Source organism: Ictidomys tridecemlineatus, unplaced genomic scaffold (assembly GCF_052094955.1).
Source record: "Ictidomys tridecemlineatus isolate mIctTri1 unplaced genomic scaffold, mIctTri1.hap1 Scaffold_1094, whole genome shotgun sequence".
NCBI lineage: Eukaryota > Metazoa > Chordata > Mammalia > Rodentia > Sciuridae > Ictidomys > Ictidomys tridecemlineatus.
Window position 1 is genome coordinate 29,349 of NW_027521032.1, and position 72,089 is coordinate 101,437.

Here is a 72,089-nt window from a genome sequence, read left to right on the forward strand (position 1 = left end):
ATGCATGTATGTTCTGTATAATTAAAATGCATTAATTTTATTTTTTTATATTTATTACTTATTTATTTTTGTGGTGATTCTGGGGATTGAACCCAGGGCCTTGTGCATGCGAGGCAAGCACTCTACCAACTGAGCTATATCCCCAGCCAAAATGCATTAATTTTAAAAAGAAAGAAATATGTTTAGAAGCTCTAATAACTCTCATTTCCATTTTTTTATTAAGACCAAAATTGGCCTCTGTTAGTTCCCTGTCTTGATTCTAACCTAAGTAAGATGAATTTTTCAGAAATCTTTCTTTTTCTCAAAAGAAAGAATGGGGAAGGATGACTTCATAGCCTTGCTTTTGGAAGAAAAGGTGATGTTTTTTGGAGTAGTTACAGTAAAGTGCTATGAGGGGCCTTATGTTCCCATTATCTGTTGTGATGTGGCCACAATTATGTCTCCTTGGCAACATCCACGTGGCAGGTTCTTGATCCAGATAGTAAATACTTGACTTATTGATACACATATTTATGTGGAAGAATCTCACACATTTCTCATTGTCATGCTGTTTTTAAGAATGAGCCTGGAGGGCTGGGGATGTGGCTCAAGCTGTAGCGTGCTTGCCTGGCATGCATGCGGCCCGGGTTCGATCCTCAGCACCACATACCAACAAAGATGTTGTGTCCTTCGAGAACTAAAAAATAAATACTAAAAATTCTCTCTCTCTCTCTCCTCTCTCACTCTCTCTTTAAAAAAAAAAAAAAAGAATGAGCCTGGAGCTGGGCACAGTGACGCATGCCTGTAATCCCCAGGAGCTGAGGCAGGAGGATTGCAAGTTCAGAGCCAGCCTTGGAGCTCAGTTGAGATCATCTCAAAATAAAAATCTTTAGAAAGGGCTGAGGATGGATCTCAGTGGCACAGAGCTTGCCTAGCATGTATAACATTGACTTAGTTCCCACAGCACCACCAAAATAAAAGTTTAAAGGGAGAGAGGGACTGGAGGTGTAACTTAGCATTAGAACACTCCTGGATTCAGTCCCCAAGTACCACAAAACATCATCATTATTCTTATCATTGTTAGGGAGCCTGGAATGCATTCAGGAAATAAGGTGGAATCTTATTTATTGAAATATAGAATTAGCTCTCCGAAAGCTCAGAGCACTAAAGGTAGTATGGGATTTATTTTTGAGTCATGTTTTGATGCTATTCAAAGCATAATTATATTCAGTGCCACATGTATGCCTTCCAGTAAAACGAGACACCTCTGTTTTGATACATGCACCTCTGTGTGGCCACTATGTAGATCAGTTTAAAAGTCTGTATCCCTGACTACATGTAACCAAATAGTCTGCTAATGGCTCTTTTGTTAAGGACATTTAAAAATGGTTTCATGTTAACTGACTAGTCTATGTGGGCAAATATACTTCAACATAACATTTCTAAGATGGTTTTTCTACTTATTCCAGAAAACAAAAGTCAGGTCTATTATTTACTACCTACTTGGATAGTAAAGTTTATTAAGCAAAGAAACCAAATAGAGAGATTTGGTTGACAGCAAGAAATATTCCAAGCAGTCCAAGGAAATATCTGAAAACTAAATAGAAAGAAACTCTGGTTTCTAGATCTAAGCACTTCTAGATCTGCAGCAAGAATATGATCACATACATAGGCTGGATTTTCACTCTGCAGCTAGCAAAATGGGAGCATCAGCACCACATACATAAGGACCCCAGGCAAAAATCCTTGACTTCTAAGTTCCTGAAAAGTTAACCATTTTCTGATTTGCCGGACAGAGTGATAAATCTGGCTTTAGGCTAGCTTTGAGCTGGGAGTATTTGTAAGACCTCAGCACCTATTCTGGAGAAAGCTGCTTTTTACATTTTTCTTAATTTTAATGATTTAAGGGCATTTCCAGCCCATTTTTCTTCTATAAAGTAACAGCATAACTCCAGGTAGGAGCTCAGCCTTGTGTCTGGCACACAAGTGTTTACAGCTGATGGCTGTGGAAGTGGAGGGGCAGATGGGGAAGAATCAGTTAGAAGCAAGTGTTTCTCACAGTCCACTTCTGAAAGCTCAGAGACCTGAGAAGGCTAGCTTTATGTGTGCGTGGAATTTCCTCTGAGGCTCTCTCCATAGATATGTTATACTTTATAAATTCCTACCTGTAAATGGGTCTTTGGAAAATTATTCTACAAATATTCCAGTGGTCCTCAGCCAGGGGCGAGGGCCTCTTTTCTTCTCCTTTGATTATTGTCCATGTTTTCTCAGTTGACTCTTGGAAGTTTTTGGTGGCATTTCCGTCGGTCTCTGCCACAGTTCATCCTCCCCAGAAGATTCTGCTGAACACTTGGGGAGTGGGAGTCCAGCCCCATGCATGGTGGGGCATATAGTGCAGAATCCCACACAGCCTGATACCGAGCCAGAGCACAATTGGATTATGTCAAAGGTGCCACGTGCGTCCGCTGTGTTTCTTCACAGTACAGGCCAATTTAAATATAGCCTACTACCACAACTTGTCCAGAATTAAAATAGCACAGAACAAGTGGCAAATGGCAGGGACTAGGGCTCTTTGCCAGGAGATGGCTAAGGTCTGGGAAAAATGGGCTTTTGAGCTAGACCATAGGGCTCAAAATAATGACAGGAGATGGAATACCCTGTGATCCCACAGCGTAGCTTACATTTCAGGTGAGTGCACGTTCTCAGAGCATGGATGAGAACACTAGTTTGACACCTAGGAGAGTAGAAGCCCATTTTGAAAACTGAGTAAAATGGGCTACATTATTTTAAAAAATAAAATCTGGTTACTGAATTCTCCGGTTCGATGATTCTCATCAAGCATCAGGGTCAGTGCCATTGCAATTGTGTTTTCCAGGCAGAGGAGACTTTAACCATGAATTGAATTACATAATAGCCCTGTAATAAAACCTCATTTGACAAAGGAGGCTGGTATTGTACATAATGAAATTATAATTAAAAACTATGAGCAGCCCTAATTTAACAAGTTGCCAAGGCAGAGTTAGTAGTCAGTACAAGAGGGTTAAACTGTTTGTTCCTGAAGTTTTTTGTTGGGTTGGTTGGTAGATTTTCAGTTTTTTCAAAATAAAACCAAAAATAGTTTTATTAAAAGATAATAAATACATTTAAGTATTAGCTCCAAGCGAAAACAAACCAAAAAACCTTCAAGTAGTCCTAAGGGTTTAACATTGGTTGTTGCAGATAATATTCCAAATATAAATATTAAAAATGTGCATATATTATGCATATTTACATTTATTTATGTATTCACTCCAAATTCACTGTCAAGAGTAAGCCTACCAAGCATACATTTAATACTTCTTTAGATGTTTTTAATAATACAAAGGACTCATCATCTTATAGCATTTAAATTCATAGTTATGGTTGACGTGGTTAAAGTGATAGTTAAGATTACAAAGCAGATTTAAAAATAAAATAATCCTTCCTATTTAGAGTGGAAAAGATCGTGCTTCAGAAATTAAATTTGGAATTACAGAAGCAAGGAAGACAAACTGCCTTCTGGAATTCTCCACCTTATACTTTAACGAGTAATTTGCAAGAAGCTATTTGTCATACTAGTGTCACTCGTGGTGACGTGTGTGTCTGTGTGTGTGTGTGTGTGTGTGTGTGTATGTATGTGTATGTGTGTGTCTCTCTGTGTCTGTCTGTCTCAGCACTCAGGCCATGCAGCAGCACCCCCTCAGACCAATATCAGAACTTTGTTCATCTCACTCTGCCAAACAAGATCATTTGAGCTGCTATGACTGACATCTCAGAAAAACATTACAGAGAAATTCTCATTTGAAATTGACTTGCCAGCAGTCTTCATCTGCCAGAGAGAAAATTAAGGGGAAAGCAGCTTTCATTTCACATGCAGAATTTCAGAGGGGCTGGAGCTGGATAATGATGATGCAGGCAATCATCATTGCTTTCTGTGGTTCCTGTTACCTGCAGCCAGCCGTGGTCCACAGATATTAAATGGAAAATTCTGGAAATCCCACGATTTATAAGTTTTATTATAGTATATTGTTACTCTCTTTTTATTTATTGTTCTATCTTTTTATTATTGGTAATTCACTGCTGTGCCTAATTTATAAATTAAACTTTACCACAGTTATGTACATATAGGAAAATACAGTACATCTAGTGTTCAGTACTGTCTGTAGTTTCCGGCATCCACTAAAATAGCCATTCCCCATAAGGAGGGACTATGGCATATATAGTGAGTATGGAGAGAAAAGTGAGTGTGTATGTAGAATTAGCAAAGTTGCCTGTGTGCCCAGAATGGCAAATAATTATGCAGAAGCATTTCTAGGCATTTGTAGATCTAGGCATTTGTATGCTGAGGTTTTGTTTGAGGTAGAAAATAGCAGTAGATTATCATGAAATAAGTATTTGGTATCAAGAAAGACAGGCCAGTGTGATTATTCTCAGGAACACAAATTCAAACGTGCTCTGAGGGGCTGGGGTTGTAGCTCAATGGTACAGCACTTGCCTGGCATGTGTGAGGAGGCACTGTGTTCGATCCTCAGCACCACATAAAAATACAGGTATTATGTCCACCTAAAACTAAGGAAAAAAATGTAAAAAAAAAGTGATCTGAAACCTGAACATGCATCCATAGGAATAACAAGGAATGGGGAGTGTTCATGAGGTCCAGGAGAGCTCCTAACAGCACAGAAGGCAGCAGTGAGCAGCCTCCAGCTTCTAACACTGTGTCCTTGTCATGGGTACACAGAGGCTTCTTAACTCTCCTCCTGACTCTGGAACAAATGCCACTACCAGAGTATTCCAGGTCCTCCTTGGAAAAAGTCCTGTCTACTAGAGCTGTGGGTTCTATACCTGTCCCTAATGGAAGGGAGGTCCCTTCAGGGTGGGCCTCTTCTGGACATCATGGCTGATTCTCACAGCCTCCCCTTTCCTCAGTGACTTTCATGTGTTCGGGTAACTGGTTGACCCCAGGGACCTATATGACATGATAACAGGGCTTTCTGTGCCCCCATTTCCTTCATGACAAGACAAAGCATAGAATATGAACCTGTCTTCCAACACACCTCTTGCAGTATTTTCTGGGTCCAAAATTATAAATATAGTTTATAAGTTTCCACTGGAATCCTGGATTACTATCATGGCTACGTGTTCTCCACCTTAAAGACAAGGGGGCTTTTCACATTCATGGTTCAGAGAGGACAGTTAGCTGATAAAGCAGGGGCATGTCCTTTGTCACTGAATCTGTTGTCATTTCAGAGGCAAGACCTATTTCCAGTACTCATCGCTAGCCAAAACTTGGCACATTGAACAATTCTAACCTGAAAGGATGGCTGGATGCTCTGGGGCCAACTGGAGACCCAGCTAGAGCCACCATCAGATACCAGCCAGGCAGTAGAAGCTTGGATATTAATACTAAGGTAGCAACTCTCCTGCCCCTTGGAGTTCAGCCTGCCCTTACCACAATCACAAGATGACAGAAGATCCTGAATTCTTGGACTTGAAGGAAAATCCCTACCTTGGTGGGAATGGCATCCTCTGTGCCCCTCCCCAACCCTCGGCCTTGGGTTGTATAACATCCCCTTAGTGCCTGGAATTCTTCTTGAGTGTCTTTGGACTTGGGCTGATCCTCCTGTTGGGGAGGAGTGGTTTCATTTGTGTTAATACATCTGTCACTAAGGCAGTGAGTTGAGGAAAGTAGGCCCTTCAGTGGCTGCAACAGGGTCAATCCAGCTAACTAGCAAGCCCAGGATTCAGTCAGTCCCACCATGAAAATAAATAAAATTTAAAAGTTCATTAGAATGTTTCTAGAGTCAATGCATAGGCAGACAGGAGACATCTGGTCAAGAATATTCAAAATACTGTAAGAATATTAATATAACCATCTATCAGGACCAGAGGAAAAGATTCCTATTCTTTGAGCAAGATTCTTGGACTGACCTGATTTGAATCCTGCCTTGCGTTTCTACCATCTCTAAGTATTGGTATACTAGTATCTCAGTGTTCATGCATTCATCTTTAAAACTGTCTTTACCCCTCCATTACACCAATTGTTACTTAAAGGTGCTAAAGAGAAAACCAGCAGCCCTGGTTTACACGTTTGTTTCCACTTCTATTTTCCTCGGAATACTTGGATAAACTGCTATTTTATCGAGTTTTAAAATGAAAATTTTCTATTCTCAGTTTAACATAGCAAATGCTGAAAATAGGGAAATATGACATAATTTTTTGAGATTCTCATGAGAAAAAAGGAGAAAACTTTTTAAGAATTCAGGGGGAATTAGATGATCCTCTGATATTTCCTTTTAAACTTGGAGGCGTTAATTACTAATTTGGTGATTTGGGGAAGGCAACTCTGAGTTGGATGAATCTGTAGTATTTTTAACACCACCTAAAAATGCTCCTTCTAAAGAATAACCTTGATGAGAAGCAAATCTGCCCTGTAGTCTTTAGTAAGATATTTTCTAAGCTGTGTTATTTCATTTGAAAGTCAGCCAAAATTGGTTTTAAAAAAATGTGTAGGAGAAGAAAGCTGAATATTTGCATTTTTCAATAGCGGCATTAGTCTATTTAAAATAAAGATTGATTAAAGAGAGCAGTAACAGATTCAAAGAGAAAGCATGAACTATGAAAATGAGGGGATTTTTATAGCAGAAAGAAAAATGAAATAATTACATACTAGAATGTTTTCTAAAGTAATACAGAAGTCTTTCTCAGAACATACTTGCTTGCCGTTATCACAAAGGGTAAGAGACTTGGGTTCCATCCATTCATTCCACAAGATAGCTTTGTGACTTTGAATATGTTTCTGAGTCTCTCTGAGTCTCAGACCTCTACAGAAGTAAAAAAAAAATTGCCTGACCATCAGGGAGGGAACCACAGAATTCTCAAGAGACTTTCCAAGTTACAACTGTGTTTTTAATATGTCTGGTAAAGCAGAAGATTGAAGAGTCACTTCTTAAAATCCAGAGGCTTAGCATGTATCAGAGCAGTACCTTCATGCTTGTAGTATGTTGCAGAAAAGGCTGGAAATTTAAAGTAAAAATAATTGAGGACTCCTTGATTGAACTATTGAATGCTTTCTTGTCCCAGACAAGGCATGAGGTAACTGGAGTAATGGAACCACAGTTCCTACCAGGAAATGTGAAATGATGAAAACTAATTTGCTGAGAGAATAACCACACCTCTGACACTTTAGTATTTCTCCCAGAGTTGTTCTTTCCCAAACTATAGCTTCAAAATATGTACCTCTGAAGTGGTAAGAGCTCAAGATGATAGCTACTCCCAAGCAAGTTCGTGTTTGTACTGGTTAGCGTCAGAAACCCAATAGAGGAATGGGTCCTTCTACTGCTCACTGGTTAGGCTCATCTGGGCAGAACAAAGTGAAGGGGCAGCTTTGGGATCTTAAGAGCCATTTCGGATGATAGAAGATGGATATCTTATTACCTTAGCGATTGTTTTTCAACTTGAGTTCAAGAAGAAGATCTAAAGGCCTTGTGTCATTTTTAAGGAGTGAATGGTGATTGCTTAATTTTTTTAAACATATAAGTATTTATAAAATGGAATTATTTAAGCACCAGGGGTATGCATTTAATGGACATTTGCAGCAGCAAGTGGGGATTAGGCCAGTTAATGATCCATAATAAATGATCTGTCTGTTCTTTAACTGAAGACCTCGAGCTACCATCATGTGTTCTAACCATTACGCGGTCTTAAATTGCTCTAATTCTTAGCTGTAATTTAATTTGTACCTATAACAGACCCTTGGCAAAATACATGAAACCTAATACTGAAGATAAAATAAAAACAGTATTGGCATTTTAATTTTTATCATTATCCAGAAGTAGTTCTCAGATCCTGAAGCTGCAGAGTTCTTATTAGACACATCCAGGTGTCTCTGTGACAGTGCCCAAGAAAAAATGTACTTGTGATTATGTCTAGCTCCATATTATAGAATATTCATCTACCTTAAAATAATTTGGTCTACCTAGTGTTGCCAAAGGCCTACTAGCACCCCCCAAAAAAAATTGACCTACAGATATATTATTTAATAGCAAGCCAGATTCAGTCAAAATAATACACTATCTATATAATTTCTCATTAGGAAAGACAGATCTTATTTTAATCAGCTAAAAAATACCTAAAACCATAAAATCTACTTTGATAATGACTTTACACTTGTCTGATTACCCTCACATTTTTCACCCAATCTTAACTTAGCTCCTTATATTTCATCTGACCCAATGACCACCTTTGGTGGTGGACTCTTCCTCCCTGCCCACAGCTCCAGGTGATTCTATGTTGCTCCCCATTCTCCTTGATCCGGGTCTTTGCCTCTGTGTCATAGCCACATTCTACCTCCTCTGCTTCTCCCAGAGAAGAACGCTGCTAGAGAAAGATGCACAGTCATAGAAACCCAGGTCAGGTTTTCCTGGGCCACTGAGCATTTCTAATATACTTTTCTTCCATTCCTTAGAACTTTGGTATAGTGATGATTCTTCATCTTCACCTCTTTTAAGCCCTCAAAATCTCCCCACTGTCTCTTAATCTCTGCAGAAGACAGATAATGGGCATTTATCCAATAAGTACCCTAAGTTAATACTAAGCACTTCATATAAATCAATCCTGATCTCAGTCTAACTCTACACATTAATATTGTCCCCATTTTACAGTAAGAAAATTGGGGGCACAGTCAACATGATGAACTGGGGTGACAGCCCAGGTCTTTCTGGTTCCAAAGCCCCATGAAACTCTTGTTCTCTTTCAAACTTACTATCCTTTGAATAACCTTAAAACATTGGATCAACTCATCCCTTTTTAAAAATATTTTTTTCCTGTTTTGTTTCTCTCACCTCATCTAGGATGTGGCTCCAACACTAGTCATCTTCTCAAAACTTCATATTCTCCTATTCTTTGGGCATCTTCCTTCCCACCTTCCACTAGTATCAGTTCTCATTTACTTAAAATGCAAGTAAAATGTCTTTTCCCTTGACCCAGCTAATTCTTCTGGTTACTGTCCAAATTTCCTTCTTCCTTTCTGGGTCAAAAGTCTCCAGCATGTGCCCCACACCTGCTTCCACCACTTCCTCTGCCCAGTTCCTCATCGACTCCCTTCCATCTGGCTTTAGCCGTGGCCTTCTTATTCCAACTGCTCCCTCAAATAGGTCTCAACAAATTCAGCCGCCTTGACTCGGCCTTCACTTTCCTAAGCACAGGGGGATTGACAGACTGTCCCTTCCTCAGATCCTCACCGCATTGCTAGTGGCTGCCATAAATCATAAATCAGCCAGTCAGGCTGAGAAAAAATGCAGCTACCCCAGAGGAAAGACAGATTCTGATGTGACCCACTTAACTCCTAAAAGGAGCCCAAGATTCACCCAAGAACTTAAAGGGATTCTGTGTATGCTCCCTTCTCTCAGGTTACTTTGCTATTTCCTCCACCCAGTCCCCAGGACACTCTGGTTTCAATACTCAGTTCTTTGCTTTTTGACAAGTTCAGCCAACTTTCCTTGAACGCATCATGATGTTCACACTTCTGTTTATTGCCATGTCCTCTAGTTTGCATCATAGCCCTGTATTCCCAACTATAAATGCCTATCACATAAACTCCTACTTGTGTAAAACTGTGTGTCATCACCTCCAAACTGGAGTAGGGCCTACACAGTTGCTATCTGCTGTAAGACCAGGCATCTGAATACCTAATTGGAATCTTGGGGTTATCCCTCATGCTTCTCTCCTCCTCACCCATTTATCCCTTCCACTAGGATTTTTGAAGACGGCTTCTAAAAACGGCAGGTTTTTATGGTAGCAAAACAGACAGGAAAACTGTCTGCATGTTTGAAAGTTCTGACATCTTTCCAAAAATGTCCAGAGGTTATTCCTTTACTTTTATGACTGATCCCTCAGAAGTTTTTCATCTTGCAAAACTGAAGTGCTGTACCCACTAACCATCTTTCCAAAGTCTCCCTCCAGCCCCTGGCAACCACAATTCTTTCTTTCTCTATAAATTTGATGACCCTAGCTACCCTATACAATATTTGTCTCTTTGTGACTGGCCCACTTCACTTAGCATAATGTCAGCAAGGTTTATCCATGTTGTAACATGTATCTAAATTTCCTTTTTAAAGCTTGAATAATATGTTTACATCTACCAATTTTTTTGTTTATTCATCTATTGACACTTGGGTTGCTTCAAACTTTTGGCTATTATAATGCTGCTATGAATTTGGTGTGCAAATATGTCTTTAATACCCTGCTTTCCTTTACTTCTGTGTCTATATCCAAAATCCAATTGGCAGACCATGTGACAATTCTATTTTAAATTTTCTGAGGAGCTGCCATAGTATGTTCCAGAAGAGCAGCAGCCACTTCACCTTCCCGCCAGCAGTGCAGGGGGTTCTAGTTTCTGCACATTCTTGTAACTTTTCTGGTTTGGGGTAGTAGCCATCCTGATGGGTGTGAGATAGGATCTCATTGTTTTGATTTGCATTCCCCTGGTGTTTAGTGATGCTGAGTATCTCTTCATGTTCTCATGGCCATTTGTGTATCTTTTTTGGAGAAATGCCTATTCAGGTTTTTGGCTTATGTTTTGATAAGGTTTTGTTGTTGAATTGTAGGAATGTTTTATATATCCTGGATACTAACCCCTTTCAGATATGTGATTGGCAAGTATTTTCACCCATTTACTGGGTTGCAGGTGCTTAAGCTTGAAATAGATGTTTTAATATTATTTAATGATAATGTGCTTGAACTTTAAAATGACCCTCATTAAAAAGAACTTTTCTCCAAAGATTATTTCAAAAATAAAACAAGCCTTAAGTTTTTTTAATATCACATTTTTTTCTCATCTGATATAAATAACATTGGGAGGTGAATCTCAGATAATTTTTATAAAATAAAAATTTATTGTTGTCAAATAAAATGTAGGGGCTGGGCATGTAGGTCAGTGGTAGAATACTTGCCTAGCATGTAAGATAGCTTGAGTTTCATCTCCAGAAGCAACCAAAAAAAAAAAAAAGATAAAGTGGAATTACTTTTTACTTGGCATATTCCAAAGAAGAAGTAAAAATGTGACTTTGGCCTGGCTATCAAGAGAATGTAGCCTTTAAGCTTATTAAGTTGTTGATCAGATGAAAGGGAATAAACTCGCTAAAGTACTGAAGAGTGAGGACTGATTTTTGTAAGTGTGAAAATGTTACAACCTAGAGAAAATCTTATAAAAGGAGACTGAGTAGTAAACACTGCTGTTCCCAAGTCATTACACCTGTCCCCTGAGTATTAGCACACTGACAGGGGCTGGAGCTCAAGAAACCAGTGTAACAAGAATTTATTGATCCGGGAATTGGCTTTTTGTTTTGTGTAAATATCCTGCTGGTTTCCAGAAAGTGCTTTCAGGGCCCTCTCATCTGTCACATTCATGATAGCATCACTGACGGTGGGAGTCTAGCATCAGAGCGTGTGGTTAGATAGCTACGTGCTTATATGGAGGCTGCTTTAACTCTAGGTTTTCTGGTGGCCTTAAGGATAAGAGAAACAACAGATTGTGTAGTCCACATTGTATGGTACAAGGAAGCAAACCAGTTTATCACCAGAGACCAATTTTTTTCCTGGCACTGAACAATGAGAGGATTGTGTCACCTAAATCTCAATAAACATGACAACAATAGACATAATGGACAACATTTCATGAAAGGTATAGAAACATTCTTCTCTGCCCTTGACAGAAAGCCAGGGACTGATACTGACTGCAGTTCTGCAGAGACATTTCTGTGATAAAGTTATGTGGTTTAACTTTTGATCTCTTCAACTAGAACCATTTGTGGCTCAGATGGGCCTTGACCTGATCTCTGATTAACAATACTTCCAAAGCCTGTTTTCTAATACATGTGCAAAAATTTAGACCTGTAAGTATCAAATATCTAACTTAATAGCAATATTCTGCCCCTTAGTTTACCTTTTGTACTGGCTATATTTCAGAGGAAAGGAAGACATGATCTCCTGCATTAGCAAACAGGACGAACTATTCACTGATGATATAACATGTTTTAAACCAGAATCTAAGAATTCTTGTTTCTTGAAGTTACTACTTCAGGTCTGGTCTTTTATTTCTTTTTTAAAAAAATCATAATTTATGGAGAAAATTAACATCCAAGAACCAATAGATGGGATAGATGGGGACCCCTAAGATGTAGTCTTCCCAAATCAGATCCTGAGAATGGAGTGATAGCAGAATCATTGTCTATTCTAGATTAAAATCTTCATCAGCTGTCAGTCAATCACTGTGGTAAAGATTGAGATTAGAAGGTGGAAGACATCTAAGGGCTCTGTGCGTTGCTGAGCATCAGGAGCATGTGCTGAGCCTCACTGGGTTTGTCTTATCCAAGAACCAAATCCAGATTGAAGGACCAGTTTCTTACCAAGTGCTAGTCACCTAGAAATCATGGCTCTGATTTTCAATTGCGATTTCAGGAGCCAGTTGCTTCTTCTCCTATCAGGGAGTATTCCTTGCTCAACAGACTAATTTCTTCTTTAAAAGGGCTGCAACCGTCTGCACAAGATAATTGGTTTTCTGAAATCTAGGTCTCACATAAATGAGTAATGTCACAGTCAAAAAGGAAGGCTCACAGGTCATATTTTTTTTTTTGCATTTTATCCCCCATGATGCCATAACCCAGGAAAGAATTTCTGGTTATTGTCAGGCATTTTCAAGAGAACCAGAGGGAAATAAAATGTCAATGAGATGGGCTCTGCCTGTAACCCTGGTGAGATGTTAATGCTGCGACCAGGGCAGGAGCAACAATTGGATTGAGGATGTATTTTGAAGGTGGTGCCAACTGGATTTGCTGACAATTGATGGGGCATGTGCAAGAAAGGGTGGGATTAGGGATGGCTCAGAGAGTTTGGCTTGAGCAACTGCAAGTGCGGTATTGCCATCAGCTGAGATTTGGGTTTTCTCAAGCTATCTACCAATTGCTCTTATTTTTAAATTCTCCTAATAATTAGCTTTAAATACTTGGTTGTGAAAGCAAATCACAAGAGCAGACACTGAACCAATTAGAGTATAGCCTTTGACATCAAGTTTTAAGGGTTGGATCAGTAAAATAACTCTGACTTAATACATATAATACATTTTTAAAGGACAGCAGAATATATATGTGTGTTAGAGAAAGAGACTGGACATTGAACTCAGAGCCACATGGATGTTAGGCAAGAATTCTACCACTGAGCTAAACCTCCAGCCTCCAAATCAGCATACTTTTGAAGCAGTTTATTGTTGAGAAGAGAATGTATAAAAAGTAGAAATAGCAAATTTTGTAAGTATCAATTTCACCATTAGCAGAATTGTGGTAGATTCTAGATTAAAACCTTTATCAGCTGTGTCGGGGGTAGACATAGGAGCTATCAAAAGCTAGAAGTCAAGAGTAGACATTTAAGGACACTGAGCAGCATGTTCGTTGGCCAGAGGAGGAGTGTAGGTAGAGCATGTTCAGTGTAGAGTTGAATATGCTTTTTATAAAAGCATTGTTATATCTAATAAAAATTGAATGTGTCAATTAGGGAGGAAAGTGAAAAAAATTGGGAAAACTCCATTATAGTTTTCCAACTAAGGTGCCCTGATATGTTATGAAGCACTGTTTTGGTCCTTAAAGAAAAAAACCTTAGATACACATAAGGTGACTGATTCAAAAAATAATTTGTAGTTACATTCTTAACTCCCAAGTTCTGCCTGGCATTAAGAAGTTTTGGTTCCTGGTGTGTCTGTTCACAGCTGACCTCTGCAGGGCTGGTGTCTGGGAAAAAATTATCAGGCTTCGAGGTCTCTCTGTATATCAGCACCATTCTCATGGCTTTGCCCACATCAAAACTCTCCACAAGTTAAAACTTTGGATTATTGTAAAATGAGAGCCCTAAAAGTCAGCCACTGATGCCTCACTAAAAGGAGATGCTTCCTGGTTATTTTTACTGCATTCAGTGGGGGAAGCATATGTGATAATGGTATGTGGAGTTTCTTAAAAGGCCTAAAAGACTTGTAAATGTCAGCAAGCTTTTGAATGAATGAAATGTGTCCTGGGTACTATGCTCCTTCTGTGCACATATGTTTTCCTTGTGACAAGCTGCAGCAGCAAGGCATCTTGCTGGGTGGTTTCAGCTGATCTCTGCAGACTGCCCAGCCCGATGCTGCACCCCAGGAACAATGGCATGCCTGTACCAGCTGGCTGATTAAAGGGGTCGTGTGCAGCTCTGGAACTGGGCCTGGGATTTGAACACATGAATTCACTAACATGAGCCAGAGGCAAGTCCAGATTATTCCTGGGCAAAAGCTAGACATTCCAGTAGCCATGGGCACATGTGACTGATGGTAACAGCAAACTCAGAGCTCCTGTTCTGTTCCACATCTCAAGATTGGGTTCACCAAAAGCTTCTGAGCAGACTTCTGGGTTCAAGTTTGGATGTGATTTAGACCAGTTTGGATGTGGTTTTGACCAGCTATGCAGCAGTACTCTGTTCAGCATGGAGCTGGGCTAGACAAGGAAGTCCTCTCCCTCGGTTTAGTCTTACAGGAAAGAGTAAGTAAAAAAGTAAAGAGTTAAATAAAAAAGTAAAGATTTAAGTAAAAAAGTGGCAAATGAAGCTCCCGTAACACTGTGCTTTCAAAATGTATCTGCAGAAGAGTAAACTATATTTATCTGTTCTCCAGTTTAGCCTATTGTCAAAAGTGGTGGAGATAATACTACCATTTTATTTGAGTGTATATGATGGCATATTGCAGTTGTATCAGAGTAAGTGATTTATTTGTGAGTTTTGTAGATTTATCATCGAAGGGCTAGCAGACTACATGATAAGGCAGTGCCACTGTACTCTTATGGCTTCATTAATTATGATACCTAGACATAATTAGGCTCTAGCTAAGAATAGCAGATAAAATGGAAGATCATTCTGGGAAAGATTCTGAGAAACTGAAAGAGCATTAATAGAGGGCATCTCCTGATTCTCAGACACAGAACAAAGCCTCCTCCACCATCAAGGATGGCACCACGCAACCAGCTTCTACAGCAGTTGCTTAGGAATATGTTCTCTTAGCCTCTTGGTTTTGTGTCCATTTCATATTTTAGGATACCCTGTAGACAGAAGTAATCGGAAATATCCTGCATGATTCAGAAAAAAAAATTTTCGAAGTTAATTCATTCATTTTTAATTAATAGTCTATTTTTTAGACCAGTTTTTAAGTTACTAGAAAAATTGACCAGAAAGCACAAAGAGTTCCCATCTGCTTCTTCTCCCCACCCAAGGCCCATGTGCAGCTTCCTTCATCTTGCATCAGTGAGTGCATTTGATATAACTTGACGAGCCACTATCAATACATTAACATTCAAGGCTGTCATTTGCATTAGGGTCCACGCTCTGTGTTGGGGAGTCTGTGGATGTTGACAAATGCCTAAGGAGCATCCCTCAGCTCCATTCATTCCCCCTTTTCCCACTTGTACTCTGAACTCCTGGCACCCACTGTTCCTTTATTGTCTGTATGGTTTTGTCATTCCATTTATTTGTAAGTTAACTGTCCAGCTGTTCTGAGGAAGTGTCATTCATTTCTTAATTCATAAAGTGGCCCCCCAGTAGTGTGCCCAGGTAGTGTTCTGTGAATTGCATTGGGATTTATAGCAGAGGATCAAACATCCAAACTCCCACTCTTTGTGAAGCTTCCAATCTTCGTGAAGCTTTCCATCAAGCCTCCAGGCTTGGCTGGGTCCTAAGAAGACAAATGGGCACCATGAGAGCCCAGGGTGAGAAGAGGGGGTTGGAGAAAGTAGGTTGAGCATGGAGCCTCCTACCAGTGGTCTCAGGCCAGCCCCATCTTCCTATTTTTCTTTCTGACCCTGTACCTCTGTGGGTTGGATCTGTTGGCATCATCCAGCTGTCAGTTGTGTTTCTCCCTGAAGACCAGCTGCACAGTGCCATTTCCCAACTCTTCCCTTCTCTGTTGTCTCTGGGAGATATGCATGTACTTCTGTCAGACTTCCATTCAGCTTTTACTATTAGCTATTTATAGCCCTGCCTACTGCTAATAAAATGATAGAAAATTTAAGCAGTTAGAAAAATTAGATACCCATCATTTCCACCTAAAGACTAACTAGAGAAGGTTTGCCTGATTCAGAAGTGGATAACCCATGGTTCTCTGCCTGACCTCCACATCCTCTCTGCTGGGACTGGTGATGTCCATTCTCCTGAGTTGTCCTAAGAAGCCTAAGGCTTTCCCTGCTTCCTTCTCCCCTGCCCCTAGCCCTTTGGAAGTAGTAGAGATTTCAGGGAATACAAATAGGCCAGGGAAGAGGTGGAAGACCAAAAGATCCATTTTGTCTGTGTCAGCTCTGCCCCCTTTTCATTTTTATTTCATACAAAAAAAATATTGCTTAAAAGTGAACTAAGTAGGCTCTTAGGTAACCCTCCTGAGCAGGCAGGTAGGAGACAGTAATGTACATTTCCCAGCAACATCCCTTGTAGCATTATGCTGGTCACCCAAAAATTGCCCATGTGAGAGTTTTTAAGCCATGGGCATTGATAAAGAGTACCAATGACAGTTTTGCTAATCCCCACCCCCAAAGCCACTGTAACAGAGGTTGCTTGATCAAACTTTTACATTGATTCTACCATAGGAATTCAGTCTATAAACACTATATGAAATAATATGCTCTCTCCATAGTTTCAGGGTGGGTAATACCAACCATAGCCAACAGATTTAGTCCAATAAGTTTCGACAGCCAGACTCAGCATCAGGCTACACAGGCCCCGCTCATCCTCTTCATTTTCCCCTCAAATGACTGAGGTGATTTACAGGTAGCTTCATCTCTTTTTATTGAAATCCTACTGTGATAGGACACTAAAGCTTAGTACTGCAGGTATCAGGCCATGATCCTAATGAACAGTTCTTTTCTTAGATGGAGGTTTGCTTGTCCACATGTAGTTAATAAGGTGCTACCTTTGCTGACTGGCCCTTTCGTGCCCCATGTAGGACTGCACACGCAAGAGTGAAAGCTGACGCTGCTGACCAGGCTGCACTGGCCACCCGCCAGGAGTGCGACATCGAGAGAGCTGTAGCCAGGGAGCTGTCACCTGATTTCTACCAACCAGGTAAAACCCTTCTCCTTTGATGGGAAATATTGGAGCACTGCCTTTGGTTATCTTTTATTTCCTTTCTCGCATAAAGGTTCCTGTTCATGACTCAGTAATACTACAAGATCAGTGGGAGTGTATATTAAGTAACAAGATATCCCCTCAAGTTTGTCAGCAATGGAGATTTGGGGGGTACTCCCTGTCTGCCTCTGCACTCCCAGCCACATATCCCCCCAGCTTTGAGCCAAGAGCTCTAAACAAGTCAGGAATCTAAAAGTATCTGACTTATGAAAAATTGTGTTAGTTGCACATTCCATCACAAAAGTCCCGATTCAGATTACCGATGGACCCCTTGCTTATGAGAGACTGTTTTAGTTAAGAAGCAGTGGAATTACATTTCCCCACAATATTTCTTTCCCCTCAAATGCTTTTACACCATACGATAATGGCATCAGCAATAGGAGAAGAACTAGTAAGTACTGTGGGGTTACTTCGTTTGTTTTTTTTTTATGTACCTAAACTGAAGCTCAGAGGTGTGTTGTTAGTTGGCAACTACTTGAAGACAGATTAACCGTAAGAGATGAAGAGGGAAATGCATGTCATAATGGAAGAAATGGAAAGTGAAAACCTCAAAAAAAAAGTCACCTTGATCACCTGTCTCTCAAATATCAAAAAATAGCCACCAACAAATACTTGCAGGAAGATTAAATTTAACTCACTTCCTAGTAGTTTCCCAGTAAGCTGTTTTCATCCCTTTCTGGGATATACTAACAGGATTTTTGTTTTCAAAATAGTTATACCTTTGAATGTATGTGTCTCCGTTGTTCTATATGCAACATCTTTCTAGTGATTATTTACAGAGATAAACAGATTTTTAGGTAAAGAGATCAAAATGTTCTAAATTTCTATTAAAGTTTGTATTTCATGGTAAAGAATTTCCACCCATTGATTTTTATTAAATTGGTCAAGCTGCATATTACCCCATACCTCCCAGCACCCTGAGTGGTGTGGGTGTTTGATTTGCTTCTGGTTCTGCTGAGGGTAAGACAACATAAGAACCAGAGGCATCTCTGAGTCCCGATGTACAGGGTAAGTGAATGTGAACAGAATGGCAAGAGCCATAGAAAATCTAGAAACTTGGCTTTAATAAAGGATGGAGTAATGCAAAAAAAAATTGACCTGCTGATTTGGGGGTTATGCTTCTTTTTTGTTTTTGTTTTTAACATTTAGTTTTTAGTTGGACACAATATCTTTATTTTATTTATTTTTATGTGGTTCTGAGGATCAAACCCAGGACCTCGAATGTACTAAGCGAGCACTCTGCCACTGAGCCACAACCCTAGCCCCTTTTTTTGTTTTTTTGTTTTATTTCATTATTGTTTCTTGCAAAGAAAGACAGAAAAGGGCTAGGTTAAAAAAAGACTCAGTTTTTGTTTTTATATAAGGGGCCCAGTTGGATGCTGAGATGTTAGATACTGCTCTCATGGAGTGAACTCTCTAAGAGTCCAAGACCAACACAGAGGCAATCACTGATATGGGTGTTTTCTCTCATGTACATCTCTTGAAAGCTGGTGGGTAGTTTTGAATCCTGTATACATATTTATATTTTGTTGCAAAAGGATTCCTTTGATTTCCTCTTCCGGTACTGATAGATAGTACTGGAATCACCTGTTTTGTTCACACTTCCCCAGTGTGTAAGTACTTTGGTGAATTAGCTGTTCTAGGAGGTGTTCAGCAAACCTAGTAGGTGTTCCTGGGATCTCCAGGGAGCTGCCATGGTAGAAAGAAGCTGGACAGTGAGGAGACACTGGGCTTGGGCTGCTTTGACAGCAAACAAACTTACTATTGTTGTCTGCAGACGCCAAGTCCTGCTGGGAAGTGGGGTCCCTCGAGACTTCTATTAGGTGTGAGCAAGAGGGAAATGATATGGAAGGTCATCCCAGTTTTCCAGACTGAATGGTTTTAAAGGGCTTTTATGGTGTAAAAGCATTTGAGGGGAAAGAAATATTGTGGGAAAATGTAATTCCACCCCTTCTTAGCTAAAACAGTCACCTATAAGCAAGGGGTCCATCAGTAATGAATCCATCCCAGGAGCATGATATGACAGTGGGTCTGTTGGCAGCTGGAGCTCCCGGAAAGGCTGCACCCACAGCCAGCATTTCCTGTAGCCACTGGAGAGAAGGCCCTTTCTGTAGGGAGCATCACAGGTCTTCTCAAGGGCCTTAACTCATGCTTTCCACTCTGCATTTACAGGTTGACCATATCACATAGACATTTGCTAACAGGGCTTTCAAGGAATTCTTCTAAGTCAGGCTGCTCATTGAGTTTACATATATCAGACATAAATATCTCCATTGTTTTCCATGCCTGTGCCATGCCTAGACGCTGCAAGCACTGAGAAAAAGGATGTCTTAAGCTTACATTTTGGACATTTTCATGGTAAATCGATTTTTTAGGAGCTGGTGGTATTTTCAGGTATATACCATCTTAATTAAATCTTATGGCCGTAGTTCAAAAAAAAGAAATGATTCTATAGTTGAGTTAAAAATACAGGAAAAAACAGCCATATGGGCTGTTCTCAAAGAGTTAAGTTCCCATAATGAAAGAGCATACAAATGGATGTATGTGAGTGTGTGTATAGATGATTACATAGAGACAGTTGAATTGTTAGCAGTGTGAATGACATAGTGAGTCACTCCCAAGAACTCAGAAGAAGTTTGCCCTCTGAAGGTTAAACTTGAAAATGAGCCATGACACTGCACAGAGAGAGGTCAGATGATCTGCGGTGATAGTGTGGCTGCAAGAACTGCAGGATTTCCTCGTAACATGACTGGGTGTAGGACAACACCTCCAGAAAGAATCAGCAACCCGAGGAAGTATAGAAGATAAGTGAGTCACAGAGGCAAAGATTGGCAGTGTTCATCCAAACCCTGCCCAGAGAAGCCTGAGCCAAACCTGGGATCATTGTAGTTGCACTGGCAAGGATGTTGGGGAGTAGGAGGCAGGAAAGTATAGCCAGCGGTGTATATGGCTGTCTTGGCAAGATCATCCTGACCCAGGAAATGGCTGCATCAGGCCAGCTCAGCTTCATGCCATTAGGTAGTTGATTCATCTCATGCTCCTTGTCCCCATGCCACATTCACCAGTAACTAATTTTGTGATCAGGCTTTCCACGGAGATCTGTCAAGAGGGAGAGCTTGCTGTCAACTAATGAATTGGCTTTTCGGTATCATACATCAGTCTTGTGAGCTGTGGTCATGTGAGTCTACCCCAAGCCATGGGTGTGCTGGTAAAATTGTGTTCCTAAGCCAGGAGGGCTGAGATGAAGGTTCAGAGGGTGATCACCAAGAAGATGAAGGGGTTGGAGAACAAGGACAACTGGGAAATTATACACAGGATTCTTTGTCCTGTAATTTCAGTTTGTTCCCTATCAAGATTCTTGTTTTGTTCTTAATTGCAAGTTATGTTAAATAGGATGTAAAAATGGTTTTATTTATCAGTGGAGCTGGCCATGGGCTAAAGAAATTGAAACACTGTCCCAGAATGTGGTGAATTTATGAGTCTGAACCCCTTTGGAAGACAGGCAGCCCACTTCCTTAGGCAACATGCTTATTGCCCTGTTTAAGCAGGTTGTGCTCACACACAGAGTACACTCATTATCAAAGGTGAAAGTGAAGTCTTGGGTGTAGATTATTATGGACTAGTGTTAACTAAGCTTGCATTTCCGACAGGAGTTAGAAGTCTGTAAAAACATAATTGCCTATGCCTCTCCTTAATCTGTCCTACTTTGGGTTAAGAAAAATGAAGCATCCAGAAACAGATGGCTGTTAAGCTCTCCTTCCAAACCTAAAATACATTTTTTTAAATGAAGAAGGGAAAGCAAATAATCCACTAGCACACATGAAATTAGTAATTCTTAAGTTTTCTGGTTATTCTCACCATATATTCATTCCCATGTATTCAGTTTCACCAAATATGTACTGAGTGCTGGCCCAGGGCTGGGCACCGGAATAGGTGTCCCATGGATCTCAGGCAAGTGCTATGGCTGTGGTTACAGACGGTGTGGCATGGTTACAGATGGGACTGTAAGGTCATAGAGGAAAGGAGGGGACTCGAAAGTGGTCCTGCTACTGATTAAATCATGCTTTTAGAATTGTTCAATCTGGTCCTCATTGATTGATTGGCAGTCTCCTGAGAAAATGCCTAATTTCTGCTTCATGACTTCTACTGTCACTACGAAGCATTTGCTATGGGTACTGCCCTTCTAGAAATTTGTTTGGGGGACTGTTCATGGTGCTCCTTCTGCCCATGGCTAGCCCATGGTGGCTCACCTCTGAAGTTCAAACTGGATTCCCTGCTGCCAACATCTGCCACTGTCTGTACACAACCTTTGTGCCAACCATGAAGACTTAGATTCCAGTGTCAGTGGGTGGTGTGCTGACTTACTTCATATCGTGTGGCATGTCACTGAGCAGGTGACCTGCATCTGACTACTTCCCAGTTTGAATCCCCAGTGGGGACAAAGCCCTTAGAATTCATAAATGGTGTGTATAAAAACACGACTGACTTAAAAATGCTGACTGCATCAGCACTTGTCATAATTTCCCTCCCTGGCAGCGTTCTGGCTAGTCCTCTTAATGAACTGCTGCATCTCATCAGATTTATGTTGCTGGCACCGCACTGGTAACACACACAACCACACAGGACAAGTAGGGGGCACAGCATGTGCCTTCCAAGAGAAAGCCTTCCAGGAAAAACTTCTGTCCTCTGCATTATATTAAATGTCTTCTTTAAAAATCATTCCATCTTACTATGGAAAAGCTAGCTGTATATCCTTATTGTTTGGCCATCTGTCATATGACTATGCTACTTTGGAACCGTTTCCAACTGGATGTAGTCATATGAGGCTGATATGAGGACCACATCCAGTCAACATGTGCATTTTTTTTGCCTGCTTTCAAACACCTGTGACTTGGTGTATACTAGGATCATCTGGAGCATTAGATGAACATTAAGATTTCTAGGGCTTTGATTTGTACTTACTAAATAAAAATCTCTGGGGATAGCACCTCAGATTTGGCTGAGGATTGGCTGCAAGAATAGTTCCCGATGGGATTGTGTGTATATCTTTAGCCAGCCATTTTCAAAAGCATAATAAAGCTAGGCATTTTTTTTAAAATCTAAACTTTGGTGCTAAAATATACTTTCATTGTTCTAGTAAATTCTTTTTTGTTGTGGTGGTGGTGATGGCATCATGGATTGAACCCAGAAGTGTGCTACCTGTAAACTACACCTACAGCCATTGTGATTTTATTTTGAGACAGGGTCTAAGTTGCCCAGATTGGCCTCAAACTTGGAACATTCCTGCCCTAGCCTCCTGAGATTACTGGTGTGGGATTATAGGTGTGTGCCATCACACCCGGCTCTAGTTAATTCTTTGAGATCAACAGATTTGGAGTATCATAAAAGCCCTGTTGATGAATCTGGGTGGATATACCTGGAAAAACTCATCTTAGAAGAGTAGGCAAAAGCAATTATGTAAGACATGCTTTTCCTCATGCACTTGGGGCAAAAAACCTGTGCCACACCAGACTTCTGAAATTGAAAGAGTGATTAGACTTGTATTTGAGAATTAAAAAACATGATAAGAAATGAATTCAGGAGCTCAGGCTGTGGCTCAGTTGGTAGAGTGCTTGCCTAGCACATGTGGGCCACTGGGTTCACTCCTCTGCACCACATAAAACATACATAAAAAATATTGTGTCCACCTACAACTAAAAAAATATGTTTTTTAAAAAAAAGAAATGAAGGCAGGGGTTGTGGCTCAGTGGTAGAGTGCTTGCCTAGTATGTGTATGTGTGAGGCACTGGGTTTGATTCGCAACACTGCATATAAATAAATAAAAATAAAGTCCATTGACAACTAAAAAATCATTTTAAAAAAATGAATTCAAAGGAGTCCAAAATTTAGCTTTATAAACCCATTAATAAAAATTCCTTTAATGGACAAATTATCTTCAACTTGACCTGTTACTAATAATACAGTGTAAGTTAAGAAGTGGGAAGGATTCTCTTTACTCTTTATAAAAGCATGTTTATGGATTGGGTATGAGGAGTCTCCCCAGAAGCCCTTGTGTTAATGCATGAATGTTCAGAAGTAAAGTGGTTGGATTATGAGAACTCTGACTTAATCAGTCCATCCTAGTTTGAATAACTATGTGGTAACTGTGCGCAGATGGTATGTGGATGGAGCAGGTAGGTCACTGGCGGTGTGCCCTGGAAAAGTGCATCTTCCCTATGGCCCCTTTCTCTTGCCCTCTCTCTGCTTCCTGATTCCTCCATGAATGGAACGATTTTCTTTCACTGAGCCTCCTCCTTTTGCCCTGATGTGTTGTCTCACCTTGGGCCCAGAGCAATAGAGTTGGCTGTCTATGGACTGAGACCACTGAAACCATGAGCCCCAAATACTTTCCCTCTAAGTTGTTCATGACAGGAATTTTGGTCACACTGATGCAAAAGCTAAGTCACACACCTACATAATACATAATGTATAATATTCAAGTTTTATAGGAATTTTCCAATAATTAAAGTATATCCTAAAGTGCTTTCTTACAAAATTAATTTTTCTTGAACCAGTGTAATTGAGTTGCCTAAGTCTCTCCCAGCAAACAGCATCTTGTACTGGTCAGCTTTTCCTCAGTCTCCACCTCAGCTGACAGCTATCCCTTTGGTTGGGAATCTGTGGAAGCAACTCCCATTTCTGCTGTTTGTATTCTTTCCACAGTAAATGCAGGTGAGGCCAAGTGTCACTGGGATTAATCCTGAATTTGTAAGCTGCACTGTCACAGTCCCATTTTCAAAATGAAACACAAGGGCCTTTTATCATCTCTCTCACCATTCAGCATCTCTTTACTTTTATCTTCCAATTTTAAAAATACATAGCTAATCATGTTTGCCAGAGTATATTATTTTCTCCACATTTTTCTCTGTGTGTAATTAAGTTAAACATGAGCATTTAATGTTCCTTAATCTTGAGATAGATACTGGTGATTTTTTTGCAAATATAACTTTTGCACTTATCCTTTAAGGACATTATAAGAACTTAGTCATTTGTGTAATTGGTTCAGTGTTATGTGGTTTACATTAAAATTCCATCAGCTCCAAGAGTCTGGACTATCTTAATTGTCTTTGCTCCATACATTCCCTTCCAGACCTAGATGGGTATGTTCAGCAAAGCTATAAAATCAAATGACAGTAAAACACAAATAAAGCCAACTCTGATGGCAATTTAGACAAAGGGGTGACATATTTTAGGATATGTGTCAGACTCTCAGGAAAGTATACTTTACCACAGAAGATAAGGAGGGGTTGTAAAAGTAAGTCTGCAATAGAATCACAAGGGGATTCTCCCCAGAGGACCATTATGAAAGACATTTTGGACTTTAAAGAGTAGGGGCAAAGGTTGAGAGTGCAGCTCAGTGGTAGACCTGATGCTTAGCATAGGTGAGGTCCTGGATTTGATTCCAGGCGTCAAAAATAAATGAACAAATGTAAAAAGCAGGACTGAGTCTGCTGATGGGAAACATAATCACTTCTTGTGCTTCCTTTTTCCCTCAGTATCCAGCACATAGCACCAAGGAAGAATTCAGAAACAAAGATGTCATCTTTTGCACATATTGCATTTGCCCTTCTTCTTCATCCGAGCAATGCCTCTTGCTGGGCCAGGAAATCGTACCACCATCTTTGATGGAGGAGTTGAGAGAAAGTAGCCAATTTTGAAAAGAGGGCACTTGGATGAGGCTGGTGGTATGTATCTGTAATCCCAGTGATTTAGAAGGTTGAGACAGGAGGATGAAAAATTCAAGACCAGCCTGGGTAACCCTGTCTCAAAATAAAAAGGGTTGGGGATGTGGCTCAGTTGTAGAGCATCACAAAAGACAGTGGGAAGGATGCTTACCAAATTAGGAAAGGAAATATCAATTATTTTTTATTAATTTTTATGTATTTATGATACTGGAATGCATTACAAATCTTATTACACATAGAGAGCACAATTTTTCGTATCTCTGGTTGTATACAAAGTATATTCACACAAATTCATGTCTTCATACATGTACTTTGGATAATGTCCATCACATCCCACCATCATTTCTAAACCCATACCTTCTCACTTCCCCTCCCTCCCTTCTGCCCTATCTAATAGGGTTCATCTATTCCTCCCACATTTCCCCTCCCTACCCCACTATGAATCAGCCTCCTTATATCAGAGAAAACACTTGGCATTTGGTTTTGTGGGATTGGCTAACTTCATTTAGCATTACCTTCTCCAATGCCATCCATTTACCTGCAAATGCCATGATTTTATTCTCTTTTATTGCTGAGTAATATTCCATCATGTATATGTACCACATTTTTTATCTATTCATCTACTGAAGGGCATCTAGGTTGGTTCCACAGTTTAGCTATTGTGAAATGTGTTGCCATAAACATTGATGTGGCTGTGTCCCTGTAGTATGCTGTTTTTAAGTCCTTTGGGTATAGACAGGATAGCTGGATCAAATGGTGGTTTCATTTCCAATTTTCTAAGGAATCTCCATACTGCTTTCCATATTGGCTGCACCAATTTGCAGTCCCACCAGCAGTGTATGAGTGTGCCTTTTCCCCCACATCCTCACCAACACTTATTGTTGTTTGTCTTCATGATAGCTGCCATTCTGACTGGAGTGAGATGAAATCTTAGTTTTGATTTGCATTTCTCTAATTGCTAGCGATGATGAACATTTTTTCATATATTCATTGATTGATTGTATATCCTCTTCTGAGAAGTGTCTGTTCAGGTCCTTGGCCCATTTATTGACTGGGTTATTTGTTGTTGTTGTTGTTTTGTTGTTGTTGTTGTTGTTGTTGTTGTTGTTGTTTGGTGCTTAGCTTTTTGAGTTCTTTATGTACCCTAGAGATTGGTGCTCTATCTGATGTGTGAGGGGCAAAGATTTTCTCCCCAAATGTAGGCTTTCTATTCACCTCAAAGATTGTCTCTTTAACTGAGAAGAAACTTTTTAGTTTGATTCCATCTCATTTATTGATTCTTGGTTTTAATTTTTGTGCTAAAGGAGTCTTATTAAGGAAGTTGGAGCCTAATCCCACATGATGAAGATTAGGGTCTAGTCACAGGGTCTCTGGTTTTATTCCTAGGTCCTTGATCCACATTGAGTTAAGTTTTATGCATGGTGAGAGACAGGGGTTTAATTTCATTTTGTTGCAAATGGATTTGCAGTTTTCCCAGCACCATTTGTTGAAGATGCTATCTTTTCTCCAGTGCATGTTTTTGGTACCTTTGTCTAATATAAGATAGTTGTAATTTTGTGGGTTAGTCTCTGTGGCGTCTATTCTGTACCATTGGTCTACCAGTCTGTTTTGGTGCTGGTCAGTGATCTCGCAGTAAGTAAGAGAGGATGGCTTCCTCACTGTAGACTTGAGAGATGGTTTGTCAGCTCCTGCTCATTTACAAAGGTGGCCAACCACATTGTGTGTGACCTTGACTTCATATCATGGTAATGGAAAGCAGCTGGGAGGAGTGGTGGCCAAAGTGTGCACAGGACTAGGTCCTGGGGTGAGGCAGAGACCTAAAGTGCCTAAGAGGAGGATGCTGCCTTGGAGAACTGTCCCAGGTCCCCCAAGTTGCCCCTGTCAGGACCACAGGCATCCTTAAGTGCTGTCAGCCTGTGCCATCTTTTGATGCACTCTGCTTCTTTATAACTTATTCCTGGTAAAAATGCACTTTTTAAAAACTGAACATTTTTCTATTCCTAGAAAATAACATGATTGTTACAAACATCATGAAGTATATAAAGTAAATCAAAATCCTGAGGCTAAAAATCCTGAGGCTGCAGCCTCAAAGACAACTGCCTTGTCTTGACTTGGACACCTGCAGAACATCTGTTTGTCACAGCTGTGAGTGGACAACCTGGAAAGGATTTGTACAGCACATCCTAAACTACAGGAGTTGTCCCAACTAGAAAGTTTTTGGTTTGGGGGATTTTTGAATATTTATTTTGTAGTTTTAGGTGGATACAATATCTTTATTTTATTTTTATATGGTACTGAGGGTGCTTCATTCATGCTAGGTGAGCGATGTCCCCCTGAGCCACAACCTCAGCACCCAACTAGAAAGTTTTAATGATTCTTTGATGACAGATCATTACCAATATGTTATCTGCAGAGTTTGCCTTACAATATTGATACATTATTACATTTTCAAATACAAGAGTCACTTCTTTATATAAGAATGTGCTTTCTGTGTTTTAAGTGTACAGTGCTAATTTGGATAAATAGGTTAATTATAGTGTTCCTCTACCAATATGAATTTCACCTCTATGTTCTGCAGGTACAGAAGAATAATACAATTAGGGAAGTCAGAGTTGATTGATTGTTATGGCTATCAAAATAGGACAATTAACAGAATATATTGTCATAAAAGTACCCTTTCAGTAATAAACAGTATCTTTTCCTGGAAAATGAAATGTGTTCATTTTCAAGTCAAAGCCTTGAAAACAGATTTAAAGGGGAAAAAGTTAATCTCCTTTAGCAAAAAAAAAAAAAAATAGAGAAACCTGATATACAAGACTTTACATCTTATTTTTCTTTTTTTCTTTTTTCCCAGGCCCCAATTACATCAAACAGAGATTGCAGGAAGGTGTAGATGCTAAAGAAAACCCAGAAGAAAAGGTACCAGAAAAGCCACCTACCCCAAATGAATCTCCTCATTTTTATCGGAAAGGCACGACACCCCCGAGGTCTCCTGAGGCAAGTCCCAAACAGAGCCACTCTCCCCAACCTCCCTCCCCAAAGTCCATGAAGAAGAAAAACCCCAGCTCCGGGGCCAGACTCAATCAAGATAAAAGGAGTATGGCTGAAGAGCAGGCGACAACTGTCATTAATAAGCCCTTGATGTCAAAGGCTCCCTCAAAGGAGGTCGGAGCCATGGTGTCCCAGTCCAAGTACTCTGGCCGCCACCACATCCCCAACTCCAGTAATGGGGAGCTGCATTCTCAGTATCACGGCTACTATGTGAAACTGAACGCCCCCCAGCACCCTCCAGAACACATGAAGGACGATGATGAAGCGCACCGTCTTCCTCAGCACTGGTGAACAATCCATCACCTAACAAGTGGATTCCCCCGGAACCTGTGACAAAACCAGTTGCCAAAGAAAGCAAAGCTGAGCCAAAAGCTAAGAAGTCTGAACTTGCTATACCAAAGAATCCAGCAAGCAACGATTCGTGCCCTTTGGAAAAAGAAGCCAATTCAGTAAGTCTCACCACAAGTGTTTTCTTTTCCTTCCTCCCCTTTGGTTCTTTCGGGGAGCCACAGAGGGTGGTGCGCATCTCCATAACTGCCTGGGCTCACAGAGGTCCTAGGGTCACGGGGTTATTTAGAGTTTAACACCTTGGTAGCTTGAGCTATCCAGAGCTCTCCAGGCAGGTGTTCCGGGGGCACATTCCGTTGCTACCTTAGACATTAACTCAGGCAGGCAAGACCTGACCAACCTAGGACCACCTCACATTCTAGCAAGCCTCTGTCCGCTCTTCTTGGTGATCTTCATGGTGGCTTCTGCTCTGACTGCTAGAAAGGAAACATGCCTTTCCCTCCCAGAGCTCTAGGATGGAGTTCTGAACCCTCCCTTGACCCTCCCACTGTGGTCAGCCTCTTTACACAAAAAGAACATCTCTTCTAGCATTGTGAATTCTTCTCATAAAGGTTTAGCTTGGAGTTTACTTAATGAGCCTGGCTTTGCAGCGAAAACATTTTTCTTCCCCAAAAGAGAAATTTTTTAGTAGTTGAAGAAGATGACTTTGGTCTTCTAATTTCAGAATGTAAATGCTCTGGCAATTTCAGTTTTCTGGTAGATCCTAGTTATTATCAATGAATCTTGAACATTTGTTATTTGCCTTATTCCATTTACTATTAAAGCCATTCCCAAGAAAACAAACATTTTTTAGATTCATCTGAATATTAAAGAATTATTTTATACAAAATGGCGAGTGTTATAACATGATTTACTATTCTATATTCCTAAACTTAACAAAAGAAAAAAAAACTATTCAGGTATTCAATGGAAAACAAACTTGAGATTTAGTGCAGGTAACAATAGCTGAGGAAAATGTGATAAAAAAGATTTCTTTTCATTTTAGAATTGATTATTTTTAAATGCTCCAGATAATTTTCTGAGGACCATTCACATTCAATGTTGAGATTTGTTTTATTAGTAGCATATACAAAGCACCATATAATATAACATATATAATGTAGAACAATCATGACTATGTAATTAACTGTAGAAATAACTGCTAAGAAAATATAGCAATATTTAACACAGGATTTCTAAAACCATTACATATTCATTACTTTTTTCAAAGTTAATGTCCCATGTTTTATTTTATACATTTTTTCTATCAATTTTTATGCAGTTGGCACTTTTGGGGGGCTGAAAATAGCTGCTATCTTCTGTACAGTAATGTTACAGTTTTATACAAACTTCAGAAATATGACATTTGGAATAGTCTTTATGATCCCCTTCCAAGTGTTCCATTTCACACAACAGCAAATACTCTGAATGCCTTTCCTCCTGGAGGATTCTGTAAACTGCAGAAATGAAAAAAAAATATTGATGTCATCTCTAAACATAATCCTTCTAATAAATCATGCTGTCTTATGACAGTTATATGAATCCAGACGATTAATTTTCTAAGGCCACTATAATTTGTAGCTATTGGAATGTGTGAGTGAGGATGACATAATTCTTTAAATTTTGGTTGTACGCTAGACTGAAAGTTCATTAAAGAAATTGAAGATGTGCAATAGGAGTAATAGTAGTCTCTAGAAAATGTCACAAAGTCTGTATCAAGTTTTCATATTTTATTTCCTTTGATTCTAATAAAATAGAGCTAGGCACTTATCACTCCACTTTTTTGAGGTAATGCGGAGACTCAGTTTACAATTGATTTTTATAGACAAAAGTTAACTCCAAGTCAAAAAGATGTCTGATACTTAAGCAATATTGTGGAGTACTAGGTCAGTATCATTTCTGACAGAATTTAAATTATATTGCTATTGCATAGATTAATTCTTCATAACATCCACATTCTCAAGGAAATATTAGCAGGAAAATTTAATGGTGAAGTCTGAAAAGATTCAAAAATTTCTTCACCAAAATGGGAAAACACACACACACACACACACACACACACACACACACACACACACACCACAAAGCATGCAGTGTTATTTTGGAGGTACTTTTAAAACAGAGTTAAAAGTAATGAGAACCATAAATTCTACTCTTTATTAAATTGTTTATTTTTTATTTGGCATCAATGATTAAACTACATTTTGCTTAAATTTCTAGAAATTAAAACATATTGATAAGACCATTAATCATTATTTCATCTTTCAACTAGAAGCTTTTGAAGTTTTTTCTTTTTTACATAATTCTATTGGCTTAATAATTTTAAAAGATTTTAAAGGCAATAAACGATCAATACAATGAATGCTAAGAAAGAGATAAAGTGTAAGTGCTTTCATGTATTTCTTTATATATATGTAATAAAAGGAAGAATTTTAGGAGTTTTTTAAAAATTTTTTTTAATATTTATTTTTTTAGTTTTCGGCAGGCACAACATCTTTGTTTGTATGTGGTGCTGAGGATCGATCCCGGGCCGCCTGCATGCCAGGCGAGCGCGCTACTGCTTGAGCCACATCCCCAGCCCTGGAAGAGAATTTTAAAGTGAGAAAAATGATGCAGAAACCACAAATGTGCATACACACACAAAATATATGGATGGACACACATGCACCAAGTTTTTCACACAAGCAAATGGTCAAGTTCAAGGTTTATCTCTGAGCCCATAGCCTTAGTGTGGAGTCTGAGTTCAGGGATTATTAAGTTATGTGACCTTGGGCACGTCAATTATTTAACCAACTTGGAACATCAGTTAACATGTATATACATCAGAGTTGACAGAACTGAATAGACATTATGGGGCTTTTGGTGAAGTTGAGAGAAAATACTTAGAGTATGGTAGTGCCTAGTGTCTGGAATATTCATATCAGATACTCCAAAATTATTATTCTCAATTTTGTTAGAATGCCATTTTATAGCTTCAAGATGAATTTAAGAAATATAAGCAGTGAATGGAATCATATCACTCAGGTTAGCTTATAATGGAAATATCAGATTCTATAGACTCAAGAATTCACTTTGCATATCATATCTGATTCTCAAGGCCAGGAGGCAAGTTATTGAGAAATCCCCCTCTCAATAATGGCCTCTTGATATGATCTCATCTGAATATAGATACTAAATGCAGATTTGTCTTTTTATGAGGCTGATACCCAGAAGGTTATGTGAAAGACAATCTAGATATCCTGCATGGCATATCCTGTGGTGTTCTTTAGAGTAACTAGTTGATATACGAATCCTCCACTGGTAATTTTGGAAATCCCAGGAAACACCTAAAAGTTAGGGATTTTATTCTGTGTCTATACAAATAAGTGGGACATAACATTACTTCCAAAGTACCGATAATTTCAAAAAATCATTGAGGGTTCATTTATCTTATTATTTATTAACACTTGATAAGGTGAGCCACATGAATTTTTCTCAAATCCCCAAGTATATATAACACTAATGAGCTAAATACCATGATAGGACCTGAAAGAGTTCATTTACAACATACAAGGCGTCCAAGTTCCAGTGCAAAAGAGAATTTGGTTCTAGGGAAAATCAGACTCATTATTTTTGTCAAATACTTTGTCAGATAACTGGATTAGAGAAATATTCAGTGCCTTGTTCATCGAGAAAGAATTAAGTATAAAATCTAATCTAGAAAATCCAAAAGAGGATGAAAGAAATTTCTTAATTATAAGAGCAATTAACAAAAGAGTGCTAACTAGGTCCTGACTTGTAATCTGATTTTCATGTTGATTTTTATAAGCCTGCAGGAGACAGGCACCTCTGGTACTGCAGATTCTCCCACCCCTGGAAAACCAGTCGTTACACAAGTATGTAAAGGAAACACCCAAGCTGGGTCGCCTAATGAAATCATGTGCAAGTGGGTCTGCTGTGAAGCAACCATACATCACAAGGTAGGTACATGAAAACAATTACACACACTACACATACACATACACACATGCTTGTTTTTACCTTTCTGAGAAGATTCCATTCTGAAAAGAAGCCGTGTAAGTCTTCCTTTTGTCCACAGGCATAACATCAACATAACCACCATGATTTCGAACCACTCCAGCATGTACTGCTGCTCCGCAGATACTGGACAGCTGAGGAGGCAAGGAGAAAAATGTGCCACTATTAGGAAAGTACTGCGGAACTTGCACAGCCTATTCTTCTACTTCTGACATCTGTCTATGCAGCCATTTAAGAGTTCCTGGACAATGTTTGGCATATAAAGGAATGTTTCAAAAGGCACAAAGTCAAAGCCAATCCTGAGAAAGTCTGAAGGAAGATGTTGAGGGTGGCTGCCATGGTAACACCCTTCCACCATCTAATCTACAAACACTAGTGCTGTACAAAAAAACAGGCTTTTATAGTCAAAGAAATAAAAAAGCATATTAGGTCCTTTTATCTCCTCAGGGTCCTATGTGTCATTATTAAATTTTACCCTTTGCTGATGCATACTGAAATCAGTCTGCTGAAATGTTCATAGGTTGGATTATCTGTGCCTCATTCATGTTCCCTTTTGACTTCCATATAACCATATCTCTATGGTCCATTTGCCAAAATATGGGCATATATTAAATGGGAATTTTTTTCCTATTACATAATAAAATTCTATGCAGAAATGTTTTGCCCTACAGAATAACACAAAGTGACCAGATTACAGACTACACTGTTATATTGTGTGCATTTACAAATATTTAGCAATGAATTCCACTATTATGTGTAATTATAATGCACTAATAAAATATTTATGACAAAAAAGAAAAAAATATAGCTTTTACTTAGATTTGCAACAGTTATTATTACTCTGGTTTGAAGGACCTGACATGAGTATTAGAAAAATGGCTTTGTTTATAATGTACCAGTTACATAATCTGAATTTAATACAATTTCTATGAAGGAGAAAATTACTGTTTCAAGTCTAATACTTTCAAAATTTTTAAATGAATCCTAAAAGTCAAATAATTTCTTTTGGCCTATCACAGTCTTTCCTAGATTTTACTATTGGGTTTAAGCCAAATGTTCTACCAAAATTTGTCGATAGCTGAGTGCAGCCTAAGGAAATCCCATAACAGAAAATGCCTGAACTGTTTCAGTATAGAGCCACCCACCTCAAATCCCCATGGGTCTTTCCCAGTCTCATTGGCATGTTCTGTTCTTATCTCTCTGCACATGTGGGTGATTGAATATGCTTTTTTAAAGTTCACATAAGCGTGTATATCTTACGTGACCTTGCTTTCTCGCTGTGCTCTGAACTCTGTGCCATCAGTCAGTATTTATTAGCTCAAAGAGCCTGCAGCCAGGCTGTTTAATCCTTCTCAGGCTTTTCCTATCTCACAAAAATACCACACATCTAAAATCTTGTGTCCAGACTCTAAGGAGGCATTTTATTGACCATATGAAAGGCCCACACTGAATTCATAATCGTATCCAAATACAGTTCATAACACATGGAAATAGAAACAGTTCTGTACATATATTTTTGCTCTTCTGTTAAAAGGGTAATATCAGCATTTTTCCCCCCAAGGCAACAAAAGTGCTTAGATGATAACATTCACTAAATCCAAACACTTTTACTATGTTTGACTATTGTTTAGCTTACAGCTCTGCAGTCAGCAGGCATTCCAGCTGAGTTCAAAAGTCAGAAGTTTTTTTTTTTTTCATATCCATAATTTGTAAGAATATATTATTTGAAAGAAATAAGAATTTTCTCCATGCATATAGTGGAATTTTGTAATGAATGTGAAATTAACAAATCTGTAATAAACTACAAATAAAAATTCAAGGCAGTAAAATGTGCACGTTCTAACTCTACAGTGTAAAGTAGGAGAGGGCGGAGAGAAAGAGAAAGCCAGAGGGAGGCAATTTGGTTGACTCATGCTCATCTTTCCATATCAACCTTATTTAAAGGGATTATATATATTGTAGGAGCTGGGAACCCTGGAAATTATTGGTTTAATCTGACTCTGCACTCCCCATGTGACTGTAATTTTTATATTGCCAACTTACTCCCTAAAGAAACAAATAATGATACATATTATCTACCCACTTCACTGAGATAGGAAGATAAAATGATCTCAGGATACAAGATCTAACAAACTAATTCTAGAAAATGGTGGCTTCAAGGTATAGAATTGAATGGACTATTCTGAAAGACTTCTTTACAGGCATGACTAAAATTAAAAGTTCTGATGCTTAATGGGAAAATCAGAAGAAACAATGCTTCTGGAAGTCTCTGAAGAGTCCAGATAGACACATTCCTACACATTCATTAGTTGTGTTCAGCAAATATTTATGTGTAAGATATTTGCTTAGTGTCTGATGCCACTGTGTGCTCTAGGTTCTGTCAGAGCAGGAACAAGCATAACTTGGCAGATATCAAAGAAGTGATGAAGAAATGATGGACAGCACAGCTGCTGCCCTTGAGGAACTCACAAACTATTAAGACAGACAGGGTAACCAACAGGATACCTAACAAAATAGGTAAAGTGGTAAAGGCAACACAATAGGAGATGAAAGCAGGATGAATTCATGCTTGAATTAGGAGGGCCAGCAAGGTACCTCACAGAGAAAGTAGCAATAATTTGGAATATAAGAAACAGCCATGATTTTGACAGAAAAATTTCAAAAAGGGTGTATTTCAAAGAGATAAGAATATAAACACAAATGTGAGGGCTAGCAAATTCCAGGTATCTGTAGGACATTTAAGCTGCTGACAGTAATAATGCAAATTGCAAATCTAAAGCTTGTAACGCTTAGAATGGGAGAATAATTTCAAAGCTGAATTTGGGAAAACCTTGGACTCAAATGAATGTTTCAAAAGAGACAAGGTGGTAATATGCATATTTCAGGATTCTTTACACAATCAGATTCTTGTGGTATTCTATTGAATAAGTACACTCTTACTTTGGATTGTGTAGAGGGGAGTGAGAGGAGGGGTGGGGGGTTTGGCAATGCAAAAGACAGTAGAATGAGATGGATACTATTACCCTATATACATGCATAACTACACTATTGGTGTGACCCTATACTCTGTACAGCCAGAAGAATGAAAAGTTGTGCTCCATTTGTGTACAATGTGTCAAAATGCATTCTACTCTCATGTATAACTAATTAGAGCAAACTAAAAAATCAAAACAAGAAGATTCTTAAATTTGTTTTTGTAACTTTTTGGCTTAGAAATGTGTGATGGTTTATACATGTCCACAGCATGAAATCTAAACTCATCAGCATGACTTTCAGCGTCTTCACCTATACATTCCCAGAGCAGATTCTTCTCTCTCTTTCAGACTAATTTGGCTGTGGCCTTTCTTAGCTCCAATTTTCAAGGTATGGCTATGAGCAACACATTTAATCCATGTATTTGTAGATATCATGCAAACCACCCAGAATGTTCCATAATCTCCTCTACCAACCAACACTTTAAACCTTGCTCAAAGTACATTTATCCATAAGGAAACCATCATGGTTAATATTCATTGTTCAACCCTCTTAAGTCATCTACTTACAGCATACATGCAATTAGTTTCCTTTTGTACTTTAGGGAATGATCTGATTTGTATTCTAAGCTACTTCTCAAGTAGATCTTTTTAAATTTTTCAACTAAGTTTATTAAGGAATAATTTACATAGAATAAAATTTACCAATTCAACCTTTTCTAAAAAGGCATACAGTTCAGTGACTTTGTCAAACATATAGTCATGTAACCACTAGAATACTTTCTATGCATTTAGCAAATTCTATATGTTTAGCAAATTCGTAGTCATCCAATTTATACTTCAGATGTGGATGAATTAAAAGGAAGAAAAAATAAAAATGCATTTTCCTTCCCAATAATGCCTCCAAGGTTATTCCTTTAAGTGCCTGATATAAAATACATGAAAAAGATATATGCTAGGGAGTGATATGGGCCAAATCATATTGTCATATTGTGTGTATGTAGGAATATGTAACAACAAATCCAATCATTATGTATAACTATAATGCAATAACAAAAACTGTGGTGAAAAGACATACTGGAAAGATATAAATAACAACTTATGCAAAATAAACTATTTTACACTCATATTTGCACATGAATATATTCATTTTTCAGTGATATTATTGAGTGTTCCAAGAGTAAGTCTCTGGGTAAAGAAACTTTTCTTATTCTCTACATAAAGGCACATATATACATTTAAATACATGTATATATTTTTATATAAGCATGAATATTGAGATCTGTATTAATTAAGATACTTACATCAGAGTAAATTCGAGATCCAATTACACGAGCATAATGTGGATTTGCTTGCATACAGTTACGAGGACAATATACTCTGAAAAAAAAAAAACTCATGTAATGTAAGTGGTTTACATCAGTCATTCTTATTAATAAGGACATACGCATTCATACACAGAACCAAACTCAACATTGTAAACCCTATTATTTTTTTCTCTCCTGAAGTAGGTCAATAGTACAAGCAGGCAATCGGCACAATTGCTTCTGTTTATTTTATACACATCTAAGTTTCAGCACAAATGTGAGATCTTAAATTTAGTCAGGAAGACATTTAACTTGGGGATTCAAAGCAGAAGAAAACATCAAAAGCACCTTTATGCAGTGGGGAATCTGCTACTCATTGTGTCGGTAGAAAAATGTAGTCAACAGACAACTAGGAAAATCTGAGTCACTGTCATAACATCTCATAGTTCCTTTTCTGTTTACATATTTTGTCTTATATTCAATTCATGGCTTTAATTATCTTTTACAAACACCTGATTTCCAAATTTGTATCTGCAGTTGGGACTTCTTTTATTCAAAAATTATAGTTGGGTGAGGTGGCACATGTCTATAATCCCAGAGGCTCAGGAGGCTGAGTCAAGTTCAATGCCAGTCTCAGCAAAAGCAAGGCTCTCTCTCTCTCTCTCTCTATATATATATATATCTCCTGCCATTTATTCAACCCTCCTGTTAGTTTGAGGTCTAATAAATATCTCAAATTTATTTAGTATGAATAAAAATTCCTAATCTCTACTCCCCAAATCTATTTCTTTGTAGGATTCCCATCACAATACATGGTATTTTCATTATTATAGGAGTCTCAGCCAAAATCTTTATTCTACCCATGGTCCCTTTCTTTATCTCACACCTTACATTCAACCCAGCCATTTCTATTGGCTACACCTTAGGATATATCTAAGATCAGAGAATCCCTAAGCATCTCAAGCTCAGTGACTCTGGATTCTATCATCTACTGTCAAATTGACCGCAACAGGCTCTCCAGGGATGATCTTGTTCATTACTGGTTCTTTCCAATCTATATCCATATGTATAAGTCCAAACACATCATTTCTCTTCTTCAAATACTCCAGGGGCTTTCCATTTCATTCAAAGAAATGACAAGATGCTTAGAATGTCCAATAAGCCCTGCATATTCAGTACACCATTAACTTTCTGAGCTAAACACTCCTCTTTTCCTTCCTCACTCTGCCCCAGTCATGATGGTTTGACATGATATTTCTTAAACACAATGTGATTCTGCCTTGGGACATTGGGACATAATCATATTCTTCTTTGCATAAAAAGTTCTTTCTCTAGATATCCTATTGCCTGTTATCTGGATTAGTTCATGTAAAACAAATTTCCCAAAACTTTATTTAAATATAAAGTTCAATTATCAGTGTTTAATCAAAAATATTTTCAAATCTACTCCTAGAGTTCAAGAAACTGTCATATAGCACATTTTTAAAGATCAATTGCTCTTCTTAGTTTATTCTCTCCCCCATCTAGTGTACACACATGCACATGCATGCAAGCATGCGTGCCAACACATATTCATGCACTAAAAGGAAATATAAACCAACATTGGAAAAACTAAAATTAAGTTTTTCATATTAAATGAGATTCTCAATATAACAACTACATGAAAATCACTGTGGATGGTGGTATCAATGATTTTCAAAATTTTCATCGAAACTACCTTAACCAATTAAGCAGCTCTTCCTCAGGATAGCTTTTAAAAATAGCTCTAGTTCTTATTTCTAAAATATGCATAACACTGTATACTTCAGACTGTACATATTTCATATTTCAATATCTAAACCAGAACTATTTAAACAATAAGAAATAAATCTGAGTGTTTTATAACTTTGAATTTAAAAATTGACTATTATAAAAGAGAGTGTTGCGGGGCACAATGGCACATGCCTGCAATCCCAGTAGCTGTAGGGCTGAGCCAGACTCAGTAACTTATAGAGGCCCTAAGCAACTCAGTTAGACCCTGTCTCTAAGTAAAATATAAAATAGAGCTGGGGATATGGCTCAGTGGTGGAGTGTCCCTGAGCTCAAAACTGGTAGCCCCATCTCCCCCCAAAAAAAATAAATTTTCTGGGGTTTTAAAGAACGAAGGGTGTCCCATAGACTGGAAAATTAGCTGACTATATTTGGGAACTGTTGGACATTCACTGCCCTCCCACTGGTTGTAAAACTACCTGCTATGCCCTTAAAATCATGCTGTGTGAACTCTACCTTACTTATATTAACACTTGGTTTACAGAAGGCCAAGGTCAATAGCTTTGAGGTGAGTTAATATCTACTTAGTTAAGTTCAGGTAAAAGCAGAAAAGACAGGGCAACTTTTTTGCTTATATCCTATATCTATTTTTAACATCTCGTTACGTTCTACAGAGAAGGTAGGCAGTGATCTAGTAAACATTCCATTATCTATATTTTGCCTGTAAGCCTTGAATTAAAATGCTAACACATTTTAATGACACTTTTATATCTTAAGTATTTAATAACTTTAAAGACCTAATTATTTATAGATAAATGTAAAGCAGGATAAGATTTCTAGTAATACAAATGTGCGTGCCCACACACGTGCATACACACACACACACACACACACACACAAATTCTACAGTTTATTTTAGGTTATTCTGTAGCTATGAAACCTCCCAAGGACATGACTATGCAAGCAGTCCTTCATATCCTTCATTAGCTACTTTATTTATATTATCCTTGCCATTGTTCTCCAGGATATACCCTTAAGTGAAATAAAACTCTAAGGTAGATATATCAATCATATAGTTCCCTAAAAGTTATAAACTATTATATCAGTGATACAATTATGACCTAATTTATGAGCTATTAAAAATTTTACATGAGAAAAGATAATCTTGGTTTCAGTATTCAATAAAACAAAAAGTTAAAAAGTGTATAAGGAGGTACTTTCCAAACTACATAAGGTAAAAATCATATATAAATTATTAACTCTATGGTTTTATTATTTGGTGAAAACATAATAAAATTAAAATTTAAAAATTTATATCATTTTCCTTTTTTGGATGCTTCCCTTCCTGGAATAAGACAAGAAGTAGGAAACTCATTAATTAATATTTTACTTGAATGATTTTTCTCTATGGGAAAAATATTTTTATACATACTGTGAGAAAGACAGAATTACCATTTGTTGAGTATTTACTTAAGAAAGACTTTATAGTCTATGCTTCATGGAGATTATGCTTATTATTTATTCCTACTCATTTAGATGCATGGGCCCTAGCATAGTACTGGCATATATTGAATAATAAATATTTATAAATGTGGAATTTTGATGCTAAAATTCATCAACTTCACCTATCAATATATCTCTACTTCTCCCTATAAACATATAATCTGTAAATACAGGACTAGTCTGAAAAAAACCCTGCAAAATTTTCTAAAATTACATAATGACTTAATCAAATCAGTAGGCTTTGTAATAGCATAACTGGTGAAGCTCTAGAAACAGAAGATTATATTATTATAACAAATTTTTAACATAGCCAGGCAACAAGTAGCACATGCCTATAATCTCACTGGATTGGGAGGTTAACACAGGAGGATCATGAGTTCAAAGCCATCCTCAGCAAAATTGAGGTGCGCAGCAACTCAGTAGGACCCTGTCTCTAAATAAAATATAAAATAAGGCTGGGGATGTGGCTCAGTGGTCAAGTGCCCCTGAGTTCAACCTCCAGTACCCCAAAAAATAAAAATATAAAAAATGTTTAACATATAGTTCATTTGTGGTCAGATGGTGAAAAAGTATACAAAGAATTTCATACAGTAAGGGATCCTAGAAGTATTCCATCCATTTTGTAATCTGCTGACTTCAATAAAACACATATGTGCTGAAGAATCCAGAAGTCTCAAATCAGTATGCACCAAGTTAGCTGACCAAAAACATTACAACAGTATTCTTGCATTAGAGTAGAAATAAAAGGATTTGGTGTTCAAAAGGAAACAGGTTAGATATTCCTGTGCGAGAAAGAATTGATACCTTAAATCACATCAATAATTGAGAATCTTCCTTCTGACAGATGAAGTATTTGCTTTCCTGTATCAACCACATAGTCTTCTGTTACTTTGTCAACAACAAGATCATTCTTTAACTGAGATATTACTTCAGTTTTAAAAGGGTTTTCCTAAGTAAATAAATTTTACCATATAATTAGATTCCTTAATCTTTTTTTGGCGGGGGGGGGGGTTAGCAGGAATTGAACTCAGGAATGCTTGACCACTGAGCCACATTCCCCAGCCTTATTTTGTATTTTATTTAGAGATAGAGTCTCACTGAGTTGCTTAGTGCCTCACTTTTGCTGAGGCTAGATTTGAACTCATGATCGTCCTACCTCAACCTCTGTCATCAAACTACCATTATTTCTCTAAATCTCATTATGAGTTTCGGAAGTAGCATGTCTATGATTAAGACAGTATGTGTAGGCACATAGTTTACTTTTCTTCTGTGTTGATGATGGCTTGTGGATGTACTGTTCCTCTAATAGTGTTCATCTTAGCTTGGTTCAGAAAAGTGAAGACTTTTTCTTCATTATTTTATAGTAGATAAATTTCATTATAATTTTTAAGAACATATTAAAAACTAAAAGAAAAGCAGACATAGGCCTTTTGACTTATGAGTTGCAATTAGATTAATCTAATTTAGAAACTGAATAGCAATGCTAAAACTACATCATTTCAGTGTCTATGGAGGAACATTTTGTAGAAAGAATGTTTTTGTATCTCAAAATTCATATGCTGAAGTCCAAACCCCATTGTGACTTTGTGATAGGACCTTTATGAAGGGAATTAAGGTTACAACATGACAAAAGGGAGGGCCCCTTACCAAACATAAGAATTAGTGACCTTCCAAGAAGAGATACAAGGGAGTAAGCCCTTTCTCCAGCCACCATGTGAGGACACAAAATACTTGATGCTGCCTGACAGCTAGGAAGAGTCCCAATAAGTAACCAAATCATACTGCAACTTGATTTTGGACATCTCAAACCTCTAGAACTGTGAGGAAAACATTTTTGTTGTTTATACCATCTGGTCTATGGCATTTTATTATAGTAGCCCAAGCAGACTGATAAAGAACTCTTTTGTAGCAAATATAAACATACAAATCACATGCACCATCCTTGTTGCTAAAGAATAGCAGTAAGTACTCTGGAATTTGGAGAAGACATACTAGGAGGGCCAGGAGTGTGTGAAGTTTGTGAAGTCCTATCACTTTTTACTGCTTAGCAGTTCAAGATCATATGTATATGATCTTTTTTTATAGTCAATAAATTCCACTATAATTTGAATCCTGGAGACATAGAATTTCATGTAAAAACAGACTAAAGCCACACACACACACATACACACACACACAAACACAAACATACATATGCACATCTACATACACACATAAGAAAATTTAGAAAACATTACCTTGGGCAATGTGAAGCAGGCTTATGAAATGGACAGAGCTGTTCCACAGTAGTTTCACAAGTCACAGCCTGAACTGAAGAATAAAAGCACAAAACAATAAGTGACTCTGTTAGAAATAAAAACCCAACACACAGTAATAAGGAAATGAGATTTAAAAAAAAAAAAGTCTCACCTGTTACTTTAGAGACTGTGAAGGAATTAGCAGACTGATATTTGCTAAAGATAAAAAGACAGTAATATCAATCATTTGCTTTTAGGCATCATCATAAGTGTAACTGCTAGGGCCTTTCAGATCCATGCACACTGTATTTTTAAAATCTTTTTCATTAAAATGTAAGTAGAGATATAAGTATACCCATGTAAGTAGAGATATAAGAATACATCACCTAGGCTAAATCCATACTACCTTCACTTCTTAACATTAGAGGGTGGTTTCTTTTCATTATTAATCTCAAAAATAGATAATAACACAAACAATGTACATACTATCTGCACATCGGTTTCATATCAAAATTAAAATTCTCAAATACTAATTCCCAGTTTCTATGGAATCCACAGAGATAAACACAAGACAATGTTGTATAAAGCCTAAAAATAATATGTCCCTTAAAGGAGTATGCATTAATCAATTTTTATTTATCCTCATATCTAGTGAAGTGTCTATAGCACATGAATGAATCTTGCCTCATTATATGAATTATTAAAAATAGGAACATAAAGTTAGGTACACCATTGTATGTCAAAATTTTAATTGCTTATGCATGTCCAGATTTTGAGATAAATACCTGTTGCAGAAGGTAAAGAATTTTGTGATGGTATGTGTGTGTATGTCTGTGGGTGTGTGTGAAAATATATATATATTTGGTACTGAGGATTGAACTCAAGGCCACTCGGCCATTGAGTCACATCCCCAGCCCTATTTTGTATTTTATTTAGAAACAGGGTCTCACTGAGTTGCTTAGCTCCTCACTTTTGCTGAGGCTGGCTTTGAACTTAAGATCTTCCTGCCTCAGCCTCCCAAGTTGCTGGGATTACAGGTGCACCACCACACCCAGCCATGTGATGGTATTTTTAGCATGGATATGATGTGTTCACCCTCTGAACATGTTAGCTCAGTATTGAAGGTGCAAATCTTAACAATCTTTTATTTCAGTTTCAAATTTAATATTTAATATTTATCATCTGCAATGTGACATCCCTCCCAATAACATTATTTGAGTCACAAAGTATATATATAACCTATCAAATGTAGTACACTTAATATTTCAAGAGAATTTCTACAATAGACAAGCAAAACTTAAACTTAAGAGAAAATATAAATGTTCTTTAATACAATATGCAGAGCTTGGCTTAATAAAGATAATAACTAGTAATTATTTATTGATGTAATTTATAAAATTTTGCTGAATGAATTAGCTAATAAATATTTCTACAAATATATTTTACTAAAGAGAGTTTTGCAAGTAGCTAAAACCTACATATCAAGCCTCTGAACAAAACTGTATACATTAAAGTTCATTTTGCAAATTTTAATAATTTATTTTCTATAACTATGAATTCCAGCTTAACCCTACTATGGAGCTTGATTAGATTAAATTGCATAGTTACAAAGAAAGGAAATTACATTTGCTAAGAAAAACATTCTTCTGAGGCTCAACAATTCTTCTGAGGTTCAAAAGACACTACACAAAAATATGTCAAAATATTATTTCTATTTCCTATAGAAAAATGAACAAAACTGTAGTGTTTTAGAATAAAGTACTTAGTGTGTATAACATGAGAAACATTGAAAACAGTAATCAGTGCTTCTTATGGTATTGAATTGTATTTAGACTGACAATGGAAGACAATATAGTATATTATAGACTTAGCTAAATGCTCTTTACCAAGTAATCTGATTGAGTTTATTAAAAAAATGCTGTTGCATAAAATAAACCATTTTTCTTAAACAGAGCAGAAAGAATATGCAAATTAATTAGTCTTCTCTGGGGTATCACTTGCCATAGCTAAAAAATTCATTGCTTTATATTAAACTGTAAATTTACACATTCTTAATGAAACTCTTGAAAATTCAGATCATGCCCTTTATAAGCAAAAAGGTTTCAACTTTGAATTTAGATCCTTTTTCTTCTTCTAATCTATGGACATTAAGTAGCTAAAACACATCTTGAAAATTACCAACTTCTCTCTTCATTAATTAAATGCTTCTACACTTTGCCCTAAAAAATGTTTTAGTTCATTTTTACAATTTAAAATCATCTGGGTACTTACCCTATTGTTTGAACACCGTTTCTATTGGATTTGATGAAATAATGTTTTCTTCCTTGTCTGGTGATATCAACCCAACCACCCTCATTGTCTATGATACCATAATGAATTGAAGCTCTACAGATGCTGGATTGCTTGAAGGAAGAAAGAGGAGACACCATGATGTTAAAATATTTAATCTCTGCCTAAGACAAAACTACTTGCTACTGATATGACTTTAAATTAAATAAATATGTCTAAGAAAAATATACTTAATATAAGTTGCTATATTCCACATGCAAATCTTAAAAATTATAGGGAAGGATTCTATTTCCATAAAATTAACATTTTTGATACCTACCATTTCATAATGTACACTGCCAATGACTTTAGCTTTACTATCTAAACAGCCAGCAGGACATTCATACCTAAATGAAAGTAATGGAAACAAAATTTAGCTTCTCTGTACACCAGTTTGAAATAAAAAGATTTCTTATATATTGTCAGTTGATTTTGAGAATGATAGCAAGTATTACCTATTACAGGTTGTCCCTTTGCACTCGTCTCGTAATCTTACTTCACAAGAAACAATCTGGGCTAAAAAGGAAAATAAAAGAAAACACTAAAATCATCTAGATAATGTAAAAGCTGCTACATTTGTTATGTATAATACAATGACAAGTTTGGGTTCATTCCCAAATGAACCAAATTAACAAAATCTACATGGCCTGGCCATCTAGGACAAATTTTAAATTCTTATAGTGATGCAGAGGTCTTACACATTTGCTGTATGCTAATGACCTCATTTCTGTTGCTGTCATCCGATCTTGTCTGGACGTGGGTATCATGAACTTGTGCCTGCTGTCGCTCAATTTCATTGGTTTCCTCTTCTCGAGGAGGATAATAGCTATCTGACCCTTCTGTCAGAAAGAAAGAGATATTTGAGAAAAATTAATCCCAGTTTACATGAGCAAAAGTTACTAAATAATGAAATGCCTGTATACAATGTTTAGTATTTAAAACTACAAAAATCAGTACTCTTTTGGCACAGATTTTATCTTAAAGCCATAATGTTATGTACTACACTAAAGTAAATGAAATACACATACAAGACTTTGAGCCCTTGATTCATCTGTGTGAGTATCTGGCTAATATTCAGTCGAGTCATTTCTAAACTCTGCTTGTATTTCAGTATGTTATCAGTGTTTGGTTTTCATAATGACATCAGAAAATATGCATAGTGATTTAATAATGCTAGGTATTAGGAAATGTAAGTTTTGCTTTCCCAAATGAAATCATATTTTTAGAATTTTCAGCAGGATCACATTTAGAATTCTCCCACAAGAAGGATTGATGTGCCTAAAGAAGGATTGATGTGCCCTTGTTATTTACTACAATATCCATTTCCATGGAAAATATTTTTTAAGAAGGAATTCAGTGTTCAAAAATTTCATCTTGACAATGGGAGATAGTTTCAAGCTTTAAATATAATTTTTTTCTCAGACTGTCCTATATCAAGGGCTTATCAGTGGCATGTTATAGAGCAGTATATTATTTTCATGTGTGTCCCAGAACTCAAAACCTAGGAAAAATGAAGTCTGAAGGCAGAGGAAAGCCAACTTTAAGAAAAATGATCCTTGGTAAAGGGCAGAGACATAGCAGGTTCATGGGTAGAGTATAAAAAACAAAAACTAAACCAAACAAACCAACAACCCCCGCCCCCCGCCACACACACTCACAGTGAAAAGATGGTGCAAATGCTTCTGGGAATTTAAAAATAATCTGACATAGATGGGTACTTCTTGACTGCTCATTATAGCAAATGAGCATTTATTCATCAAGAGAAAGTAAGACATTTCAACCAATCATCATTAAGAAGAATGTACAAGGCAATAAAAAGCATTCCCTTGGATCCTCAAAAGCATGACTTTCACAAAACTCTGTTAAATATAATTTTTCTCTGTGTACTATAAATGTGACACCATATTTATATTTACTTTTTAAGATTTCAAATGCACTTGAGTGTACTAATATTATAATTGTTTTGTAGTACAACAAATGCATTAATATTATAACAGTTTTATAGTACCATTATATATGTTTTGGGATATTTTGGCATAAAGAATTGTACAGCCTACAGTGAAAAGTGTAGAATCAATATGATTCATTGTATATAAGGTACATGGAGAGTTTTGCAAAAACTCTAAATTCACTAAAAATAAACTTAAATTATCAAAACCTTAAAAAATTAAAGCAATTATGGAAAAACTCTAGTCAACAATATATCCAAAAACAGCTATGGAAACTAAGTGTACTTTTGTGTAATTAAGTGCATTTTTAAATTTATTATTATTATTTTAATGTGTGTGGTGCTGTGGAATGAACCCAGAGCCTCATGCATGCTAAGTAAGGATTCTACCCTGAGCTATACTCCTAGCCCTACTTTTTTTTAGTACAAATTAATGCAGATTGAATTAAAATATAAATCAAAGTGAATATTACAAAAAAATAGCACTTACCTTTGTAGCACAGATTTTCTCTACAGCCCCCTCCAAAACTAGGTGGGCAAGCAGAAGAGGGTCGTCCATGTTTGTAAGGGGCATGGCCCCACCAGTTTCCCCTTAAAGATATGATACACTCCATTAAGAGGTAGTCTAACAGCATGATTTCTAAGACATTGCAACATATCACCCTATATGAATCTTCCAAGTAATGATCTTGATGTATTACATGTATATATTTTGGTAAGTAGTCCTTTTGTTTACTAGGTTTAAATACAGATTTCTACCTCATTCTTCTGAAAATTATCAAAGTAATTTACTATAATACTGTTAAAAATTTAAATTTTTTTACTGAAAACTAAATATTATAATGGAATATTCACCTATATCCCATATGCTTTAATCAAAATAGCTCACAAATTTAAATTTGTCCCTAAGAATGATTGTGGAATTTTTTAGAGTATGTTCAAATGGTCTTTATAAAGATAAAAATACATTTTCTCTAATCAAAATTCTAAACATCTATGGAACAGAATAGTTCAATGAGTGAAACTGAAGACATAAATATATGATTCCTGACTTCACAAAGATCATATTTTTAATTTTCATAAACACTTTAAGAACTTATTTTATGACCTATGCAACTATAATCACTGTTATATTAGGTAAAGTGAATTAAAACAATGTGATTTACTCAATATATACTGAAAATGAGAAAAAAATCACAAATATAAATTATTTTCATGTTCTTAGAAAAATTTACATTTAAAGGTAATGTTTTGTCTACTCACTTTGGGGAATAATTGCACATCAAGTAGACAGCTTTGGGCCATTTCTGCCCCCAGATGTTCATGTTATGGCACAAATTAATGGCACAGCCTATTCTGTTAGTGGTTGCCCACACCACCTACATTAGAGAAAAGAAAGATTCAGAAAAAGCAGGCTAAGATGGACTAAGACGACATATCCAGGAGAAAAATGAATAAAATTGAACTGGAGAAACCAATATTTATCAACCAACATGAAATGAGACAATATCAAAAAGTGTATTTTCCCCAAGACTTTGGTTTCTGCTGAATTAAACTTTTAAAAGGAATCTTAAGGTAAATTATTCTTTCTTGAATAAAATGTCAGCATTTATGAAATATAAACTTACTAAATAATTCAAAATTTAATATCTTCACAAACCTGTCTGCCATATTAACATGTCTATGAACTGAATTTTAGATCTTAAACAGAAAGCACTCAGAAAAAAATTGAAGTGTTGAGATTTCTTATACGACAGGATCTTTTCATTGTGCCACTGGTAATTAGGAAGTTCCAGGTTGATCTTAAATCTTATCACATGGCAAAGACGTATAGGTTTCATCTCACTGGTAGATTATTAGTCTCACTGATAATAGATTGTAGGAATTCTAGAAACTGAAATCAGTGGTGAGTTTTGTCTAGTCAAATCTGCCTATTATTTTATTTAGAAGTTTAGAACACATTCAATACCAAATATGAACATAAAATATAAAAAATATACATAAATTCTATAAACCTATAAAATGAATTGTTACTGGTAAATAAAACTAAAGTTTTATACTTTAGAGTAAAACTTTGACATTAAAGATAGTAAACTGCTCCCCATATGCATTTATTAAGGCCATATTAAAAGATGTTTCATATGAAAAATCATGGAAATAATGTCTTTTTAAGTCTTTTGGACTTTTTGTGATAGTTAGTTTTATTATTTAAAGAAATTTATAAGGCTGTTTCATGTAATCAGTAATGATGTGAGTTTTTAAAACAATAACCATTTCAAATAACATAATAAAGACACATACTCAGTAAACTTTGTTCTCCTCCTGTTGCTTAATTAAATTTGAAAAAAATAGAGAGAAACATACCCCAAACATACCTGCGTATAATGAGTAAATACAGGGCCAGAACATCTGAATGGACAATACAGGTTATATTCATGTTCATATGGGTAGCTAAAGTCTCTCACTTCATCATACCATGCTTGCACATGAAACGTTGGGGGTCTATACCTATTAGAAGCAAATAGCCACAAATAATAAGTAAAGTTGGAAAAATTTCAAAACAAAATATGGCAAAATAGATGTATAAAACTTGGTAGAAAGATAGTTCTGTGTAAGTTGCACATTTTAAGCACTTCTGTCCATTATATTGTATCAATTATTTAAAAGAAGCCTAAAAACCTGCTGACAATTCTGGTATGATATTTCATTTTTGTTATTTATTTTATGATATTTTATTCTTTTAAGCATCAAGGCTTTGAAAGTCTGCAATGATAAATTAATAAGTATTTCATTTCTAGCACTTATGTTTTTGAAAACAAAAATTCACATTTTTAAGCTACCTTCCCCAATGTGCTCCCAAGTTTTGTCCGATGGATGGCAGCAGGCTTGCAGGTCCGTGCTCTCACAAACAAGTTTCAGCCCAGGATTCTGCAGATCTTTCCAGCTCCACATCCCATGTCTACAATTCAAAACAGAAATAAAATAAAGTTACAAGAATTCAGTGTGCATATAGAGAGTGTGGACATTTCTTAGGCTTATAGCATTCGTTATTTAGTCCTTAGGATTTCTTCCTTCTCTACAAAGTCAACATCTTGGTCTTATCATCTTGATTTTCTTATCTAGACTTTTGTATTAGTCATCTAATTAATCTCCTTGACTATGTATTTCCTCCAGCCAATTTGTCTTACAAATGTTGAGAGCTACCAAAGTGATCACAAATATATTTTTCTGCTTAAACACACCCAATAAATTCCCATACACATAAAACCCATGGTCTTTGTTCCTTATGATGACATGCTATTCCTTGCTCGTATTGTTTCCTTTGCCTTAAACTTCAGTTATTGGTCATATGCACCCCTACTCTTTTTTTCCTATCCTACCTTACATAACACAGTCTCTGTGATACCTTTTCAATTCTTTTAGAAATTGAAGCTCTCAAAGACTCTTTATTTAGCACCTATGACACTATAGTATTAATGTCTAATTGCATGTCTGATCATTTTCCTGAGACATAAAGTTGTCACAAGGCAGTTTACCTCATGCATTTTCTGAGTCTGTCAATAAATGCTGGTTGAAAACATGAATGAATAATAAATTTGATTCCTATAAAATATATATGATTTTTATACATTAAATTAAATGACAACCAATTCATTTAAAAATAATCTATAAGGAAATTATTAAAATTATAAAATGATTACAGAAATAACTTTTCAAGCTCTGGGTTTAGAATTCAACTTGGTATTAATTTGAAAAATAGGCAGTGTGCTAAACATGATAGTAAAGGAACTAATTCAGGTAGAAAGGGGTTTGATCTTGGCACTACCACTTCAGTGTTATGAAGACAGGGAAAGAGTTCAGGGAAGAGAACATGAGCACAACTAAAGGACTAGCAAGGAGATTTCAGAGAGTAGATGAACTGAAATGACATTTAGGAATCTAAATTCCTCAAAGTTGATGGGAGACTGAAAGTAAATGGTAAAGAAAAAGAAAAAGGTGAAGACTGACATGTTATGAGAAAGGAAAAAAGGGAAAGAGAAATAGAAGTATGTGTCTGTGGATTTCCCTGGCAGAATCTCAGCAGGCAGTACAAGGACTATATATCTGCCAAGTAGAGCACAGAAATATATAATTGGAGTTCTGGAGTTCTATGTGAAGAATTATGCAGTTATTCACCCAAAGATTGATTTATTCAGGAAAAAAGATGTAGAATGATAAGCATAATTAAAAAAAATTATAGGGTTACCAAAATCAAAAGGGAGGAAGAACAATTAAGATTGTACATTGTGTCAGAAAAATGATCAGAAAATTGAGAGAATCTAAAAAGGACTAGATTACAGGAATGACAGAACAAGAGATTTAAGGAATCACGAATGGGCAATGAGGCCCAGTGCCATATAAAGGTTGAGAAATATGAGGTTTGCTAAGTACCCATTCAGGATTAAGAGCAATTTCAGATCAGTGATGGGGAGAAATCTTAATAAGTTAAGTGGAAAGAAAGTGGGGAAAAGCATGTATGGGTGAATTAATGCTTTGCACAGAAGGAAGAGAGGTGAGGTAGAAGTTGAAGAAGGGAGGATGCCAGGGTGTGGGGAGAATTTGTTACTTTGATTTTAAAAAATGAAAGAAACCATGGAGACAGATAGACAGACACACACACACAAACACACACACACAGCAGTGTGAGGAACAGTCTCATAATTCATTCATATAATTTCCCTAGATAATAATTCCTCCCTTTATGCTATGAAAACATAAAGAAAATCATGTTTTCAAAGTCACAAAGTAAAATATAATCAAAGTTAGAATAAGTATATTCCTATTATTGAACACTTTTATTAACCAGAAAAATACACAGGGAAATATGTTTACATGCAACTAAAATCTTAGGAGCTGTAAGACTTTCATAAAAACTTAAATTTTACTGTTAATTAATGTCAAATATTCAAGATAACCAGTTTTATGACAGATATGAGAAATGCATGCTACAAATAAATATCTATCAGACATGTACTCTTTGCTAATATGGGCATACTATTCATTAACTTGTAACTACTAATTAATTTGTTTGACTTAACTTTATAATTACATATTTTATCTATTATATGAAAATATAATGCAAGTTGCTATAGTTATCTGTCTAAACAAAATTTAGGTTAAAACTAATGAATTCGGCTAAAGTCCCAGAAAATGGGCAAAATGCTGATTTTCCTTTTGTTTCTAGAATGTTGAAGAAATAATCACCTCTCATGTTTCCAAGTAGAACTAAGAAATATGTTGTCCTTAAGGGACAAATTGTCCACAATATTGGAAATCAGGGACATGCATCTTGTTAAGTCATACCACAAAACTACACTTATCCTAAGGTGTCCAGTCCAGCAACCTCCTGTCAGGAACAGACAGGAATTGGAGGAAGATCACACACAGATACATATGGCTAGGAAAAAAATGCCTAGTGATGTTTTAAAATGCTCTCCCCACACAAGGTATAGATGAATTCCCCCCTCTCTCCTTCAGTCTGAGCTGCATAGTGACTTCTAATAAACAGAATGAGGTTGTAAGACTTTTAAGGCTAGGTTGGGAAACAGAGCTTCGATCTGCTTTTGGTTTATATTTATTTTCAATTTTAAGAAACATCTTGAATACCTGAGCCAATAATTTAAAAGTTGGGCGAGAGCAAAGAGATAGCTGGAAAGACAATGTGGAGAGACAACACAGAGATGGAGATCAAGAACAGCTTGGTCCATTAAGGAATTTGGAGCCCGACCCCACAATATGTAGATCGGAGCCAACTTTTTCTTCTATCAGATGCAGAGTCTCTGATTTGATATCAAGCTCTTTGATCCATTTTGAGTTAACTTTTGTTCATGGAGAGAAAAAGGGATTCAGTTTCATTTTGTTGCATATGGATTTCCAGTTTTCCCAGCACCATTTGTTGAAGATGCTATCCTTCCTCCATTGCATGCCTTTAGCCCCTTTATCAAATATAAGAAAGTTGTAATTTTGTGGATTGGTCTCTGTGTCCTCTATTCTGTACCATTGGTCCACCCGACTGTTTTGGTACCATTACCATGCTGTTTTTGTTACTATTGCTCTGTAGTATACTTTGAAATCTGGTATTGCTATACTGCCTGATTCACACTTCCTGCTTAGACTTGCTTTTGCTATTCTGGGTCTTTTATTTTTCCATATGAATCAATGAGAGCAGCTTTCTGTGAGGCTAAAATGTCCCTTCCTGAGGGCTCCGTGTTCTGGACAAATACTTCAAGGGCATGAGTAACACACTTTCCTCCCATTTTATTGTATAGGCTGAGACCAAGGTAAAAACTACTCAACCATAGGTAATTAAATACCCCATAAATCAAATACTATTAAAATTGTAGCTTTTCATCTCTATCCCTTTGATTATGTCAAGTTTGGTTTCTGTTTTTCTTATCTGTAACATCAGAGAAATGGAAAATATTTTTTTTCCTTCCTTTTAGCTTTAAATGCTATTATTTGGACTTATGTTCCCTTGGAAATGCCCTGTAGTACTTTGCAGCACCCATAAGAACATAATAACAGTAAAATAATACTTCTGCTGACAATAAAGAGATTCTCTTAACTAAGGGGCAAAAGCAGTTTTGTGACTTCCAAGATCACATAATCAAGTAGACTTCAGATGTTCTAATTATGAGTAATTATTAAAGCAGTGCTCAATGGTTTCTGAGCCACTTGTATTAACACTGTTCAAAATAGATATATATAACAAAAGGTACGAATTTCCAATTAAGGGAGTAAGAAGATATTTTTAATCAAGAAGTTAAAACCAGGCCTCTCTTTAGCCTTGTTCTGAAAACACAATGGTAATATATTTGAAATAAGGCACAGTCCTCTTTGTGTAATTTTTCTGAAAGTTAACAGGAACACAGTGATTTTTGTGTCAACTCATAAATATCAAAGTAATTTAAATACATATATATAATATTATATATATATATAATTATCTTTTATAATAACACCTTTACAAGATTATTTTTGATATCTCACCACTTCTAAAAGGCAGGTTCTTAAATTAATCATCTTACTTCAAAAATTAAATACCTCCTCAAATCACTTGTTTTTTCTTATTTAAATCAGAAACTGCAATAAAAATAATCTGATGAAATGTGTTGTCCATGTGATCCTTTCTTTAACTGGATCACCCAGATAACCCAACAATTCATTATTCTATGGAAGCAACATCAGACAGTTTAAAAGTCACCGTATTCAAATTCCAAATACAACTCTTCATTCTAAGTCTTCAAGGCAACTTTCTTTTCTTCCAAACAGACATCAGCGAAATAAATAAATAAATAATTCTGTGATGAAAAGGCATCTGATATTTTAGTTAGCGAGTCACCTGGTATTAAAAAGCACTATGGAAAAGAGCCGCAATGTGCCCCTGGCCATTTGAGGTTACTGCAGGTATTCAACTGCTCTGTTTCACCTGTCCTGAGAAGACTTTATAGTTGTGGGGAAAATGCACAAGGCTCAGGTTTCAAAGGAAGCACTTAAGACACCAGCACAGAGGCACTGCCAGCTTCTAAGAGAGAAGGATCACCTCAAGGCCATGCACACACTAAGGTCTCCAGGAAACTGCAGAGACTGTGAGGCAGGCCAGGCAAGGTTCCTTTAAAATTGACTCTAAAACAAAGCCACATCACTAAAAGAAATGTATGTAACCCCTGAGAGAGATGCCTAAAATTAATTAATTTCTGATATGGAAACCTGAATTCCAATTAAACACCCATGTTTTAATATTATACTAATACTATACATATACATATATTTTTTTTCTGGGGGGAGGGGGAGTTATCAGGGGATTGAACTCAGGGACACTTGACCATTGAGCCACATCTCCAGCTCGATTTTGTATTTTATTTAGAGACAGAGTCTCACTGAGTTGCTTAGCACCCTGCTTTTGCTGAGGCTGGCTTTGAACTCACCATCCTGCCTCAGCATCCTGAGCCACTTGGATTATAGGCACATACCACTGGGTCCACAGGTACTATATTTAATATTATAACAGATGCATAATATAGGGCAGACTTTCCTCATGGTGCAATAGAGCCATTAATCTGAAACAACACTTACATTACATTTTGTCCAGCATTTCTATTAATTAACCTCATCTCATTGTACCATTGAGGCCCTTGTGGCTCAACCATTCTCAACATGGGCCCTTTACAGCTGCTCTAATAAACTTTTACGATGGCTCCAAATATAAAATTTGGCTTAGAATAGATCACAAATAAACACTTATTGATTATTTCTAGTCTCACATTTGGCCTGGGACTGAGCAATAGCTTAGGTCAGATGTACCAGAACCTGAGTTCCCAGCCTTAGATAACCATGCTTAGAAACCACTAGGGAATTCTGTCAAAATATAGATTCTGACTCAGTTGGTCAGGAGAGAAATGCTAAGTCTCACCTGGTGCCAGGACCGTGCTGAGAATCCATGCTTTCAGTAGTAAGGTTCTAACACCTGTCCATTCATATTTCTTGGTCACACCAGAGATAACCACAGGTTATCTTCAACAGGACTGTTCTCTCTATCTTCCTTAACTACTTAAACCTTATCCTTTTTCCTCTTGGAAAGTCCCTTCTCTTGGAACCAACTGCAACCACAAAACTCCCTTTATCTCACCCTCCTCTGAATCTTTTTTAAACATATAAGTTACCTATTACTATATGTTATGGCTTGTATGTGCTGTGGTTTAGATCTCAAGTGTCCCCCAAGGCTCATGTATTATAGGCATGGTCCCCATGAAGCAACATTCAATAGTGGATGTCTGGAGATAGGACAGGATTGTGAAGGCTCTCATCTCACCAGTGGATTAATTTATTGACAGATTCATAATTTGAAGGTTTTATTGGGAGGTGGTGTGGTGGAAACTGTATAGAAAATGAAGCCTAGTAGGAGGAAGTAGGTCAGTGTGGACATGTCCTGGAAGGGTATATCATGTCTCGTGTCCCCTTTTCCCACGCCCTCTCACACACTCTCTTTTTTTCCTATCACTGTCTATCTGTCTCTTTCACTCTCTTGCTCTCTGCTTCATGGCCACCATGAGCTAGCTGAACAGTTTTCCTTTCACCATGATGTTTTTGCACTGGAGTCAGCACACAATGGCCTGAATCCTCTGAAACCATGAGCCAATATAAATTTTTCCTCCTGTTAGTTGATTTTCTCAAATATTTATCACATGAATGAAAAGCTGTCTACCACACTACATATTCTCCTAATTCTCTCTATTGCTTTGAGTCTTACCAAACCAGAATTTTAACTCAAAATTTGTGCCTTATACTTTTTTTCCATGGCACCTATGTGCCTGAGACTGGGCAATAACTTAGGTCAGATATACAAGAACCTAAGTTCCCAGCCTCAGACGTACATGATGATTTAAATTTAGGTGGAAGGACGTCCGTTACATAAGGGTAAGTCCCTATCAGTTGAAGTTGAATTTCTCTGTAAATGTCATAACTTTTTATAGACTTTCTGATAAAGGCTACAGTAATGCCATTACTCTGTTCATTGTCATGTAAAGAGAAGAGTCGTTTACTCTTCAGGACTAAGCTCTCAAGATCTGAGGAGACCTCAGTATTCAGTTTTTAATATTTCATATATTTTATATTTTAATATCAAAATAATAGTAACAGGGTTTGAAACTAATTAAAACTTGCTTCAATTTACTGCACTTAGAGATGCCTACTTTAAAACCAAACATTAACATGACAATTTTGTAAAAGAAAAAGTTGGACAGATAGAAACAGACACTACAATTTAACATCAAATTTCCCACTTAAATCAATGACTAATATAAGAAACATTAAATGCATGTTACATATTTTGAAACTCCAGTATAACACTATTCATTTTACCTGTCTCACTGTATTGAGAATTCTGTGTTATTATCAAAGATTCTTGCCTCAGGAATGACAGGTTGCTATGCTTCAAGAGAAAGCCATGCAAACTCTATGTCTTCTGTTTTCTTGACTGCTAAGAAGCTGAAAGTTATTTTAATAACAATAGCATTTCTATCAGATTCTTCACTTTACTGGGGAATATGCCTACACCATCCTCTTCCTGACATTTAAAACAATGACTATCATGATGGTAAATATGCACATACAGCTTTCCAAAGTCTTATTCTGAAAACCTGAGAAATAAACTTTATGTTATTCTTCATTTGTCCCCATACAGTCATCTCAGCCCCCGATGTCATGTACTATGCTTCAAAAGGCTCAACTACCTAGAGTCCCCTCAGGCTCTCTGGCTTCTGGTTGTTTTTGGTCAATGGAAGACACGGATGACAAATCAGGGCAATTTAAGTACTGATTATGCCTTCTGAGTCCTCTCCTCTCTGCCTGTCCGTGGTGATGGTGTTCCAGGTTCCAGGTTTCAGTCCCATTAGGTTGTGGCTCCACCACTCAAGGCTGGACATTCAACCATCTCCTGTACATCTCTCACCTTAACCCAGTCCACACTCTGCCTATAGACCTCTCTTTATTATTCTTTTTCTGTAGAGCACATATTAATGTATCATTTGTTTCCTGAGAAACAAATATCTGAGTATAAAAGGATCTCAAAATTTTATCAGCAAACCGTCTAACATATTATTTGACACATACTAGATCTTAATAAATGTTTTCTTCTTCCTATTACTCTAAGAATAACAAGACTCTAAGAATCTGCTGTAATTAATATAAACTTTTAATTTCCGTTTGGAACCTTGTTGATATTCACACTCAGGGGCTTCACATCTATTCCTTGCTAGGAAGAACACTTGCTGGGCTCAGTGCTGGGCCTCAAACAGTGCATGGTAAACACCAACATATATTGAACAAAAGAATTAATATTATTGCAATTGCAGAATTTTGTGGTATTCTTCTAACTCTGATTATTTCATTGTAACTCCATGCCATGTCTTGCCTGTCTAAAGCCCTACTTCAGTTGCTTACATTTAGTAACTCCCAGAACTCCAGGGAATTCCTCTACAGTTATTATAAAGTTCAGTAGAACTGGGCTATAAGGTCACTTTATTTCTACAAGCAATAGCAATTTCCAAAGAAAAAAAAATTTAAAGTGTCAATGCATTTTTCAAATACAATTTTCATAAACTTTAAAATCTTGTAAGTGAAGATACTTAAATCAAAATATTATTTTCCTTAAATATATATATATATATATATATATATATATATATATATATATGTTTTATTATTTTAAGCATTACTGAAGTGAAATAACACTTTGGGAAAATCAAAGAAGCTATTTCATGTGGATATGGTGGCGCATGTGTGTAATCCCGTGGCTTAGGAGGCTGAGACAGGAGGATGGTGAGTTCAAAGCCAGCCTCAGCAAAAAGCAAGGTACTGAGCAACTCAGACCCATCTCTAAATAAAATACAAAATAGGTCTGGGAATGTGGCTCAGTTATCAAGTGCCCCTGAGTTCAATCCTGGTATATATATTAAAAAAAGCTATTTTAAATTTAGAATAAAGATATTTTAGTTACTTTAAATAATAATATTATATGAAACATAAAGGAGATTTCATGTACCTTTAAGTGCATGTAGGTACTGCATAAAGTTAACAATATTTAAATTTTGAAAATAACCGGAGAAGCACTATTCACAGAAAACTATTGCATTAGGAATCAAGAATTACAATGAAACTTTCATTGTGATAAACTGAGGATACTATTTTAGAGTAAGAAATGTGTAAACACCGAGTTATGGGTCAATTAGTCTAAAGCCATCACGTGTTCATCTGCATTTATTTTAGATATATGTTGCTGAGGGCAAATAAGAGATTTATGATAGCAAACAGCAACCCACAGCTAGAGACTTTTGCACATCATTTGTACATCCCAGATTAGCATTACCCTGTTCAAAAAACAAGGCTGCCCCATGTTAAGTTTCTGGAATTATGTGCTATGAAACACATAAGGAAAAAACCCAATTTCCAATTTTAAGCATGGCCTTAGAAAGAATGCAAGGGACACACTGGAACCAAGCCACTGTTTGCCTCATCACACACTGCACATTGAAAGTACCACTGGGTTCACAGCCTCCGGTTGTTTAGCAAAAGGAGAGGCCTTCAGTGGTATTTTGTTCACATTTGGAATACAGTCCTGCCAAGCTTCTGCCCATATCCTCACCCACATTTGAGATGAGAGTAAACACATCCAGCCATCAACTCTCCCAGATGTCTGCCAACAGGTCTCAGGAAGACATGGAAACAGTAGTAATAGCAGAAAATGGTTTATATAATTGGGCAGTGTGTCGTTTTTAGGTCAAGCGCTTGATTTCTAAGGCACATTCTAGACATAGCTGCACTTTGTACAATAGTAAATGATTTTAGATTTTAGTTGATCTATATAATGTTTTAAGAGAACACATGTTAAAAAATGTGTTAACAAGATGCAAATACCCATTACTACTTTTTGCTATTTAAGTTCCAGGACACTTGATAATTTTTAGCATCCCCTGAGTATCTGAAAAAACAAATTTTGAGGGGTTCTGAATTATCTGAAGTATTTATGCCTTCTTCTCAAGTTGTTTCTATTTTCCATTCAGTGTCTCTGGTGTTGGTAATATTCTTTCTTCCAGAACTTTAATTATTTAATAATAATTTTAATTCTTATTACCTGACCTTCTTAGCTATCCCACATATAATCTTACTTGTTCTTTTATCCATCCCTTCATTCAGCACATATTTACTGAGCATTTAATTAACAAACACTTACTGAATACCTCTTCTATGCACCAAGCATTGGATGCTAAAGATAAATAAGGTATGATCCCTAATGTTCTAGGAAAGGAAAACAGAGAGGCAAATATTTTATTGCAATGAAACTTAAATACTATTAACAGGCTACAATGAAGTGCTTTAGGAGCAGGGTAAGGAAATCAATACACCAAAGAAAACATCATAGGAAAGAATGTTTCAACTTAGTCTTGAGGGATAAATAGGAGTTTGCTAGGAGGAGACAAGAGTATAGGTGAGTGACGAGCATATATTTGTTTAATGAAAATGTCAGTTTTCCTAAAAGGGAGGAGGGTGGATTAAGTCAGAAATAAATTAAGAACAGATTGGTATGCTAGGCAGGTGGAAAACTCTACTACCCATGTAGATGTGAGGCAATGAGCAAATGAAATACAAGAGGATAAAATAGAAGGGATTCTGAGACAAATTCAGAAATATTCCTGAGACAAACTCTACTGAACTAGTCAAGTAGTTGGTATTCGTGTTTGTGTGTGGAAAGGGTTGGCAGGACTTGAGGAGGGGTTCAATTACCTACTGGTTCATTTGTTTCTTGGGACTGAGCAGACAGACATCAGTGACATTCACTGAGAAAGATGTCAAGAAGGAATGAAGGTGGGCAAATGAGAGTGAAGGAAAAGGTAGTTAGTTTCCTTTTCAGACATCCTTTGCTTGAAATCTCTGTGGAAGAATATCACACAGAGATCATGCAAGGGACAGGAAGAAGTATGAGAAAGATGTGCACAAAGAGAGCGCTCAGATGGAGAGATGGAACACGAAGCCATGAACATCAGAGGGTATTTAAAGTCAGGGAGAAAAATCACCGTAGAAGGAAGAAGGACAAAAAGCAAAATCCTGGGAAACAAATTTTTAGGATGAGCAGGAAACAAGGACATAAGAATGTATAAGCCAAATAATGAGGTCTCACAGCTCATGGACTGAAAGGCTTCAAGAAAGCAAACCTGTTCAACAGACTCCAATGTGTCCTCTCAAGGGAACCTGTGGGCTTTATATTTTTTCACTGATTTTACCAATGAAAGAAACAATATTCATAATGGTTGCCAACCGTCAGAGTTAATACCAGCAATCAGCAGAGAAAAAATATGACCCTATTTAGTTCCAAAGCCAGTATTTTTTCCTTTAAAACCCATTGCGTCTTCAGCAAGAGTTTCCTTTGATGACTAAAAGGATTCCATTTCTCAATGTGCCCTAAATTAAATATAGAAAATCTCTCTTCAGGATTACTGGTTCCTGTCATCAATAACGCACTTCTCCCCTTCCTGACTGCCACATGTGTGTGATTTCATCAGCTCAATGTGCTTCTAGTTCCTGATAATCAGCCTGACAATCCTTGCCACCTGCATGTGTCTGATTCTCTTCTTCTCATTGACATATGCTCTCCAATCTCTTATAGAATTCATGATGCTGACCACCATAATGAAACACCAAACAGCTCATCATTCTAACTCACAGTTAGAACATTCCACCACTCTATGCTGCCTTGGAATTGTCCATAAACAAAGGATGTTGTTTTCTGGCTTACTAGAAAAGCTTCAGGTATTTCTATTCCTTCTTCTCGATCAACCTGTAAGTTTTGCAAGGGAAGACGCAGCTTTCCAGAGTCAATGTTTAACCCTCCAAGTTAAATGAGGATAAGAGTAGGGTGGGATGTGATGCTAATAAGTGTGGATGTGGCTTGGCTACCCTGGCACTAAAATAAGCACTAATTGTAAATAAGGTAACTGGTTATTCAAACATGGAATAAGAAATGGCATACATGGTATACATGGACAAAAGTGGTGGCATCTATCATAGGACATGGCAGATTTTATGAAAACAGCTCTTTGGACAATTTTTAATAGCATTTTCTCAGAAAATAACAATTTGAATCAATTGTATTTTACAAGATTGATCTATATCATTACTTACACTATCATAAAATACATAAATTAACAGTATTTCCAACAAGTAATATTTTTTAAACTTCCCCTTGAATGTGTATTCTAAAAATCCTGTATCCCAGTATTACAGTGAAGCACTGAACTCCTCTGAAGCCTGGTTAAAGGCCAAGACACAGTTCCAGTGCTAATAGTATCTAAGGGCAACACAACATAAACCCTGCTGGTTTCTGAATCTATATTTCAAGGACAGAATGAAACAAATGAAACTAAAAAGAAACTCATATAAACATCCCAGACCAGACATCATACAATAGACAGTTATTTTTTTGGAAGTCAGACATGAAAGGGAATCACAGAACTGTTCTTTCATGATTTCCATAAATTTCTTAAATCACACACAAATATTTTCAGATTTCCTTTTGTGGGTTTGAACTCCCAAGGTCTTCTTTTATTTTAAAGAAAAAGCTACTGAATACCTAGGCACATGGAATAAGCATACAGTGGCCTACTTGGAAAGGCTCCCTAATTGGGAGCCTGTTTGAAGGTTGGTAGATGAAGAAGTCATGCTGTCTTTCACTAGCTAATGAGCTACACATTGCACAGGTTATCTATCTCATTTAATCCTCACAACAACCATCTAAAATTAGTACATGCATTATACATAAGGAAATGAAGTAGAGAGAAACTGCCCTACATCACACAACTAGTGGAGGTCATTGCCAAAATTTAAATCCACACAGCCTGGTCCCCAATTCTCAATTTCTCTTGAGTACTACCTACCTTCTTTGGGGTAAAATATTTTGCCCAGTAAAAATCAAAACAATATAATGCAATATCTTCTAATGGGTAATGGAAACTTAGACTTCTATATTTCTTGAAAGTTATCTAAATGAATAATATCCAAGACAACTAATGTAAATGTAGAAAAAAGGAAAAACCAGAATGCATTAAAAATAACTACACCCTGCAATGTATGGAAAGGAGAAATATTATTTCTAATGTTCCTTAAAGAATCTTTGGTGTCACCAACTGCTATTTACTATCAGGCTTTGCTAGTGCATAGCTAATTCATGGAAGTAATATCATGGATAATTGACGTTTTCTAAATATGGAGAATATACTCATACAGAAGTTATTTAGTTTCCCAAACTTGTTAATTGATGCTGAGTAAATATAAGGTTATCAAGGATAAGGTGGATATTTTTATTTAATACTTTGCCCAGCCTTATTTTTATACTTGAAAGTTCACAAAAAATAAATCCAGGGAAGGGGAAAGTCATTGCTGAAGCACTGTAACAAAGGCAGCAAGGTGGATACTGTATGTTGTTTTATATTCCCACATACTGACACTTAGTATGAGTGATCATTTTAATTGTAGCTATCTAATAGTTGTGCTGTGGTATCCTTTTATGATTTTAATTTACACTTTTTCTAATGATCAATGATGTTTACACCTTTTTATATACTTATCTGCTATACATAATATATATTTTATATCTATATAAACACATATAGATAAAAAATTGGTGAAGTGCTTACTTAAATCTGCATTTTTCATTAGGTCATTTATTTTCTTATTATCAAGTGAGAGTTCTTTATTCCGGATACAATACCTGTATCAAATGAAAGCTTTGCAAATATTTGCTATTTTATGGGTTAGGGTTAGGGTTAGTGTTAGTGTTAGGGCTAGGGCTAGGGCTAGGGCTAGGGCTAGGGTTAGGGTTAGGGTTAGGGTTAGGGTTAGGGGTTAGAATGAGTGTTAGGGTTAGGGCTGTACTTTTATTCTCTTAAAAGTGTTTTTCACAATACAGAAATTTTAATTAATTGTTAATTAAATGTGATTTGGATGCTATATATAAGAATTTTTGCTTTTCTTAAAGTCACAGGATTTTCTCTCTCATGTTTTCATCTACACAGTTTTAAGGCCCTAGGTTTTGCAGTTCTGTGATGTGTTACAGCATATGGATGAAGTTCATGCATTTGCATATGAATGTCCTGTTGTCCCTGCAACATTTGTTAAAAAGACTGCTTTCCACTTGTCAGTATATGTGCAGTCTCCTTCTGAACTCTCAGTTGGGTTTGTTGAACTATGTGTCTATCTTCACAATATGTACCCTATTAACTAGAATATCTTGAACTTAGTATTAATAATCCAAATTTTTCTTTTTCAAGGTTACTTGGCTTCTATATTTCCTTTTCATTCCCATTTAAATGTAGAATCAGCTCACTAATTTCTACAAACATAAATAAATAACCACTCAGATCAAGATAGTGATCAGGATTCTGTTAAATCCACAGGTTCATTTGGTGAGTATTGGCTCTTTATCACATTAAGTTTTACTCTTCGGTGAAGGGTTTTGCCAAATGTATTCAGAAATATAGTTTTCTTCTCCAGTATTTTCAAGGGATTTACATAAAATTGATATTATTTCTTCCTTAAATATTTGCTAGGATTTACTTTACCAGTGAAGCCATCAAAGCCTGGAGTCTTCTTTGTGGGAAATTTTACTTCTTTCCAATCTGTTTGCCTTTTGCTAAGTTTGTAGGGCTTTGAAAAGTCTCTAGTTGTTTTTCACTTTTGAAACATTTTTGTAGTGCATAGAATCCTATATTGATAGCTTTTCTTACAAATTTTAAAAGATGTTCCTGCACTATAATCTTGTTTATATTACTTTCAACAAAAAATCTGCTCTCATCCTTATCTTTGTTCTCCTGTATGTGACATATGTGTTTCTTCTTCTGGTTGCTTGCAGAATATTCTCTTCATCATCACTATTGAGCAAACTGATGATGTGCCTTTGTCTCATTTTCTTCATGTTTGTTTTTTTTTATTATGCTTAGAGATTCTTCATTATACATAAAATTTGGGGAAATTTGATTATTCTTCAGCATTAAAAATTTTTTGATCTTTCATGTCATATGTTTTTAACATGTTGAATACAATTATAATAACTATTTTAATGGCATTTTTGCTAGTCTTAACATGTACATTAGATCTGGGTAATTTTGATTGTTTTCTTTTTGGTGATCATATTTTCCTGTTTCTTTTCATACCTGGTCATTTTTATTAGGTGCCAGCCATAGTAAATTTTATCTTTGTAGGGTGCTGAATATTTTTGTATTTTTATAAATATTCTTTAAGTTTGTTTTGGAAAGCAGCTAAGTTGTGTGGAGACAGTTAATCCTTTTAGGTCTTTATTTGTCAGATTTGTTAGATTCAGAAAAGTGAACAATCTCTAGTTATTGATTCCTTACAAATGAGGCTGGAGGCTTCTGAGTGTTCTGATGGGTCATGATTTATGAGGTTTCACAGTCTGTCTGGTGAGAACAGGCACCATTCTTGCCCAGTGTAAGCCCTGCTCATAGTCCTTCTGGGCCTTGTACACAGTTCTTCCCCCAACCGAGCCCATCGTATTAGTCAGCTTTCCATCACTAATAATGAAATACCTGATGCAGGTCATACTTAATTTCTATCTGAAGTTAAGAGCTGTTTGTTTATCTCACAATTTGAGAGGTTCAAATCAAGATCAGCGGCACCATTTGTTTGGCCTCTGCTGAGAAAACAGGTGGTGGCACATCATGGTGGAAGCTAATGCAGGAACAGTCATATCTTGAATTGCCAGAGAGTTTGTTGGGGAGAGAGAGGGGAAAAAAAGGCTTGGATCCCACAGTCCTCTTTCCTACCCCCCTCCAATAATCCCAGGACCTGCCAGTAGGCCCCGCCTCTTAAAGGCCTGCAGCACCTCCTAGTTGGCCACCCTGGGGACCAGACCTTTACACTCAGACCTTTGTGGGACACTTGCCATCCAAACCCTGTGTAGTTTTCCTCACATGCATATGGAGATCAGGTACTCAACTGAATGCCCAAGGGAACCCGTTGAAGGTCTCTAAAGTTCTATCTACCAGTCTCCTCGTTGGCACTCTTTTGTGAATTCTGTCCATCTTGGTCATCCCTGACTCTAATCTCTGTTCTTGATTTAGGAAGACCACTTACTCTATCTGATTCCCCTCTCTTCTGTAGCCTGGGAATAATTGTAATTCAGTTGGGACAACTGAGAGGTAAGTCTCATTTACTTTTACCTCTTAGGCATTGTTATACTTTGTTATCTTACAGCCTTTATCTTGAAAAGTATTGTTACATTTATTTTATGCATTTTTTGTTTATTTCATGTGGCAGGGTAAATCTTGACCCTATATCCTCTTGAAATACACATATTTATGTGGTTGCAATTAGTATATATGCCTCATTTTATGGTCTTATAAACATTACATTTCAGACATTTCCCATATTTCTAAAAAGCTTCATAATTGCCATTTTAATATCTTGAAAAATATTTTAAGTGTGCCAGATTTTACTGAAGACCAGCTCATATATTAAAGAATGATTCATGCTCTCTTTTCAGCACAGAATTTCTGATGGCTTACTGACAAAAAAGCCTGCTAAATAAGAGTAATGCAATATGAATTAAAAGGAAAAAATGTTAAGACAAACTGAGAATAACAATAATGCCAATGATGCTAATATCTACTGTAAGTGAAGGTAAATCTAGGCTTCGAGCATTCTGGCCATCAGCTGTGCCAATTGTGATTAGTCACATTATTCTCCTCAGAATGCAAAGGGGACTGATATTGAAAGCTTACTTTTTAAGTTAGATTTTTCACTGCTGTGATGAAAAGACTTTACAAGAACCACTTTAGAGGAAGAAAGTTTTGGCTCACAAGTTTCAGAGGTCATAGTTATAGATGGATGACTGTAACTCTTGGCCTGAGTTAAGGCAGATTATTCAGGGCAGAAGGGTGTAGAGGAGGAAAGCAGCTCAGGAATGGTACCAGTAAGCAGAGAGAGTTCAGCTCACCAGGGATAAAAATATATACCCCAAAGGCCCCCCTATCCACTTTCCTATGCCTACAGATACCTGCCTACAGTTACCATACAGTTAATCCACTGGATTATTACACAGATTAGGTGTAGGCTCTCATATTCTAATCATTTCACCTCTAAACTTTCTTGCATTATCTCACACAGAAGCTTTTAGGAAACTCTTCTTGTCAACCCTAACATCTACCATGTGCAGCTTAACACAAGGTATAGCATATAATGTTTTCTCATTCTCGTGATACTTGCCCTGGATCAGAAATCAAAGGACAGGATACAGATTCAGATTTCCAAGACTAAAATGGTACAGCAGGAATTTTGAGGCCAAAGCTCTCCTCATACCGGTCACCTCAGGAGGACAGACATTTGGGTGTGCTACATTCTGTGACTAATCTCTTCCACGGGGCAATTTACATAGGTAGTGATTCTAGGACGGATTCTTAACAACAGCCTCATGCCAAATACACAAGAAGTATGCAATGATTATTCTTTGTAATGGTTTTTGATGGGTGTGATATTTGACTACCCTTCATTTGAGGAGTTGCAGGAAGAACTAACTGAAATGAATTATGTGTGCAGGTTTTTTGAAATATAAAACTAACCAAGAATGGAACTTAGTTGCTAAGAGGAATGGATTGCATCACCCACACCTTCTACCTTCTGTGACCTTATTTGCTTTTGAATAAGTTTGTGAAAGGGTGCAGATAATTCATGTTTTATTGCTTTTGAATAGGGGTCTATTTATATAAATTCATTCCTTCCTCTTTTCCACACACTGCCCTATGATTTCTTGCAGCTTGACTTCTTTGATCATAACTAACTCCACTTGAATTCTAGGCTCTCCTCCTTCTCCTCCTCCTCCTCCTCCTTCTCCTCCTCCCCCTCCTCCTCCTCCTCCTCCTCCTCCTCCTCCTCCTCCTGTACCTGCTGCTGCTAGTGCTGGATGCTTAGAGCTGCAGGTGTAAACAGAGACATCAGCTTACCTAGTTCTAACATCCAGTCATTCCTCTCCAGAAGGGGAATAATAGAGAAAAGGGAGTAACCATAATTATTTAAAAATAACTTAAAAGTTGTACCAACAGGGGCTGGGATTGTGGCTCAGCAGTAGAGCGCTCACTTGCACATGTGAGGCCCTGGGTTCGATCCTCAGCACCACATAAAAATAAATAAACAAAATTAAGCTATTGTGTCCAACTACTTCTAAAAAATAAATATTAAAAAAAGTTTTACCAACAAAGCAAATATGAATGCTCAAATTGAAAAATTAGGGAAACATTTCTTGAAGTACATAACTTTTGACATTGAAAGTTACACAAACAACACATATGCTTTTATCAAACTCAGTTGATTTACTTTCCAGATTTACTTGGCTCCTCTTGCTACTTGATTCTTGGGGATCCCAGTTGGTGTCATTTCTTTTGTTAAAAATCATTTTTATATCGACATGACAGCAGAATGCATTTGGACATATTATGCACATATGGGGTATAATTTATCCTAACTAGAATCCCATTTTTGTGGTTGAACATGATGTGGAATTTCCCTGGTAATGTATTCACGTATGAACATAGGAAGGTGATGTCCGATGCATTCTACTGTCTTTCCTATTTTCACCTACTTCCCTTCCCTTCATTCCCCTTTTTCCAATCCAATGAACTACTTTTCTTCCCTCCAACCTCCCTTATTGTGTGTTAGCATCCACATATTAGAATATTTGGCCTTTGTTTTTGGGACTGGGTTATCTCACTTAGTATGATAGTCTCCAGTTCTATCCATTTACCAGAAAATGCCATAATTTCATCTTCTTTACAGCTGAATAATATTCCATTGTGTATGTATACCACATTTTCTTTATCAGTTCCTCTGTTGAAGGACACCTAGTCTGGTTACATACTTTAGCTATTGTGAATTGAGCTGCTGTAAACATTGATGGGACTGCATCACTATAGTATGCTAATTTTAAGACCTTTGGGTATATATCAAGGAGTGGGATAACTGGGTCAAATGATGGTTCCATTCCAAGTTCTGAGAAATCTCCAAACTGATTTTCAGAGGGGGTGCACCAATTTTCAGTCCCACCAGCAATCTGTGAGAGTACATTTTCCCCACATCTTTGCCAACATTTATTGTTACTTGTATTCATTGTAACTGCCATTCTGACTGAAGTGAGATGGAGTCCTCGTGTAGTTCAGTTGCTGTCATTTCAACTCCAGCCACTGATGGATGTTCCAGCTTCCACCAGTGTGGCCAGCCTTGGGATGATTTCCATGGGCACACTGGGGGAACAGCCTTAGCACTCCAGTGCCCAGACTCACAAAGCCTGTGGTCTCTGCCTCCACTTCTCGGCCCAGATGCTGTGCTTTTCTTGGCTACCAAAAGGAGTTGGTAATAGCCTTGAGCACCAGGGATTGAGTGTCATATAGAGTTGATTTGACCAACACTGGTCACCAAGTGGGCAGCAGTGGTCTCTTGGTAGTGGGCTGCTGATTTCCTCTCCATGATGGGTCATCCTATGAGGGGAGGTTCCACACCTGTCTGGAAGCCATTGCTCATGACTGAGCTCCTCCTGCCTGCCCTCGTGCCATCCTGCCTCACCTCCCTTTTGTCCTCAAGGTGGAAACTGAGGTCTTTCTACAAGAGATTTGCTGAAGGCCTGAGTTTTGAGGTAATTGTGGCTATGTTTCACACACATGTGGAGTTAGGTTTTCCAAGCAAAAAGAAAGCATGAGCTGGGCACAGTGACACATCCTTATCATCCCAGAGGCTTGGGAGGCTGAGGTAGGAGGATCACAAGTTCCGAGTCAGCCTTAGCAATTTATTGAGGCCCCCAAGCAACTTAGTGAGACCCTGTGTCAAGAGAAATTTAGAAAAACTGGAGTTGTGGTCAACTCAGAATCTCTCAGGCTGACCCCTGCAACCTGCTCCACACCTGACCTGTCTGTCTCTCTGAAAGATATGCCCACCCTCTGCCCACAGTAGTCATCCCTTGCAATAGCTCTCCCACAGTTTATTTTCCTTAGGCTTTCCGTACTTTCTAGTTACACAGTGCATATAAAATCAGAAAACAAAAAGTCATAAAAACATACAAACCTGTTCTGCTCTTCCTCAAGATTCAGCTCAAGAATTATGAAGTTCTGAAAGTCAAAGTAGACTCTCCTGTCTCTGTGCCACCGTAAGGGTTTGGTTTTTAAGTCACATTATAGCGTTTGTCACATCTTGTATCACACATGATTCTTGTAGCCTTCTCATCACGGAAACTGTATTAAAAGTCCCTTGATGTTGGAGGGACAATGTAGATGCTCTACAGAAGTCAGAAGGTTACATTTAGAGATCTACCTGTAAGGTTGAGTTAGGCTTGGGTTCCTTAAGGAAGTATCATAGACATGTGCATTAAACCACCCTTATGATTTATAAAATATGAACATCAGTATTGCTTTTTGAATATTAATATGACACCCACCCACCTGTGTGGAATGTGCCCACAGCTTTGTGCAAAGTGACACACAGGCAACTTGATTTTGAATCTCCAGGCACCTGATATCAGGAAGTGATATGCTCTAAGGTTCCCGAGGTTAGTAGTAGTAGAATCCAATCAGATCACATGGTAAAAAGGTTCAAGGTCAAACATTTTCTAGTACTTACTCTGTCAAGCACTGTGATGATCAAATAAATATTTTTAAAAGTATAAAGTTTACAGGGACAACAACTGTACTGTGCCAAGAAAGATTTAAAGGTTGTTGATTTCTTCCCCCAGTTTCTCATTTAGAAAGTCGATTTTCTGGTTCCTACCTTTAACACTGTCCAGTTAATTTTAAGAAACTTTGGAGTCATTATAACAAGTGAGTGAAGGAAGAAATCAGAGAAGGACATGAAAACTCTTTCCAGAAATATCCATTATCACCATTTTAGTTGAGTATGTGGACTCCATAAGAACACAACATGTTCAGCCGTGTTCATAAAAAAGATGTCTGGATTTACTTCAATCTCTGGGCAGCCTTTTGAACCACTCATATATATGAAAAGATTGGGCAGCCTTTCTTTTTTTCTTCTTCTTCTTTCCATTGACATCTTCCAGGGAAAATGCTACACAATATGACTTTCAAGGCTAATTTGCCTTTTTGTCTTCGCAGTGTTCATTACTACAAATTAGCTTCCTATGCCCTCCCTTCCCTGAGCTAGAGAGGATCCTTCAAAATCCCTAACTGACAGCCCTGTGGAGAGATGGAAGGGAGGGAGGAAAGTGAGGGAGGAAGGAGGGAAGAAGGAGGGAGGGAGAGGTAGAAGGTGTCTATGCTACATACATGTGGTACAGGCAGGGAGATCAGAACACTAATTTAAAGGCAATGTAATTCTATGTTTCTAGTAAGTATGTTAGCCCTGTGGGGAACTGTGATGGCCAGTCTACTTGGAAAGGAAAAGTATATTTGGGGAAGGTGGAAGGGATCAGTTCATAAAGTGACTTCTTCCTTAGCTATGATAAGAGCCTTTGCTGATCTCCAGTGACTGTCTGGTACCTCCTGGTCAGATTGGACTCTGTCCCTCCCAGATACTTGATTTTGTGAAAGGGACACACCTATCTGCAGGAAAGAAGACACTTACCAGATTGCAAGCGGTAGGTTGTGAGATTCAGCATGTTTATGCAACAGAATTGCTGGGAGATGCAGGGTTGTGTGTGTGTATGCTTGGGCTGGCTGATTTATCTGCAATAGGGAATGTTTTATTTTAATTGTCAGTTAAAAAAAGAATTGTTGCTGAGGCTAAGGTAGCAGTAAAAAATTCTGTGCTCTGAGCTTTTACATTTGTGTTTGATGTGGTTTCGGTGTTTGTGCAGTTTAGAGAAGCTAGCAAGGGCTCACTTTTAAAAAACCTGCAGCTTCCTATTTCTCTCTCTCTCTCTCTCTCTCTCTCTCTCTCTCTCTCTCTCTCTCTCTCCCTCCCTCCCTCCCTCCCTCCCTCCCTAAGCACAGCTCCCCAGCTCCCACCCCATCCTCTCAACATCCCCCTGCACTCCTCCCACCCCATGGGAAATGTGGCCCAGTTTCACCTTGAGCCTTTTGCACCCTAAGTCTGGATTCCCGGCTGGTTTACTGTAGGTGTTTGTGGATACTCTGCAGCTGCCCTGGCCCAGGTGGACTGACTCAGCAGGAGTGTTTGTGCATGGGAATCAGCATCTGGCATCCGAGATCAGGGCAGTGCAGCTGGTGCTGGACTCTGCTCTCAGCCTGCTGATGATGAGTGTGCTGGGGAGGAGGTGGGGCTCAGGCAGCTCCAACTCCAGTCTCCCCTGCCTGCACTGGTGGCCACTGCTGCAGTTGCTGCAATGGCTGTGGACAGGTCAAACATTGCTCTGCTTTATCCTGCAGCCTCTTTTGAAATGATTTCTTGGTCAGAGTATCAGCATGAATAAGCATTCCCAGGGAAAAGATGCAGTGGGTTTGCCATTTTAGAAAATTGTTGCTGAATGCTATTTTGAGAGACTGGCTTGCAAACAGGTGCTAAGAGCCCCTCAAAATAGATCACTAGGGTGTCTCCCCGTGGGGCTCCTGTATCCTTTGCCCCTGGTCTTCTAAATTAAAATCTGGAGAACTTTGTTTGTTTGTTTGTTGTTTGTTTGTTTTCTTCTCATGAAAGCTGTGGAATTTTTTCCACAGAGTGATTGTATAGTCTCTTCCCTCCAGGGGCCCATGTGTCTTCTCAGATTTCCCAGCAGAACCTGAAGAGGTTCACTGTTGCCCTTGTGACACTTGGGCTACGGAGTTGGAGGAAACTCCTCTTCCATCTATGATTGACAGGAGGTGTTGGCTGACGTGCCTAGACATTTATATGTGTGTGAACCACTGACCTACTTCACTTCCCCCAGCATGATTTCCATCATGTTAAGGAAGCCTTGGCTCTTAGCATTTTAAATCAAAAACAGACCAGGGCATCATCTGGTTCTAATCTGATTGGCTTTTTCTTTTGCCTGACCCAAGGCTAAGAGTTTGCTTTTGCTGTCATTTTGCTCTCTCTCTCATGCTCTGCCATGTAGCTCACAGGTCAGGGTAAAATGTTGCTGAAAGTAGCATGCATCAGCTTGGCACAGGAATGCTCCCAACATTTACACAAGAGACTATAGAAAGTGCTTCTGCTGGGCTTATTGATCTGTTTTCTAACTGAGAAGGGAAATTCAGCTTGGTGAGGCCTGATGA

At 37.4% G+C, this 72,089-nt stretch overlaps 1 protein-coding gene, 1 long non-coding RNA gene and 1 other non-coding gene across 4 annotated transcripts; 1 reads left to right on the forward strand and 2 right to left on the reverse strand.

Annotated features, from left to right (window-relative positions):
* Positions 1–71: 71 nt before the first annotated feature.
* On the reverse strand, positions 72–144 carry Trnaa-cgc (transfer RNA alanine (anticodon CGC)). The gene has a single exon. It is a non-coding gene; the product is annotated as a tRNA-Ala (tRNA).
* Positions 145–27,759: 27,615 nt separating this feature from the next.
* LOC144372480 (uncharacterized) lies at positions 27,760–33,307 on the forward strand. Its single transcript, XR_013432479.1, has 3 exons — positions 27,760–28,399; positions 32,086–32,236; positions 32,356–33,307. It is a non-coding gene; the product is annotated as an uncharacterized LOC144372480 (long non-coding RNA).
* Positions 29,559–49,234, reverse strand: LOC144372479 (cysteine-rich secretory protein LCCL domain-containing 1-like). Of its 2 annotated transcripts, XM_078035835.1 has the most exons (12): positions 49,179–49,234; positions 48,714–48,846; positions 46,829–46,929; positions 45,089–45,229; positions 44,846–44,906; positions 44,671–44,737; positions 44,334–44,464; positions 42,235–42,278; positions 42,063–42,135; positions 36,571–36,646; positions 32,298–32,428; positions 29,559–29,734 (listed from the first exon to the last, which is right to left on the reverse strand). In XM_078035835.1, exons 2-12 carry the CDS (start codon positions 48,779–48,781, stop codon positions 29,683–29,685), a joined length of 945 nt encoding a protein of 314 aa, XP_077891961.1. In that variant the 5' UTR covers positions 48,782–48,846; positions 49,179–49,234; the 3' UTR covers positions 29,559–29,682. The 2 variants fall into 2 exon arrangements, with proteins under 2 accessions (XP_077891961.1, XP_077891960.1); XM_078035834.1 differs by lacking the exons at positions 48,714–48,846; positions 49,179–49,234 and adding an exon at positions 47,602–47,703.
* Between the last annotated feature and the right edge of the window lie 22,855 nt (positions 49,235–72,089).

Excerpts from the sequence above, each read along its gene's own strand:
- LOC144372479 (XM_078035835.1), bottom strand. The coding sequence starts at position 48,781 with ATGAACATGAATATAACCTGTATTGTCCATTCAGATGTTCTGGCCCTG. Across the intron at positions 44,907-45,088 it reads CATTAGCATACAGCAAATGT|CCCAGATTGTTTCTTGTGAA; the intron begins GTAAGACCTCTG and ends TTTCCTTTTTAG. Across the intron at positions 42,279-44,333 it reads AACGGTGTTCAAACAATAGG|CAAATATCAGTCTGCTAATT; the intron begins GTAAGTACCCAG and ends TTTTATCTTTAG.